This window comes from Onychostruthus taczanowskii, unplaced genomic scaffold, assembly GCF_017590055.1.
Source record: "Onychostruthus taczanowskii isolate IOZ18803 unplaced genomic scaffold, ASM1759005v1 scaffold13, whole genome shotgun sequence".
In the NCBI taxonomy this organism is placed as follows: Eukaryota; Metazoa; Chordata; class Aves; order Passeriformes; family Passeridae; genus Onychostruthus; species Onychostruthus taczanowskii.
Genome location: NW_024498462.1, coordinates 7,018,875 through 7,088,895, shown reverse-complemented (window position 1 = coordinate 7,088,895; position 70,021 = coordinate 7,018,875). Strand labels below are relative to the sequence as shown.

At 44.0% G+C, this 70,021-nt stretch overlaps 5 protein-coding genes across 13 annotated transcripts in view; 3 read left to right on the top strand and 2 right to left on the bottom strand.

Moving 5' to 3' along the window:
• The window catches only part of KIAA1210 (KIAA1210 ortholog), a 37,329-nt gene extending 32,163 nt beyond the window's left edge, over positions 1-5,166 (bottom strand). The window contains exon 1 of the mRNA XM_041396728.1: positions 5,040-5,166. Coding sequence (XP_041252662.1) covers positions 5,040-5,101 — 62 coding nt within the window. The 5' untranslated portion in view covers positions 5,102-5,166. The remainder of the gene's footprint in view (positions 1-5,039) is intronic.
• A 19,239-nt stretch (positions 5,167-24,405) lies between these two features.
• On the top strand, positions 24,406-29,955 carry PGRMC1 (progesterone receptor membrane component 1). Its single transcript, XM_041396626.1, has 3 exons — positions 24,406-24,817; positions 26,594-26,749; positions 27,961-29,955. Exons 1-3 carry the CDS (start codon positions 24,496-24,498, stop codon positions 28,059-28,061), a joined length of 579 nt encoding a protein of 192 aa, XP_041252560.1. The 5' UTR covers positions 24,406-24,495; the 3' UTR covers positions 28,062-29,955.
• A 1,992-nt stretch (positions 29,956-31,947) lies between these two features.
• Positions 31,948-42,648, bottom strand: LOC121331845 (A-kinase anchor protein 17B-like). Of its 9 annotated transcripts, none has more exons than XR_005952068.1 (6): positions 42,330-42,648; positions 39,980-40,041; positions 36,773-37,009; positions 34,928-35,937; positions 34,428-34,592; positions 31,948-33,900 (listed from the first exon to the last, which is right to left on the bottom strand). XR_005952068.1 is itself a non-coding variant. In XM_041396631.1 (6 exons), exons 3-6 carry the CDS (start codon positions 36,860-36,862, stop codon positions 33,764-33,766), a joined length of 1,644 nt encoding a protein of 547 aa, XP_041252565.1. In that variant the 5' UTR covers positions 36,863-37,009; positions 39,980-40,041; positions 42,330-42,648; the 3' UTR covers positions 31,948-33,763. The 9 variants fall into 9 exon arrangements, 5 of the variants coding, with proteins under 5 accessions (XP_041252565.1, XP_041252564.1, XP_041252566.1 ...); XR_005952069.1 differs by having other exon boundaries at positions 35,497-35,937; positions 42,330-42,647; XR_005952071.1 differs by having other exon boundaries at positions 35,811-35,937; positions 42,330-42,644.
• A 3,874-nt stretch (positions 42,649-46,522) lies between these two features.
• Positions 46,523-63,826, top strand: SLC25A43 (solute carrier family 25 member 43). Its single transcript, XM_041396435.1, has 5 exons — positions 46,523-46,861; positions 49,271-49,512; positions 50,509-50,681; positions 60,515-60,649; positions 61,698-63,826. Exons 1-5 carry the CDS (start codon positions 46,590-46,592, stop codon positions 61,899-61,901), a joined length of 1,026 nt encoding a protein of 341 aa, XP_041252369.1. The 5' UTR covers positions 46,523-46,589; the 3' UTR covers positions 61,902-63,826.
• Positions 63,827-64,736: 910 nt separating this feature from the next.
• On the top strand, positions 64,737-67,188 carry SLC25A5 (solute carrier family 25 member 5). The gene is made up of 4 exons (XM_041396425.1): positions 64,737-65,337; positions 65,454-65,940; positions 66,056-66,196; positions 66,793-67,188. Exons 1-4 carry the CDS (start codon positions 64,972-64,974, stop codon positions 66,948-66,950), a joined length of 1,152 nt encoding a protein of 383 aa, XP_041252359.1. The 5' UTR covers positions 64,737-64,971; the 3' UTR covers positions 66,951-67,188.
• The last annotated feature ends 2,833 nt before the right edge of the window (positions 67,189-70,021 follow it).

Genomic DNA, 70,021 nt, shown 5'->3' with positions numbered 1-70,021 from the left:
GGATGCAGAAGAGTGACAATCACATTTAGCAGATTGTCCCAGCCCAAGCTTCTGCAAGTGATGTAGGACAAGCAGCAGGGAAGGTCAATTTGACAGCATATCTGCCAAATAGTCAGAACCTTGGTGATAGCAAAAGGGCTGTTCTACTGAAACCAAATAAACAGGCCTGCTTGGAATTCCTCTGCCTACAGCCAGCAAACACACTGTACCACTGTGGCTGCAAAAACAAACAGCATCCCGAGAGAAGCACGAACAGAATGAGGAGATGGGAGTGACTCAGTGGTGTATTGAACTCCTTGCACCAAGATGAGTCAAACAGAATGAATCACAAAGAGAAGTAGTTGATTTTTTTGTTAATAATATAGCACCATTGTACTAACAGTGCCCAACTGCCTGCAGTGCCATGGCTCTGACACCTCCTAACTGCTTTTGTTCACCCTCTCTGCTATTTTTGAATAACAAAAGAGGACTTAATTCTCTATACATTTAATACCAGGCAGAGCACTGAATGACTCCTGTGGGCTGAAGACAAAATGCTCACAAGTATCCAAACACTGTATAATTGCCTAATACAGGAACACACTCATAGGTTGTGTACTGAAAGATTCCCCCAGGAGACTCACAACCCCTGAGGAGTCTTTCTACCTCAGCTCACACTCTCTGATTTACCTTAGTGGGGAGAGCCCTCACCTTCCATAACACCTGTTTCTTGAAACTCGTCCAAGGTTTGTCTCTGCACAGGAGGACTTGCTTTGCTGGGCAGATACCACCTGTCATACTCAGATATTTTCATCTCAAAATCCCCCAACACTGAAAAGCTGTTAATGAGTGATTCTTTCTCTTGTGAAATAATATGCTAAAGTGATGTACAATAAAAAGACATGTAAACAGACATATTTCAGAATACCAAAGTGTTTATGGGAAGCATTTCACCTCTCCTGAATTCATCAGCCACACAGAGAGATCCCAGATCATCACAGGGGCAGTGACTCTGCCACAGATCCCAGGAAGCCTGCACTGATTCCAAAGCTGCCCAGCCAGCTGCCAGCTGAGCCCGTGGACCACAGCTGAGCCAAGGTGATGCTAGGGGATGCCACAGGCAGGGAACTCAGCGTCTCACTTTAAACTGCCCTGGAGTCTTGGAGAGATGCTTCATGTCTAAAACAGTTCCAAAGAGCAAAGCATCACTGCCTGCAGTCAGCCCCAGAGCATCACTCCCTGCAGCCAGCCCCAGAGCATCACTGCCTGCAGTCAGCCCCAGAGCATCACTCCCTGCAGCCAGCCCCAGAGCATCACTGCCTGCAGTCAGTCAGCAGCAAAGCATCACTCCCTGCAGTCAGCCCCAGAGCATCACTGCCTGCAGCCAGCCTCAGAGCATCACTGCCTGCAGTCAGCCCCAGAGCATCACTCCCTGCAGTCAGCCCCAGAGCATCACTGCCTGCAGTCAGTCAGCCCCAGAGCATCTCTCCCTGCAGTCAGCCCCAGAGCATCACTGCCTGCAGTCAGCCCCAGAGCATCACTCCCTGCAGTCTGCCAGCCCCAGAGCATCACTCCCTGCAGTCAGCCAGCCCCAGAGCATCACTCCCTGCAGTCTGCCAGCCCCAGAGCATCTCTCCCTGCAGTCAGTCAGCAGCGCTGCTCCTCAGCCCCTGCAGCAATCACAGCCTCGGAAAGGGAGAGAGGCCAGGGAGGCCAACGAGCTGCTGACAGAGCAGAGCCAACGGGCTCACCCTGCCCGGCCCCCGTGCCAAGTTGCTGCTCCAGTAGCACTTGCTGGAGCTTTAAACCACTTCCAACCCACTTGTCACTGTCCCAGCTAAAGCAGCAGCTGCTGGCTGTGGATGCGGAATCAAAGGCTCAAGGGATCCCACAAACATGGAAAAGGTGTAAAAAGTGTAACTGGCTGCAAGGACAAAGGGATTTTTGGGATTTCCACCGTCCCCTCTGAACCTCTTCAACAAGAAGGCTGGGGTGAAGGTGCAGGGGAAGTGAACAGAATGACAATCCATACAGGACAGCTCTGTACCATCCTCAGAATAAGCTCAGCAATCACAACAATCTCCTCCTGACACTCATCTGAACAGGCAACACAAAATACAGCAACAGCAGCTAACCCAGCACCTAATTCACCAAGGCAGAGCCTTTGCTTCCTCTTGTAAGATGTGGGGCAGTGGGGTAAATGTGACAGCAGCACAGGAGAGCACTCCCCAACCCAGAAAACATATTTTACTCAATTTCATGGTCATAACATCATTTTAGACTGGCAATTGCTTTCATTGCAAACAGTCTAGAAATATATTGAAAATTCTACTGATGCATTCCTCGATCAACTTGCTTTACCCAAATGCTGAACTTCTTTGCAGGATAAAAGTGCACATCAGCATTTTTTGACAATTATGGAATATGAGAAAAGAACACAATACCCCACTGAAAGTGCAAAGCTTGGCAAAGCAGAAGACACTCAAGCTGAAATGTCCATAATTCTGGGATTGTTTGTGAAATCCTGAGTGACCACATTAAATGCAGTTAAATACATTTTCTTATAGTCTGCTATAGAAACCAGAGTGAGCTGGCACATAAAGCCTTCAGCCAAATATTTTATATAGCCTCTAACACACTATATTTGTCTTTGGAAATTGGCAGTTTGCATTGACCATCAGTGAACCTTACTATTCAAGCAACCACATTTTCAGCTCATAACAACATGCTTGGCTAGTCCCAAAAACTGAGGAGCAGTTGAAAAGAGTCCTCCACAGGCTTTAGGAAGTTTTATCATATTTGTTCAGGTATAGTATTTTTTTTCTGGCACCATGCTTGGAGCAAGAAAAAACAGAACTCTGCAACAAGGGTGATGATAAACTTAGCAGAACAATTCCAGATCACTCAGGTTGCAAATGCTGGTTAAAGAGAAATATGAAAGCAGGCTAGAAGTGAAATATTTCATTTCAGTGAAATAGCAGCCAAGATTGGGACTGTGATGAAGAATAACTTGGATTAGGCTTTGGGTTCTTTTTTTTTCATTTCTTAAGAGGACATTAACAAAGCACAGGGACAAGACTTTGTGTACAAAATCAGATTCAGCCACACATTATTACAGTGCACCAAGGCAGAGCCTTTGCTTCCTCTTGTAAGATGTGGGGCAGTGGGGTAAATGTGACAGCAGCACAGGAGAGCACTCCCTAAAGCAGCTTTTAAAACATTCCAGGTGCTTTAGCTGGACTCAGCAGCTCAAAGCCCTGGAGGGAACCTTCCCCCAAAGTCCATGGCAGGTTTCTTGGCAGGTACTGAGCTCTAAGTCACTTTGGCCAAATTCCTACTGGTATCCAAACCAATTGCTTAAAGCATAAAATTAATTTCATTCCAAAAGAGCTTTTATTTAGAAAGCAAATTTATTCCTACAGGTCAAATGACCACGTGAGAACTTGGGGAAGTTGTTCCAATGACACATTTGTCCAGAAAGACAAATACTTCATGTTAAACTCCAAACAAATGTAATTGAAAATTAATCTCAGGCTAAAAACTTCACTATTTCTGCAGCTGGTGTCTTGAACTCATTTTAACTGCCAATAACCACAGCCAAATCAGCATATAAAATTTGTGAAGACTGCAAAAGGTTAGTAGTTGCATTAATTCACCTGGGAACACATCACAGGGCTGAAATAACAGGCTGAGGAATATAACCTGTGCATTATATATCAAGTGTAGAGACCTAACTGAAGAATATCAAGAAAGAAGGTTCTGTTGAATAAAAAAAAACCCTGTTCCTCAAAAGTCAGGTGGAGATTAACCAAGAAAGAAGAGATGGTTTACCACATGTAAAAAAGCTTCATCTGTCCAGCCTTTATAGCCACTTTCTGAATAACAATGCAAATGTATTACTCTTTGTCAATTCAAGTGCCAGTCCACCTACCTTGACCAGGACTCACTCAGCCCTTTTGCTAGTTCTGATGGCACACTCTCCCTTTATCTAAAGCAAACTTCTCTGCCAAATACTAATTCCCTGTTACAAATTTCAAAGGAGGAAAGGAGTCAATGTGGGATGGAAAAGCTAACAGGAATCCAGTAGGAGTTGTGTGCCTTTGAAAATGCACATTTCCACCAGAGTAATGTGAGACAAACTTCTGGTGTGAGGGATCCAACCTTTGGGAGAGGAAAAGGAGTCAGCTGCCAGCTCCGCTTTTGAACTATTTTCCTCCCTCTGCTATCCAGGACTTACCCACACATTTAACTATCAGTATTCACATCTTAAGCCTCAAGACACAATTTCACTTGCCCTCCACTGTGCCTGGTCCCTGTCTGTAATCTCTCACCAGCTGCAAGAATAGAGCCCTCTGCAGTCTGCTGGTGCAAAACATGATCAAACCACTCCTCAGGTTTGGCAGCAGGAAATTCTGTTCCATTCCTCAGCAGGGAGAATGTCAGAGGAAAAACAGAATGCATCTTCATGGTGGTTTACAGCACAAATACGAACATGCATTCTCTCATTCTCTTTTCCCTTGACAGTCTACCCCAACAGAACATGCCAGCGAAGCACTAAAAAAATAATTTTTTTTAAATACAACCAAATCTCTCAACAGGGAGCAATTACAGAAACAAACCTCAGATTGCTTATAGAAAAACAGAGCTCATCAAGTTCTTAAAGAGCATTTACTGCCAGACTTGTAGCTGAACATTTTTTAAAAGCCAATGTGAATTTCTGTATTTCTCCTTTTTGTGTGTTAATATAGAAACAATACAGCTAATCACTAGGGGAGAGGGAATTTTCCCTCTTGCTATAATTAAACAGGAAAAGGTTCTTCCCAATATTTCATGTTTATACCACTGAAGGAGGAAAAAAAAATGACCAATTTTCACCAAATGAATATTTTAGCCAGGACTTATTTTTTGCACTTTTGTGCTCAGGCTGGCACTTCAGACCCAAGGCAAACCCACTTTGTTCAACGCCGCAGCGGCAACACAACAAAGACAGAATTTCAAAGCACCCACTAGGCTCAGCTCCCTTTGGGAAGGTGGAGGGGAGGGCTCAGCATGGCACTTACTCTTTACTTTTCAGGCACCCGTAGAACCCAGCCATGGTGCTTCCAGGGAGGCGTGTGTGCATTGAGTCACCCCAGGGTGGGGATGCCAGCGGGGATTCCGCGCAGCGCTCCCCACTCGCGCCCCGGCGCGCCGCGGCAACCCCTGGCCAGATAAAGTTCCTGATGTGAGGCACTCAGACTGCTGAACTGGGTCCAAGGAGGGCTGTGCCTGCTCCATAAATGGATATGAATTGTTAACTCCCCCTTTTCCTGCCTCCTTCCAGCCACTGGTACGCACAGCATCCGAAGTGTAAAATACCATATGGCATTTGAGTCCGTCTCCCCGTGGGACTAATGAGAGGCTCGGTTATAATTAGGATGGGAAGAAGCCCTGAGGAGATTAATTGTTATTGTTATTTTTTAGACAGAGGAAAGCTACAGAAAATACTTGCAACATCTTTGAAATAACGACTAAAAGCTGAAGTTGTTCTCCAGCACAAAAGGGGTGCACAGGATCTCTCAAACAGGCATTATCCCAATTCACTGTAAATCACAATCTATTCTAACAAGCTATTCTGCACATTGACAGGAAAATAACTCAAACAACTGCATCCCTGCAATATTGCAAGGTCAGGCAAAAAGCTCTAGAGTTTAAATTAGCCAGCACACCCATATGGCAGAATTACTGCCTGGTGATGACCTCTGACAATTTACTAACAATTGTTACTCACTCTCACAGCTAAGGAGGCACTCACTGGGTGTGGAAACAGGTAAATGCTGGGGAACACAAACCTCAAGGAGCCTCTTTCACAGGGGTGACCCAAGTCCTGGGAACAATATAGCTGTCCACATTTCTGCCATTACATTACATTACATTAAATTCATATGGAAATGAATTTGCAGCTAGGCTATCAATGGCCTCTGTTGAGGTAAAAGCAGAGAAAAGCCAAGACGTTGCTGGTGCTGCCTGCACACAGGGAGGGAGCAGCAGCAGCCAGTGCCACAGCCTGAGCCTGCTCCTGCAGTCTAAGCCTGCTAAGAATATCAGCTCCTAATTAAAAATTGCATGGATACTTCAATGTAGGAGGTTCATAACTTTCATAATAGTAAAGCAAAGATTTACAGTCATTCCTAGAAGATCAGAAGAAAACCACATTTATTTGTATTTCTCAGCTGGTACATAGTGTTTGAATACTTGGGTCTGGCAAGCCAGTAGGAGGCAGTTTTATTAAGTATTTTTATATGAGTTTCTTAAAGACATTTAGTAGAAATACCAGATTTACAGTGGAGAAGTCCTTTTTGAACACTTGGAAAAAATACTTTAATACCTTTCTCATGAGAGACACATGTAGTTTGAGAAATGCACCTCTGGTGAGGAGTCCCACAAGCAGTTTTCTAACAGAGCAGAAGTTTGACATCTGGGAACAGTCCTTTTTGAACACTTGGAAAAAATACTTTAATACCTTTCTCATGAGAGACACATGTAGTTTGAGAAATGCACCTCTGGTGAGGAGCCCCACAAGTGGCTCAGCTACAGCAGTTTTCTAACAGAGCAGAAGTTTTACATCTGGGAATGGACAACTCCCTTTCTCAATTTTCTATAAAGGCCCCTACACAAAGGAAAGCTGCCACACAAATATCAGATGACAACAAGTGCAAGGGCCATCACAAACAGGAAACAAATCACACTCTAGTCTGGTTTCCCACTTAGCTGGAAAGCAAAAGCCTCTACAAGCAGCCAACTTCAATGCCATCCACAGAGTGCATTTGCATTTGCAGATCAAAGCTGACCTCAAGCAGATATAACACATTTTCTGTCTCTTGGGAAAAGACAAAGCAGTAAAAATACAGTAGCAGTAGTGGAAGTTTGACTGGAACAAGTTTCACAGTTGGGAATTACTGCACTTGTCACAATGACTTCACGCTGAACTCTTAATCCCAGCAGAAAAAGGATCACTAGAGAGCATTAATTTCCATCCATCTGACAAAGCCCATAGGAAAAAAAATGCAAAATCAAGACTTCAGTTATTGGGCAACCACCACCAGGAAGGAATTCCTGGAGATTACTGGAGAAACATTCTGACTGGCTTAATGCACAAAACTTTGGATGTAGGACTGCATCTGAAATCTGCCTGGCATTTTGTCCAGAAAAATGCTGCCAACAGAAACATTTATCCTACAGTAAGAAATGAAGGAGACCTCATGAGCAATTCACATCTATTTTTAAAATCAAGAAAGATCGAATGGCCTTCCAGTGGGAAGGCGCAGTCCCTAAAGCTAGTGGCTTTGGAAGAGTTTCATCACTTTAACAGAGTTTCATCACTTTAACTGGCATAGAACACAGTCTGGAAGCTTAAAAAAATCAGCATTTTTGCTAACATAAAGCAGATTTCCTGAATCCAAACCTTCTCAGATGGCTTGCCTTCAGAATATGCTTCCTTTCAATGTTGTTCTTTTCTTTCATGCATTTTTGTCTTGAAGTTACTTACCTGAACATGCAAAACTTCATCTGTTGGCTTCCATTTAGGTCAAACATAGTCCTGTTCTCAGCAACCAGCAGCTAGTAACACACATTGCACCATCTCAAAACCCCTTACTTTCCAAGAAGCACAGAGTAGTAAACAGTCATTAAAAATAATTATCCCACCTCAGGATTTAATACTTTTTGATTCTCTATCTTCATATCACCCTCCAAGGCACACCATGCTAGATTTATTATTCACTCCTCTGCCTCTATCAGCAGAACAGCTTCAAATAGCTGCACACTGAGTATTTTGGGTACAGCCCTGAAATCTTAGATATTGATAAACATCACAGCTCTATGTCCACGGGCAAATCAGTGCAAGGCAGCAGGTATGAGCTGTACCTGCTCTGACAGCCAGACATCACTGCTCTGACATTTGCTCCTCACTTTTCAAGGGCTGAAGTGAAGGGGCTGCTCTCCTGCCAGTTAATTAATTGAAGCTGTTTTCAGCTGGGAGGCAGACAAACACCAAATAACCACAGACTTTGGCAGAGTAAAGATGGTTCTTCAAAGATAGGGAAGACAGCAAGTTTAAACACCTGAAATTTCAATCAGATCTGGATTTCCTCTAAAGTTTGTGGCTTGGCTTTATTGAAATAGCCCAGTCTAGGTCTACTTTCATTTGAAAATCTGGCTTTCTTCAAACTCACTGTCATGGCTTTCCCTCAACAGCCCAACATTGCACCAGCCCCCTGCACATCCAGATCTCTGCACATCCAGATCACTGCACATCCAAATCACTCCACATCCAGAGCACTGCACATCCAGATCACTGCACAACCAAATCACTGCACAACCAAATCACTGCACATCCAGATCACTGCACATCCAAATCACTCCACATCCAGATCTCTGCCCACCCAGATCTCTGCACATCCACATCTCTGCACATCCAAATCACTGCACATCCAGATCTCTGCACATCCAGACCTCTGCACAACCAAATCACTGCACAACCAAATCACTGCACATCCAGGTCACTGCACATCCAAATCACTGCTCATCCAAATCTCTCTACATCCAAATCACTGCACATCCAAATCACTGCCCATCCAGATCACTGCACATCCAAATCACTGCACATCCAGATCTCTGCACATCCAAATCTGCCTCACTTCTCCGGCAGGGAGAGCAAGCAGTCCCAGGGCAACCTGCCCTCCCGCAGTTCTCAGCACCTGGTAAACTTCCCAACCTGTTTCTTAATTTATCCAAAGGGAACAAGGGAGGCAAGACTGAGCAAGGTCCAGCCAGTCAACCATTGAGAAATCCTTGCACCAAAACACAGCTCCTAAAATCATCAAGCTATTTGTTTCACATGCACTGACACTTGAGTCATTGCATAAAGGCCTCTTCAACTTAAGCAACCAACAGCAACTACTAATGCAATGGAGGAAACTCAAATACACAAATATTACAAATATTACAAACACCCAGGGTACATGCCAACAGCCTGAGAGCTGAGGTACAAGGAGCTACAGACACAACCAGCAATCCTGAACACGTTCCATGTCCAACAGAGCTACTGTGTTCCTTGCAGCCCCTTGCCACTGGATCTCTAAGGGCAAACCCTTCCCAGCTCCCTGTCTGCAAACATTTCACATTTTGCTCATCCAAACTTGCATGGCAGCAGGACACACAGCAGCAGGAAGGGACCAGATGTCACAAAGTTAGGAAATCACACGCTTCACAAACTGTGTTTAAGCAGGAGTGTTTGGTTTACACTTTTTAAAATTTATTTTCAGAAAGGGACAAAAGTTTCATTTGAGCATTTCACTAAACAAATTTAGAGGTAGGAGTAAAACTCCTACACCAAAGTGATAGACCATAGCATTTCAGATTTCCAGTATATTTTGATGTCTCTGAACTGACTTCTTAGCAAGGTGAATGTCACACTGTGACAGGGTGAGCCATCATTTACTGATCCTTGAGCCACTTGAGTTTTATGGCATGAAGATTCCGTGTGTTCCTTACAAGCATGTTCCATTTGTACCCCTAGCAACACTTTGCAACCATGTGCCAACACAAATGTGGCTCTCAAGAAACACTTTGCTGAAGAAGAAAGGGATTCAGCGTTCCTACAAGTGAAATTTACAGGCTGGTAAATTGGCCAGGCTTGGAAATTTTCTGTGAAAACTCTCCAGTTCTAGAGAAACGACTAAACACACATCACTGCTAAAAGCTGCACTATCAGAGCTTTAAACAAACAGGGTTACAAACACAGTAGTCTGTAGACAACAAAGAAGTGGAGATAAGAGGATTTCTGCCTTGCAGTGTTTGTACATCCATCTGTGATTAATATTATGAGGAAAATGAGGGTCAAAGCCTGTCTCTGAAACTGAAAGTAGAGAGTGTAGTCAGAGGCATCCAAATATGCACTATTTCATCTTTTCATTCATGCATTTATTTATATATGTATGAATAAATTCTTCGTGCCAGAAGAATTTGCCATGATACTTGCTCTGGAGTCTAATTACTCTATTCTACTCTAATTATGTGTGTTTTCACATTTTGTATATGACGTGGGATTTGGGGGATTTTTGTTGTTGTCATTCCCTGCTAGAGGGACTTCCTGCAACCTCCTTCAATAATAAGAATATTTCAAAGACCACAGCAACAATATAATTTCTTTGATTCCAGTGTTTGGTAATTTTGAGTCTTCACTATTTCTTGCAGTTTATCACAAACATACAGTTTTCTCCTCTGAGGAAGAAGTGAAGAAAAGCTTTGGTATGGGGTATCCAGTGCATTACTGAATTCTAAAATATGGCCAGAAAAATACTGGCACTCTAAATCTATTCTTTATGTCTCCCCAGCCAAATGTGAACTCTTCCTGGATTAACTGGAGATGAAGGTCAAGCCATGTGTCATTCAAAAGGTGATTTCCCCTAGATTTGCAACAGGATCACAGATGTAACCTCAGACTTCAGTGACAGAAAATACCAATTGTCTAACAAATAATACAGATCCAGAGATAGAACTGTTTATTTGATGTTTTACAATCTACAAGGATTTATTTGCACATAAATATACAATTTATTTTTAGATAAGTAACAGTGTCCCTGTATACACAGACCAGGCCTCTCACATCTCTGTTTTTTTTATCCAGGCTATAAATCTAAAATCTAAGATTTTAAATAATCTGAATGAAAACCAGATTATTTTTGACACAGTGGAAAAGTTGGTATTTCCTGTGAAAATACTAGCATGGTCAATATTTTATATACTGGGAAACTGTGGTTCTTTTGTTCTGGTGGGGTTGGTGCAGAAGTTGAACAAAGGAGCTCTATTTCTGCACATTCTGACTTAAGAAAATACCATGTTAGAGAATATTAAGTTCCAACAACACAACTTTTTCTTCTCAGTGTCCAGGCAGGCACCAACACACGAGACCATCTGGAAAGAAATGTGAGAACACAGTGTGCAGCTACAGGCACATGGAGCAGTGCCTGCTCTGAGTGTGAACACCAGAGGTAACAGTTACTGAGGCTAAACAAATATCCTGAGGAGATGTGAATAATGAATTGAGTTTTCTACACACCATTCTTCCCAAATGCCCCTCTAGGGATAGATCCAGTTAATGTCCTTCAGACACTCTGGCCAAGCTCCCTTGGAGACAGATCAGACCAAGTGCCACTAATGCCTGTGCTGTGAGAGCAATCAGGCTTAATGACTTCCCATGTATATTAGTTTAACACTAATGTAGGCCCACCTCCTCAACAGACTCACTTCTGATTTGTTTGTACAGGTACAAGCAAGAGGAGAACCAGGGACTCACACATCTGGAATAATATTCCTAAAACCACCAACATCCTGGATTCCAGCTGCAACTGAAATGAAACTCCAGAAGGGAAGGTCATCTCTGATACCATCTCAGCAATAGCACAGGAAAGCAGGAAGCACAGCTCTGGGGAAAAGGCTCTCTGACTGCAGTGCCTGCAAACACAAGGCTAAAGATAAGGTGACCATTAACCTTCAGAGAAAGGCAGGGAAGGCCCAGAATGTCCTGCCTGCAGGCTTTATTTCACCAAGGGGAAATAAACAGAAAAATAAAACTCAGAACTGCCTACTCTTGACATTTAACTCAAATGAGTATGCAATGGTAACATAGTGTTTTTCTCTGTTACCTTTCGCTGCATAAAAGCCATGAATACAGTACCTGGTTCATTCCTCAATCAGCAAAATAAGTGAAAATATTGAGTAGCAATAAATTTATTCCTACTGCTTGATATCTGTGAGATATCAGACCTGTGCTCTCTGTACAGAATGTATTGTTCCATGTTGCAGATACAGTGGGGAGAACTGAGGACAAGTAATTCAGTGACTGCTCCAGAATCCATAAACTGCAACTGAACTCAAAAGTTCCTGGTGACTGGAACTGTATTTGAGAGCTTTTCCCCATGCATTCTTGCTCAATAAGGACAGCCAGGATGACCCTACAAGAATAGGCACACTATAAATATCCAAGATAACTTTAAGTAAGTTCACTAGCCTTCAGCCATGGGAACTCATACAGGAATACTGGCATCAAAGTGCTGAGTTAAATTAGAAATCAGTGACTGCACAACATGATTTGGCCCCGCATGTCAAGAGTTTTAAAATCATCACATAATAAAAAATACCTCATACTGAGCCAATTTCACCAGAGTAGATACATAGCACATCAGAGCTCTTACACAGCAGCCTAACACATTACTCAGGCAAGTTCTGGCAATCTTTAAATATCCCAGTGGAATCTCAATTGTCTCTTAAATATGCTGGCACTGTCCCCACAGTAGTGGGAAGGGAAAATATTTAATATATACCCAGAGGCAGGAAATAAGCTAATTGCAGAAGAATTTTACCTAAAACTCTTGAATAAACTACAGTTCTGTGTAACTAAGTCACATCATCACATATTTAAACTGAATCTCTGCTTGATCCTTCCACCCACAGAGCCTGGCACACACTTTAGCTATTTGCTGAGCTGATGAGTGTGTCTATCATCCCAGGATCAGTGGTAGCCAAAAAAGCTGCTTAAGAGACATGTCAAACTTAAGTTCATTGTTGTAGTATCCTTCTGCTTTACCATGGAGTTCAGGGAATATCTACAGCTTTCCTAGGATAAATGCCACCCTCAGCCTCACCACTCCAGCCCCTACAGCTAATCTTTAAACAGAACACACTTGAGATCCACTGCTATTGGCATCAGGTGTTAAATCATCCTTGCTGCTAAGTGGATCCTTCCACCCAGGTACTCAGGCAGCCAACACTGCAGGTCCAAACAGAAAGTGGAGCACTTGTCACCATGCACCACGGAGCTGAAGTCACCTACCCCTTCTGCAGATTTTATCAACACCCACCCAAGAGCACAAACTCAGCCTCTCTCATGAAACAGCTGCTTTGGACATAACACAGAGGCCAATATAAGTGATTCTTCCTGGCATGGTGCTGGTTGAGTCCTCAAGGGACTTTATATATTGCCTGGAGATAAGCTACTGTGAAGCCTAAAGATTAACTCTGCTTGTTCTGCACTCTGAGAGCTCCCTTTTGGTCATGGGAATACTGAGCAAGCCCTGCTTCTATTGAGGACTGATTAAATTTAATGTGCATAAGACTAGATGGGATTGAAAAGCCACTGAAGACTGATGAGCTAACTTATCAAGGTGGATTTGCAGTGCTTTCCCAAGTACAAAACTGATATTGTAATATCTTCTCACCACAGATGAGAGATATTTCATTCTTCAGAAAGGCAAATACAACCATGTACAAATGCTAAACAATAATAAGACTTCCAGATATTTTTCTTGGCTTGTGGAAAGTTTTCTCACCATGTAGTTGCTAAATACAAAGGGATGTTAGTCAAAACCATGTAAAGAACATGCCCCTGACTGTTGCAGAATTACTTCTGGTCACCAGTTAAAATGGTATCAGTGATGACATGATTAAGCTTTTGTTTTGATCAGAATCCACTACAAAACCAGCAAATACCTTTTCTCTGAGGAGTCCCATACACCACACAAATGTAACACCCATTCCATCAAAATGAAAACCTGTTCAAAATCTGCAAGACGTTTCTTTTGCAGGAATGAGGACTCGTGATTGTGCTGATGCTGAGTAATGTAGGGTACAATAAATTCTAAGTCACACCCTACACAATTTTTAACCCTCTTAAAACTACAGAATGAAGATGCAATGGCCATAGTCTGAGGACCAAGAGAGCAGAAGAAATGTGATCCTCAGAATCAGAGCAAGTAAATTGCTTGTATTTCTTTTTTTCCTCTATCCAAGCCACAAAAGTTGTGATAATATTGATATAACAAAGATTCTTCAGACTCATCACAATAATTATGGCTGGTTTGCTCATTTCTTTCCGCTTTCCTCTACTTAACATGATTTTACATTGATATGAATTAAAAAGATAATATAAAACCTTTTGCATAGCCTAGAAACTTGACTAGGCAAGAACTGAATCAACTAAGGCAAGAACTGAAATAAATTATAGTCTTTCTTTGGCTCAGATTTCTTACTTTAAGCTGATTTATTGCAAGCACCTTAACATTTTAATGTATTTCCTTATACAATAAGATATCACTTTTAATTATTGCAGAACCCACAACTTTTGGAGTTCAACTAATTAAATTCCCTCCTCAGTCAGCACATAGTCTTCAGTAGCAACATAGTGTTAATGTACAGATGATAGACTAAAAAAAAAAGCACTAAAAATGCTCAAAGAAGTACATTCTGGTAGTTAACACAGGTGTATAAACATTCCCATGTTCTTCTGTTCATTGTACAGCTCTTGAACCCTTAAGAGCCCAAAAACAAGTTGCATTGTGGTTTTGAAATTTACTTTGATGTGCTGCATGCTATGACTTTTTCAAAGTACAAAAGTTTTTTTTTAAATTAAAACTTTATACATCTGTAAATAAGGTGTTTCTTAATCAATCTACAAACAAAGAACAAAAGGCTTTGCAAAACCTTTCATTACTGTTGTACATAAGGCAATTCTGAAATGGCCTCCCCAGCAAAGTTTAGTCTGCTAATGCACAGGAGATTTTGTATGCCTCATTCTCTATAACATTGTGTTGACATCTCTGCCTTTTTAAATTCAGATTTAAAGAGTCAATTAAATAAATCCAGAAGTTCCCTATGACATGTTAAATCATTTGAAGGCAGACTCAAACATAACACATAGATTGAAAAAGTAAGAAAATCCAGCAAGCAGCATTCATAAACAGTCCCTGCTCCTAACAGGTTTCTGGGAAGTTATACTATGGATCAACAGTTTAAATTTATAGAGAAACTCTTGGATCATTTCTCAAATGTCAAGCAAACCACACAGCCTGTTTTCTTCACTTGTCCTTTCACTTCCTCCTCCTGAGATAATGAAATCATTATCATATTAAAAAAAAACAGGGTAAATTCAGGAGAGCTCAGAAATCCTGACACTCTTGGAGAGACAACAGGATCAGAGAATGCATCTCCTCCAAAACTCCCCCTCCTGTCATTACCAGTGCTTAGGAAAATACAAATAGCTTCTTGAACAAAGGGATAAAACCCATTCTGACATTGTGAGGAAGAGCCTCAGATCTCTGTTACCTGGCTGCAGCCATGTGCAGTGAGTGACAGAACTGGGAGAAAAGCTCAGTTTGGGAGACACAAATGTCCCCATATTGCCTGGTAAGGGCTGCAGCTCTACTAAGCTACACATCTTTTAAAAAGAAAAGAAAAGTCACCAAAAAATGTCTTGGCATTTAAAAGAGCAAAGGCTGGCAAAGTACCAGCCAAATCCAGCAGCATTAACCCTCTGTGTGCTGTCACATACCCTTCCCACTTAACCTAGTGGTATACAAAAATGGTCTCATGAAGCATTAACTGGGAGAAAAGAAAGGACACATTTGACCACAAGGCACTATAATGTGATTTGCTGCAAATTGTACCAATAATATTTAGCAGACTCCTATGAATGATGGCAGCCTTTTTTATGGGCAAATATCAGTTAATTCAAAGAAATGCATGTTCAGCAGAAAGAAAAACGAGTGGAATAGCAGATGAAAAGAATGGCAGTGAAATGACAGGATGGGCTGTGTGATTCTTTGACATGCCATTTTTCTGAGGTTAGCCCTAAAGAGGGTGTCAAAGTTGGAAGCAAAATGAGTGTGCACACTAAGCTCCATTTCCCCCCACAGGCTTTTAAGCAGCAGTTTCAAGAAGTAATATCCTCATTACTTCCTGCAGTTTTAAGAGCTTGGAATAGTGCAGCCATCCCAAATTCAGCATTCCTGAGGCAGCTAAACTATGAGACCGCTCAAACAAGTGGGTATATTGGAAATAATAATTGGTGCTCTTCATTTTGAGTTTCTGAATCATTAAAGATCCTGCTTTCAAGCCTTGTGACTGAGTGTGTATTTTGGCAGTTTTGCTGCAGTTTTGGTTACTCAGAATAAGTTCAGAGCCTTGCATGATCACTTGGCCGTGTGAGCTATGACCTGATGAGATCTTACAAGAGTTTGGGGGAGAACTGCAACAGTCAGCAGGAGTCAGGGATGAGCAGCATTTGAAACAACCCTTGTTAACAACATCAGTGAGTGTCTGCTGCTTGACAAAAGAGGTGGCTACAAGTTCTAACCTGTAGCACTCCTTCCCATTACACACGGAAGCTGTTAGCTGAAGGTAGAGATAAACTACTCCAAATGGAGAGAAATATAGTTATGTTTAAACTACACAAGAGATTGAACTTAGACAGAAGAACTGGCACAGAAACTCATCTGAGGGAACGATGAGAACTGCCCTTTCCACTAAACCCGGTGTCAAGTACCAAAATCTCATGGAATGTGTTTGAATTCGTTTGGAAGAAAATGATGAAATACAAATGGCATCTCTGCTTGTGGCATTGGCACACCTTTTAAACTTTAAAAGAATGTCTGTGTACCTGTGCACACATGACTCAACATGATGCTGGTGCCACTCCAATAAAAGCAAGCCACTGATTCCTGAGTTTGGGCCATTTCCAGAGTGATTAAAATCAATGACAGCCTTTCCACTAAATTCAGCTCTTCAGATCACAGCAGCCAGCTTGCAGACTGATGTGCCACAGAGGCTGCAGTCACGCTGCTTTGTCCCCTGTTTGACTTACAGCCCAGCTTGATGTTTATGTTACATAACTAAAGATATTGGGACCAACCACACCACGCACACTGTCCACAGCACAAACACAAGGATTACTGAAAATCCTCAGCAGAAAAAAAAAAAAAAAAAAATCAGCTCCCCAGTTTAATATATACCATGTGTACTTCCTTTTCATTTATATATATAAATATATAAATATTACATATATATATTTATATATAAATGTATAAACTTCATATAAATCCATAAATACCTATGAATGAATGCCTAACACACTTCAGCAGTATCAGATACAGGAAACATTCTGGTCAAAGTTTTTGAGGATTTTAGCAGATATTAAGCAGGAACAACTAAAGATGTGTTTGTTTGCCTTAAATATATCAGACTCACACACACACAAATTATTGCTCCCTGAGTACCTATTTTCACAGCTGTTCAAAACTGAGTAACATCTTAGTCCTTTTCTTAATGCTTATGCAAGATCCAATATTTGCGCTTGCAGCTACTGCTTTCTTGTGAAATATTCTAAGTACCTACTGATCTCTAAATAAATGTATTTAGAATTTAAATAAATGGGCCTGTATTGAGCAAGTCTTTGGACCAAGTACAACTTCTTGTTTCTTCTCTGACTGCCATATATCATCTTCTGGAGAAAGAAAACATACCTGTGCATTTGTCTGAAGTAAATTCCCTGACCAGCAAACTAAGAACCATTACAAGTGGAAAAAATATTAACTTTGAAACAGAAACCAGTGCCAGGAAAACTTCTTAAGTGATAAAATTTAACTTTTAATAGTTGTCTGCACTTAATTGCTCCCAGAAAAACTAAAAAGAAGCCTAAGAGGGGATCTACTTCCAAAAGTCTGAATACAGTCAAACACCCTGTACTGTGGATTCCAAAGGACAAAGAGTTTTGAATCATCAAATCTGCATTAAGCATGTCTCCATCTCTGTGGTCACAGGAATCTGTGACATTTCATTTTCTGAAAACTTCCATCAAATCTTTGACAGAATCATAAGCAAACAGATTATGTGGAGAAGCCTTCCAACTCACAGTGATCTGAAAAAATGGAGGGATTTCTTTTTCGTTCATATAACATCCAAGTAATTTGGGTTTGCATATTAGAAAAAGCATTTATATACATAAATAAATCCCCTAAATATCTAAATATATTCTAAACTTGAGTCAAGTCAGGTCAACTCCAAGGTAAGACGTGCTTTGCACTTTCTTATACTATAGTGAGTTTTAATTTTGCATACATGGACCAAAGTTCTACATTGGACTGGACAGTTGTGGAATCTTGCAAACCTCACACTGCCTGTGTGATAGGGCTGCATTTCCTTGTGACTAGATAGGAGCTCAGTCTGGAGAAGTGTAGCTGCTTTTATGTAGTGTGTTCATCTTGGTAAGTCATCTATTTATGGTAAGTCAGCTACTGACATACTTTGGAAAAAGATGAGCAATTTCACTAAGTCAACATAAATTTTCTGGTACAATATTCTTCAGAATTGTCCTGAAGCATTAGCAATGTACTGGTCCATGTATTATAGAGCTAGAGGTCCAAACTATAAATAACCAATTGAGCAAGCAGTGCAAAAATTTATGCCATGCTAGATTAAGCTTTCATTGTATCTGTTGTACAGCAGCAAGATAAATATATATTTGCATTTCCTATCTTACAATGGACCTGCAAAGTCCTAATTATCATCTATTATATTGTGTGAGAGAAAAAGAAATAGAAAACTCACATTAATGAAGCTGTTAATAAAAGATAAGGCCACCAAGCTTGCTTTTCTGTTTTCAAGGTTTCAAACAGTACATTTCAAGTTACTGCTTGTAACCGCTCTCAGTTTCTGTCAGATACCAGACAGCCAGCATAAAAGATCCACAGTGCCTGTAATCCCAAGTGGATCTGAATGTGTGTGTACTAAGCTAACTCTTAATTTCTCCAGTCTGCTGCACTAGGTCTGAAATGAGTAAGACCCCGTCCAAACGTGCATCAGACGAGCTCTGCTCAGTACACAGCTCTAGGCAGAGAAGCACACTCAGACAGCTCTCCACAGGATGTGGTGTAAGGACAGCACGAGGGAAAAGGGGAAAGGATCACTTTGAATGGCATTTTCAAAAGAGGAGCTGAACTAGAAAATGGAGAAGACTGCAGGTGGTTTGCTGGCATTCTCAGATACTTTGTGCTCGTAGCCTATCTGCAGCTCATCACCTGGGTGAAAGCACTTGCCCTAACATAAGGCACTCTGACTTGTACAAGTGTAGTTATAGAAAATTCATCAAAGTTGCTATGCGACTAAGGCTTTATTCCCGCATACAGCTGTTTGCTAAGATCAAGCAATTAAGTGTATCAGCAAAATAATCCTGGAAGAAATGACACAATGTCTTTTCATTCTACAACGCTTTATGGATCTGACCCTTTACAAAACCCTGCTACTTCTCTCACGTCACTCCTGCACAGAAGCTCTGAAATCACAGGGATTCTCCCAGAGCCCCCCCACACCAGTGCTAAGACCTCACACCTGGGAGACACCCACCAATTCCAGCAATTCTACCTACGACCTAAGAGACAAAATAAAGTCCAGCTCATATTAACAACCAGCTACCTAACATAGGTTAAAAACCTGATTTGGAGCATAAAACGTAGAGGTCCGACACTGGAAGACTGCAGGTCTGTAAGTCCGGGATGAGGATGCCCATGTAGCCCGCCAGCCTTGCGTTCGCAGCCGTAGGGAGCCGAGAACACAGCACTGGAACCACGAGCGTCCCACGGAAAGCTCCGCCGGGAGCAGCCGCCGGCGTTATCCCAGCGCCGCCGCCGGCCGGGGGCTCCGCCCGGGCAGCACGGCACCGGGCACGGCACCGGACACCGGGCACGGCCCCGCCCAGCGGGCACCGGGCACGGCACCGGGCACCGGGCACCGGGCACCGGGCACGGCACCGGGCACGGCACCGGCCCCACCTCCGCGCTCCGCGGGAGCGCACGCACACCCCGGGCCGGCCGAGCCCCGCCGGAGAGCGGCTCAGCCCGCTGGGCACCACGCTGCCTCCACCCGGAGCCTGTGGCCTGGGAGAGCGCCCTACACAAAGCACTTGGACACTGAAGGAATTTTGGCTCTTTCTCAAGCCTTTGTGGCCCGGGAAGTCCCTGCTGCCTCCAAGGCTTCCACTGGTTTGCTGTCCGTGGAATCGTACAGACTCCTGCCTGAGATATCTGTAACAACTCAGCTGTGAAGGCACAACCATGGCGTAACCATAGAGTCACAGAATGTGCTGAGTTGGAAGGGACCCATCAGGATCATCGGGTCCAACTCCTGGCCCTGCACAAGACACCCCAGGAATCACATCCTGTGCCTGAGAGCATTGTCCAAACACTCCCTGAGGCTTGGTCCTGTAACCACTTCCTTGGAGAGCCTGTTCTAGTGCCCAGACACTCTCTGGGTGAAAAACCTTGTCCTGGTATCTAACCTAAACCTTCCCTGACTCGGCTCCACGTGATGGTAGTGACAGTTTTTGGGGCTCAGCTCCTGAGACACAACATCTCAGGAAAACATTCAGCTTGACCTAAGCCAGCACTCAGCACATCACCTTCGGCTCCACGTGATGGTAGTGACAGTTTTTGGGGCTCAGCTCCTGAGACACAACGTCTCAGGAAAACATTCAGCTTGACTCAACTAAGCCAGCACTCAGCACATCACCCGGAGGGCTCAGGGCACAGCAAGAGGCATCCTCTCAGCAACATGATTCAGGTACCATTGTTCAGGCTGTGGGATGACTGAGGGTCTGAAAGGTTTTCCCACTGTATAACTAGAAATGCATCAGGCTGGGAAATCAATGAAGTGCTTCCTTCACCTGTTCAAATCTGGACTCTACTGGATCACTATGTAGTGTCTTCATTTGTGTCAAATCAGGTTCAGTGACTGAACCAATCTCAGCTAAATAAACTGAGGTGAGAAGCCATACATCTTGTTGCATTTCTGCAGCTAAAATGCTGCGAGGCTACACCTGAGAAAGTGCAGAGTTGATAACTCCCACCTTCTAACCTTTGAATCTATTAATGTTGGTTACCAATTCCCATTGAAGCAGACTGACCTGCTCTGTTGCAGAACTGGCACAGGAGTAACACACCCTCCTTCAGGGATGCAGTGACACGAGTGAAGACAGCTCATGTGTTCCAAAATGAAAGTGAATGTCTCCGGTGTAAATAAAAATAGGTCCTTGTGAACAACACGTGTACATGCCATGAGTAGCATTTCCATAACCAACACTAATGGAGCTGAGGTAACATTTCCTAATCCCTCTAACAGTGCTACTGCTTTGACTTGATCTGGGCATTTTCCTTCACATCATTCATTACTTCTGATATATAAAATCCTTCTGGCTCATTCGACCTGGAAGGAAATCCAAGTTGTTGTTTTCGGGAAGTCAGGGATTTCATTTACTCTTTCAGTGTTAATAAGTGTGCTTCCTAGGGATACTAAGACTCTCACATTGCAAGAATCACATGTGGATTTGTGTTTTCTTTTTTCTTTGCCTCTTGCAGAAGTATCTGCAGCTTGTGCAGATTGGTTTTGACATCTGCTACCTTTCAAACAAAAGAAGCCAATACTGAGAATTCACACTTGGATTTTCATCTGTAGTTAAAATTCACCTCCAAAACTTCCTAGTGTGGTTGCTGTACATACTGATCAAGTAAGCTTTCTTGTCACAGTGACTGTCAGTCCTGTTTGACATGATTGAACTGAAACCTATAGTCTTGGAAGGGAGGAAGACAAAGCCAATGAGGGAAAGATTTTAGCTGCAAGTTTACAACAGGATATTTCTGAGGAAAGCAATTCCCCAGCATAAACAGTCTGTCTTTCCAATACGCCTCTCTGACACATTTTCGGAAATTTGGTAAAAAGTCCCATCTGGAGCTGTTTTATGCTGCAGATGTTTACACATTTATCTCCAGGAATGACAGGATCTTGATAGCCTTCAGCATATAGCCTTGATAGTCTTCTTCACATTCCACAGTCCTTTCTCCTTGCACATTACTGGATGGAGAGCATAGCTAGAAACTCAGAAGATACAACTGAAAAAAGAAACAGAAATGCGATGGAGATGGAAATAAAAACTAATAAAAAAGCAAGTCCAGCAAAAAGATCTATGCTGCTTATTAAAAAATACAAATAGGAGTAATTTAAAACCGTTTGAACTATCCTGACTTGCAAGGATACGAAAGCTGTCTGAGTTCCAGTGTTTTCTTCAATTAACAAGAAGAGAGCATTATACTAGAACACTGTGCTGGAGGCTATCAACCCATCTCAGAGGTGCAAGAAGAATAGTTGCAAGGGGAAAGCTGTTGTTGCCTACAGAATGGAGAGGGAAACCTGTGTGGGAGCATAGCTAATGCCAGTGGTGTTTGACTAGAGTTGGGGCCAACTCCTCTCTGACTAAAACCTCAGTTCTGTTTAAAGGAATTGCCAAGCAGGCTTGCTAGAGGGAAATATATGACAAATGGTTCATGAATTTAGGTATTTCCAACCCATGTATTATAATTTTATTCATAACCTTTTATTTCCAAACATCTGTTCTTATTTTTTGCTTAAGATGCATTCTAAGGCATATGATTTTTTTTTTTAAAGAGCTTTAATAAGAGAAATGTTGGGCCACTGTAACTTCCAGTACCAGCACTCGCATGGCAAGTAACTTGAGATTCTATCAATCTTGGCAATGTTTCTTGGCCCTTCTTAATCTAAGAATGAACTGTTCCTGAATCATTTCTCTTGGAAATTAGGCATAAACAGAGCCTCTTTTCCCTGACTTAGTTTCTGATTCAAGGTCAGGTTCAGGGTTGGGGTTGTTTTGGAGTCTTGGGGTTTTTCCTCGCTGTTGAAAAAAAAAAAAAAAGTAAAATATCCCTCCAAATTTCTGCTTTTTTTCTACATCTCTTTCTCTACAACGTAATATCAACACAATGAAGTGTAACAGTGTCATGTCTACACTGAGCAGAATTAACTAGGTAATACAGCTCCCAGTTTGAATAATTCTGAAGTTTCAGGATTTCTCTAGTATCTGAAATAGGGTCAAAATGCAGAGCTACTTTATTAACAAGTATAAATCTCAGCTGTCAGATCAGTGAAACAAGGAGTTTTATCAAATTACACAGCAGGTGGAAGCAAAAGTCAGTGCATACCACGAGAGGAGAGATCTAAGTTCAAGTGCTGGTCCATAAAATAAGGAGCTTCCCAAAGGAGACAGCAGGTGGAACCAAACACCAAGAGCCAACGTGTCTAAACATCTTAGCACTCAAAGTCTGCGTGTATCCCAAAAGGCAAAGCTTTATCCATATCTGCATTGACCCACAGAGTTTAAAATGTTCCTAACACTGAGAATTAGAAAGTAAATGAAGTGCACTTCTTTCAGTTTTCTGTAACTACATGTCCCAGGGCTAGGTTCAGTAAAAGCTGCCTGCTTCCCCTGAAGCAGTGATGTGAACCATCTGCCAAGCTATAATGTGGGATCGGGTTAACACTTGGACTTGGTGATCCCAGCGATCTTTTCCTACCTTAATGATTCTGTCATCAAGGCTGGTACACTGCATTTCTTCTCTACGTGTACCCTGAGGTACTGGCTTGTGCAGAATGACCATACTCTGGCCGGGCATTGGTTTGTGTTCTTTTTGAAGGACACAATTTGCAGAGGTGACTACTCAGACCCAAAGCATGACTTTGTGCTTTCTCACACCTGATATGGAGGAGCAGATGCCACCAGTCGTATTGTTCCTGTATTTGGGGCTCCATTTTCTCCACCATATGAACACCATACCAAGTAGATACATCCAAGTTAGTACTTCCTTCAGCTTAAGTTTTTATTCACCAAAGCTTCCACTGAGAAGAAACATGAATACAGAATTCAGTGAAAGGACAACTTTATTTTTCATGCTATATTAGTATATCATGGTTTCTGCTTCTGTAGTTTTGTGGGGCCTGGAGGTAATACCTGAATGAGAAAAACCCAGAAGTTCGGTAATTTCTTCCCTTTTCTTCTATGTTAAGTTTGACATTTCTAGAGTACTCAGAAAAGTCACTGCCTTGCCAAGAAAGCAAAGGTGTGCACAAGCACAGGTGGAGCGAGTGTAGGGAATGACAAATGGGTCGGGTTGGAAGGGCCCACTGTGGGTCACCGGGTCCAACCTCCTGCTCAGGCAGGGTCAGCCCGGAGGCACAGGATTGCATCCACACGGCTCTCGAATCTCTCCAGCCAGAGACACCCCAGGAACTCTCAGGACAATCAGTTCCCTTGTGCAGACACTGCACAGCACAGTTCTTCCTGGTGCTCAGGTGGGACTTGCCGTGCACCAGTTTCTGCCCGCCGCCTCTCGTCTCAGTGTCTGGCACCACGGAGCTGAGCCGGGCTCCATCCTCCACCCAGCAGGTCCGCACAGCGCATCGCGGCAGCGCCGACACGGCTCTAACGCCACCCCGAGGTTATTTTCTCTCAATTTCTGTGGAACCGTGCGCCGCCGCAGCGGCCCGGCCTGACCCGACCTGGGGACCGGCGGCCGGGGAGGCGCGGCCACGGCCGATCCCGCACCACGGCCGATCCACGGCCGATCCCGCACCACGGCTGATCCCGCATCACAGCTGATCCACGGCCGATCCCGCACACCCACCTAGCGCCGGCCGCAGGCGCAGAGCGGCCGAGCCCGCCCGGCCTGGGGGCGGCCCCGCGCCTCAGCCCCGCCGCACCAGCGCCCGCCCCTCCCTTCCTGCCGCCGCCCCTCGGTCCGCCCCGGGCCGGCTGCGCTCCGTGCCGCCCTCGGAGCCCGCCGAGCCGCCGCACAGTGCAGCGCCATGGCCCACGAAGAGGCGGCGGTGGCCGGCGAGGAGGCGGCGGCGGGCGAGGGCGGCGGGCTGCTGATGGAGATCGTGGGCTCCCCGCTCAACCTGAGCCTGCTGGGCCTCTGCCTCTTCCTGCTCTACCAGATCCTGCGGGGCGAGCGGCCCGCCGCACCCGCGGGCGAGGCGGACCCGCCGCCGCTGCCCAAGATGAAGCGCCGCGACTTCACGCTGGAGCAGCTGCGGCCCTTCGACGGCGTGAGCGACCCGCGCATCCTCATGGCCGTCAACGGCAAAGTCTTCGACGTGACCCGCGCCAGGAAGTTCTACGGGCCCGGTGAGGCGGCGGCTGCGAGGCGGGCCCGGCCCGCTGTGCCCGGGGAAGCGCGGGGTTGGGTCAGGGCCGGTGCTGGCCGGGAGTCAGTGGCTGATTCCCTCGGCGGGGATCAGCGCTCCTGCCTGAGCCCATCCCGGCCCCGGTGCGGAGGTTTGGGAGGGCTCGGCGTGCTTGCCGCTGCTGCGGCGCTGGCAGAGCAGCGTGACTGCTGCCGCCAGGGCTCCAGCCGGGCCCCGGAGTTGTAGAAACTCCGGCTTTGCCAGTTCGTGTTGTTTCGTTATTCTCGGTGCTTTCCCATGGCAGGCTACACGTACTGTAAGAGGTTGGGCGGCTTTGTCGGCCTGGGTTGCCTTCGCCTGGTGGCAGGCGGCAGAAGCAAAGTATTCTCTCAGTGCTGACATTCCATTCCCAACTTTTAGTGGGTATCACTCTATTGCGTAATATTTATACTAAATACTTGGCAATTTAGATTAAACCAGCTTTCTATCAGGAGCATAGTTCAAACGTGCAAAGATTGAATAACCTATGCTCTTAGAGCGGCCAGTGATGAGGTGGGTGGGACTGTGTGCACCCTGGGTGAAAGAGTTTTATCACCTCCAGAGGCCGTGGGGTTTTATTTTTATCAGACAGCTCACTGGGGCTTGCTGATTTGTACCAGGATCTGCCTGGCATTACCACTCTTGAGCTGTCCAGACAGCCTGGTAGCTGCAGTAGTGAGCTGCCGGTGCTACTTAAGAGACAAGGAGAAAAATGCAGGAGACACCATCTTTTTGGAGGTGTTATCAGTTACTACTTTTGGGGCAAACATAGATGAGACTGTCACTGAATGATGCCAGGCTGTAACTTTGCATTCTGCAGCAGTCAGGATGATAGGTACAGTGAAATAGATGTGCAGTTTTGTATTTGTTCAATTTAAAATCCAGTTGACATAAGGACCAAGCTTTAGATGCTGCCTTCCTTGATGACAGTAAAAGCTGCCTGTTGCATCTGATTTGGTAATTGCTGAATGGTTCATCACAATGTCTGGCTGGTTTGATTTTCATTTTAATGGAAAAGTAAGATTATTTTGATTCATTTAGGAAAAAGCATGCTCTGAAAGTTGTCATGTGCTCTACAATAACCAGAGTTCACATCTAACTTCTTTAAGCTCCTTTTAGAAGAACTTTGAATGTCTAGTTGAACATGCAGTGTCTCAATTTTTGGCTTGTCATGCAAGCAAGTTTATCATTAATGAAGTTTAGCAAGAGTTTATCTTGATGTCTCTTATCTGCTGTGAGTTTAATGTTTTGGTCATTTGAGTTCGTCTTGCATTTTGTTTTAATAGATGTTTCCTCCAACTTGATAATTTCTAGTAGCTCCACTATATTTTCTGTCCAGCCATGCTTTCATCTCAAATCAGGAGTATCCATTAAAAAACTTTCATTTCACCCCAGACATAGAAATCCTTCCTCTGTTCCTGATTCTAAGGATGTGTGTCCCAGTCTGTATGTTTATCCTCACCCTGTTTTTATGTGCCATGCACCATTGTGTGGTTCATTGTCCTGATGTTTCAGCAAACCTCAGCATCTTTCTCCATTATTTTTTTTGTCCTCTTCCTCTGTTTTCTCTTATTACCAATTAGAATAAAACTTTGAAGCATTTCAGAAGCTTGAGCCACCTGATACATGGCTCAGGGTAGAAACTCATCATCTCTTTCAGTTTGGGGACTCTGATCCATGAAGGTAACATAGCTTCCATTACCTCTGCAATAATGTTGCTTACTTTTTTATTTTAAAGAGGGTCCCTATGGGATTTTTGCTGGAAGAGATGCATCCCGAGGTCTTGCCACTTTCTGCCTGGATAAGGAGGCACTGAGGGATACCTATGATGACCTCTCTGATCTCAACGCTACACAGCAAGAGACCTTGAGGGACTGGGAGTCACAGTTCACTTGTAAGCAATTTTAAACCTATTTACAAAGAAGTAGTTAACTGGTAATAGGGGAAGCAATAGCTAAAAGACTGTAACCAGCTGGTAGCATCATACATATATATATATATATATATATATGTGTGTGTGTGTGTGTATGTATATATATATGTATATATATATGATGCAAATTACATACACCAGTAGTTAGTATAGTGGAAATAAAATGTGTTTTCTTTTTAAATCTAGTGTTGAAAGATTTACTATAACCAGCTACAATGGAGTTTTCTCCACATGATGTCATTAGAAATCTCTGTCCTGACCTGAGGTGCCCCTACTATTTTGGCCTTCTTCCTGTTTTAATTAAGACTGTTAATCACGCCACACTGAATGGCTGTTTTATTATGCTAACAAGCTGGTTGCAGAAACCAGAACTATGCTATCAAATATATGACTTGAGCTAGTGTTAAAATCTACCTTTCCAAGTGTTGAGCATCAGGACTGACAGTGAAGTCCACTCTTTTTATTACTGTGTTCCTATTAAATATGGCAGATAGTTGCTTTAAATTGTTATAACAACATTGCTAGCCTGAAACACCTGAAATCAGGGTTCTTTTGCTTTGTTGAAGTTGGCAGATAGGCAACATAGCATAGCTTTCAGTCCTTACGTGTCTTGGCATTTTTACATGCTCAAAAGGAGATATAAAATAAATCAGAGGCTTAATCACATAATCGGATAACAGACCCATCTCTGTCTTTGGGAGAAATTATCTCCCTTCTGTCCTATTGAATATTTGTAATACACATTACAAAAAATAAAACCCCTTCCAAGTTGTGTGTATGTGTGCACATATATGTGCATGTTTAATAGATGTGAATAGTCTAACAATGCCTTTGGTTGAAGAACCAGCTTTGACATTGGCAAGAGAAAATCTAATCCAGGATTCTGTTTCCTTGGCTGGGTAAATCCCTCAGTTTGTATTTATTCCTCTTTTGGTTTAGGCAATAAAATGAGAGTTACATTCACTTCACATGATTCTTACGACATCAGTAATAGTAGTTCAGGTAGAAGTTGATTTCAGCTTTTCTCCTTTCCCCCAGTGTTTGGAACAAGTTGCTCAGAGCTGTTTTATTGAAATGTAGTTGTCCTGCTCATTCAGAAAACAGTTGGAGGAGTTTAAAAAGGTGTCTCTTCAGGGCAGAAAAATTACTTGGATTTCTTTTTTGTTCCCCAGTTAAGTATCATCATGTTGGTAAGCTGCTGAAGGAGGGGGAGGAACCCACTGTGTACTCTGATGAAGATGAAAAAGATGCCCAGGATGCAAAGAAAGAGTAGATACTGCAGTGAGGAACAATCTATTTTTGAACCATAATGGATCATTTGTAACATTCCACTTCTGTTTCACAAGGTGCAGCAGCATCCAGGCTTACAAAAGGTCCAGAGGTACAGTGAACGGTTTCTTTTCAAAGATTTCCTTTTCAAATTCAGTGGGAAGCTTCTGAAGGTCTATGATGTCTTCCTTTAAACCCACATAATAAGAAGTATGCATGACAAATGTCTGTGCAAAAGTAAACTGCAATTTTGGCAATAAAGGACTATTTTTCTGCTATCACCATTTAGTGCAAAGTAGGTCGAAATCAAGTTTTTCATTACCAGCCTGTCACTGTGGAGACAAGCACATGACTCACTTCACATATGCAACATAAACACCACTAATTCTTCTTTTGTGTTAGCTTCTGCAGGATCTGGCAGATCTTACCTGGGTTGTAATTCCTTTAGAAAAGGGACTGTATTTTGTTTGTCCACAAAGCATCATACTCATTTGTTGTGCAGTGTAATTCATTATTATGTAAAATAATTTGGCTTTCAAGGCATTTCGTTAGTGACTTACAGATGAAACACTAACTGCTTTTAAAAAAGATTTAAGAATTTTTGTGAGGTTAAATCAGTTTTAAGTAATTAATGAAGACTGATGAATGCTTGATGTATTCAACATGCATAATTCTGCACAGACTAATATTCTCTGTTCACTTTTAAAGCACATCTAGTGTTGAAACACTTTAAAACACACATAGTGTTACAGAAGTTTAGACAATGAGTGGAACTAGGCATCCTTAAAGGTACACCATGGAGTGTGACTTGACTATTGTTCATTTGATTTTCTTCTTAGCAAAAAGCGCTCCTGTGAATGTTAATGGAATTATATTAAACATGGAAGATCAGCTGCTCTTGATTCCTAGGCCTAAAAAACCAAGAAGTTGCTGGTATGGTATGATTAGCAAGTGCTCTTGTACATGCACCTTTACCTGGCAGAAAAACATTGCTGGTCAACATAACGTATATAAGTTTCCTCTACAAAGTAAAACAGTGTAAGCTGTTTCTGCATTGAGGCCTTTGTTGGTTTGGAATGTTGCCATTAAAAGAAATGACACAATCTCATGTATAACCAGCAGTGCTATACCTGTGGACCTGACCTTTGAGTTGCTTTTTACTTATTTGCTCTCTTGGCTTATTTACTCTATGCTTAATTACTAGTTTTTTTCTAAGTGACCTGCCTCCTACCAGAGAGGTCTGGGTAAATGGATATGACCAAGGAAAACCGTAAATGTTCATCATCCAAAATACTTCTGTAAAACTTTCTTTAAAATTCCAAGATAACTAATGATTTGCTCATCACTTGTGAACTTGTTTGCTGTCCAGGTGATTCTGCTAGTGCAGAATATCCAGGGTGCCTGTCTGGTGTAGTTCCCTCTGTTTCATTTCTCTGACTCGACTGTCTGGTTGTTTCAATTTGGCAATGTGACCAAAATGATGAACTGAGTCCTGAGTAGGAAGGTGTAAACTAGGCAAAAGTGTTCAGAAGTAGAGTGTGTTGCACAACAGCAGCTTTCATAAACAAGTTGACACAACCTATTAAAGTGCCTGAGACCATCTGTGGTGAGAACAACTGAGTCTCCCTCAGTCCCAACACTGTCCTGGGATTTTCTTTTGGTTGCACTGGGCCTTCCAACGAAGAGCGAGGTTGTTTGAGCCAGAGCTGTGTAAAGTGGTACTGTATGAACTACCTGACAAAGGTCTAGAGACACACATAGACCTTGTCATGACCTTTGTGTTGCTATTGTATTTTTAGAGACATTTATACTCTTTGCAAACTACTACTAATGGTTTACCTCAAATTGGAAATGTGCTTTTATTTGTTTAAGGCAAAAAATAAAATACTCTTGCATAATGGTGGAGTTTGTTTTTATTTACTGCAACCAAATGTTATATTTTATTATTATATTTAATACTCCCCTACTGGTTCAAGTTTTATAAAGTCTCTGATCTGTCACATTATCCAATGCATAGAGTTAGTAAAATATGTTCTAATGGAATGCTTGTAAATGCAGTTTGCTAGTAAAATTTTAACAGAATATTAAAATAGAGAACATGCTCTATTGCAGAAAAAAAACCCCAAGTAATCGTTAATACTGAGCAAAAGCTGGAGCTTTGGAAGGCTGTAACCTAGCCTTAAGTGGATCCAATCACCTGACTAAAGTTACTCTGTAACATCTTCCAAGGAACTGAAAACTATTTTAAGGATTAATCTGTACATCAGAACGCTATGCATCACAAAGAAAAGTAGCAACAAAAATGATGCAGAAAACATCAGGGTTTTTTTCATTCAGTAACACAGGACAAAGCTCATTGTTAATACTTCTTGGGGAGGAGGTATGATGCTTTGGTAAGACTGTTACTTTTTCAGGGAAAACAGAATTTATTGTGAAAGGAGAAGCAGCATGTCACAAAAGCCGCTCATAAAGTAGCAGGTATGGGTTTTACTTCCTTCCAAAGTGCTGAAGAAAATGCATGGGTTTTAGCTTCCTTTGTAGTCTGTTCATTACAGCTTGAACCCTTCCTTCAGCAGTGACTGGCAGCAATGACTATGCAAAAAGAGCCATGCCAGGCACCTTACCAGGCTGTACATTAACCAGGCAGGACATGATGACCAATTCAAGGCAGAGAATATCACTAATCTCCCTCATCTGACATGTCCAACACCTGTCACAAAGATCTACTCCAGGACAAATCAAAACAATTGAGTCATGTCTTATTTTCAACCACACTTTTTAACTGCTTTGTAAAATTCAAGTATTCTTTTACCTGGACTTTACCTGCCTGTAATCACCTTTATTAGCTCTTACTTCCTACTGTTTCAGTTAAAAAAAAGTTCAGTATTGAATGCTTCTGTTGAAAGTTATGTAAGGGATTTTATGAAAGGTGAGATATTTCTATGCATTGCCTGGAATCCCTGGATTAAGAACAAAGGGCTTTATATCATAATTGCTGTATTGTATTTCAAGCAGATGGACTGATTCAAGAATGGGCCTTGTGTACTTCTGCTTGAAAACCAGCCTGTAGGATTTTGACTTCAGCATTCAGCACAAGGTACATAAACCCACAGGTCACATATTTTCAGCAACCAAGCATTGTTCAGCCCACTTCTCTTCATACCAACTCTATGAGGAAGCATTTTCACTAGTTCTGTACAGAAAATTAGACTTGATAGCAAGATCTGCAGTCTCAGGGCCCAACTTCATGCATGTCAGAGTAAACAGTGTTTCCATAAAAAGCACCCAGCCTCTTGAACAGCAGCTGGGCACAACAGCAGGTTCAAACTGAAAGGTGTGAAATTATACCAGAAATGTTCCACATTTCCACTGCTGAACTATATAAATGCTACTTTTAATGCATCTTTTCATCTAATAAAATAAATGTTTTAATTGCCAAAACATTCTCTACCTTCCATACGTGGGATGTGACATTTATATCTATAACAACTAAAATCCCATCTACAAAGCCATGCATTTTAAAAGTTTTAAAGCAAGCTGTTACATGTATCTTTAAAGATTAGCCTTCAGGATAATAAAATCATATTAAGCAGGCCAGTGTATGAAATGGGGCTCATATTAAATGTGCTGACAGGAAAAATGAATTCTTCCCTGTGAGTGTGGTGAGGCTGGGGCAGAGGTTGCCAGAAGAAACTGGATGCCCCATCCCTGGAAGTGTTCAAGACCAGGTTGGACACTGCTTGGAACAATGTTCAAACTTGGAGCAATCCAAACCATTCTATGATTCCTTGAAAAGTAAAATTATTATTTAAACACCTGAAATCAGGTTCTAAATAATGTCAAATAGGAAACACAAAAGTTCTCTTCTGGTATGAAGATGATGTCTCACATTTTAAAGTGCATGCATATTTTATTAACTAACAATGCTTTACAGGGAATGAGGAATTGGGAGACAAAGCAAATCCTCTATCAATTTCAGTCAATACAGGTGAACACCTGAAGCAATTACAGAAATGGAGTATTTATTTGTTATTAGTTATTGTGACAGCATGTTGATAAAACACTGGAAGTTTACACTGAAGGAAATCTTTAGTTCCTTCTCTCCCAGATTAACAAAAAGAAATACTTCCTCACCTGTCACCAAAAGGCCTGTCTCATGGAAAATGGGTACTCATGGACATAAAACTGTGTATAGATTGACAGGGGGGAAGTTCTGAAGTTCTGTTATCTTTAATCTGCAAATATTGCATAGAGAAAAAACACCCTTGGTATGTCATATCAGTGCAACTGAAAACATTTTACACAGTCAACAAATACAATAGTCCCTCTTCATTATAACTGTATAAAATACTAAAGGGGAGACTTAAGAGGGCATAAAATAGTCAGAAAATATTTCTGTCAAGAAAATAACATTTTTTAGATAAAAGTAACAGATTCACAGTACTTTGAGTAGCAACCATTTGTCATTCATGACCCTGAAAAGGCACTCAACATCTGAACATATGAACAGAAAGACTGATAAAACCTGGCTTAGAAGCCTGTAGGAATCACCAGTATTGAAGACCCGGGGGGGAGGGGGTGTGGGAACCTATCTACCACAAACAATTACAATTATTCTTTTTTATTACTATTTATTAGAGCAGAAGTTACAAACATGGGCAAGATCTTATGTAATAAAGGCAACATTTTCACATTAACTTCGTCTACTGACATGTAATAAATAAAGCATAATAAAATGAAAGCTGTAATAATCAGTGTATTGAACTTCAAACTCTGTACCTTGCTAAGGGACTTTGTCCAAAAGCAATTGTGGCTGTCTTCTAGATATAGCCAGACAAATAAATATGGATATAAATCAAGCTCCTAGACTGCATTTTCCCATTTTTACCTACATGCAGCACAACTCTGACAACATTTCACAATTCCTCTGGAAAGCATTTGTAGGCAAACTCATACTAAACAGCTACCTCACTATATGTGCCTTCAAATTCTTGTGAATTGTAAACCTGCATTTACATGGGGACTGTCAGCAGGCTGACATGCGCTGCCCTTTCACCATCTAACACCCAGAGCTTTGCTTAGACAACCATTCAGATTCCTGGAAGCACTACACTGAGCAGAAGTTCAATGAAATCCTCCCAAAAGTCAGCAAGTTTTCAGAAACACCTGTAGAATAGTGAATAGAAAACAAGGATTCTTCTAGTGTAGGTTTTACAGAAGATGGGACTTCCTTCACATTTGGAAATCTATTACTTCTCAAAATTGAGTATAAATGTCCCCCACACCTTCCAGTCCCACCAATATAACAATCTGATAGAGGAGGTAATTCATATGCTTGTTCTAGGATTGACAATTAGGTTTTTTCCCAATGACTCAGTAAATACTGTAATTTACATGATTCTCTGCATTCAATCAAAGTGTAATGCTCCAAGATCTCAGTCTGTGTCCCTTCAAGTTCTTTAGCCACTAGTCCATGAAAGTTTGTCCTGGCTCTGGGGAAAGTTTTGGTCCAAAAGTTATCCAAAAGGCAAACACAAATTCTGCCTCTGTGTCTCACTTCACCAGTTTGATATCCTAACCAAAGGAATTACGTAAGAAAAATAAAAATCGAAAACCAACCCAGTAGTTCATATACCTTTTAATGATCAAAGGGCTTTCTTCTCCCCCTTGTTTATAAAAACTTCAGAGCTATAATACAGTAGCTGTTCAGCATCCTCTTCTGGGCTCTCCTCCACAGAAATTATCTGAGAAGGGGTTTGTCTGAATTATCTCAAGAGGAAATAGAGGGCATCCTCTGACATCTGCATCCATCTCTCTTCTCAACATTAATTTCCTTTCATCTCCTGTAGATAAGAAAAAGTTACTTGAAATGAGTTTGTCAGGCAGGCAGGGTGGGAAAGGGAGGTGGCTGTAAGGGTATCCACTGGAAGCACAGTAAATTGTAAAAAAGACTCTAAGAAACAGCCAATAGCAATCCTGTATGAAAATCTGATTTATTTTAGCTATGTAAAAATTTATTCACCTGAGACAGTACTTCCTACACAGCTGTGCCACACATTGAACTGTCTATCAATGTTTTAGTTGTCTAAAGCATGTTGTCACCAGAATAACCACTATCTGCTAATGCCCAGGACAGATACTGTGCTACTCAGTTAATTAGACAAATATTACTCTTGAGCTGCAGCTGTGTGTTTCAGAGCTAAACTGAACAAACCCTTCATTGCAGAAAAGTTGCACTGGGTTTTTTTTAATGCCATGCTTATACCTTTTAAAACCAAAAACCATTCGTCACTGTAAGAACTCTGGCAACCTCACCTGCCACAGACCTGTCAAATTCAGTCCCCTTAGGTGTGGTGTCCCCCTCTCTCACCTCTCCTCTGGGGGGTCTCCTGAAGGGGCGAGCCACCATGAGAGGTAACATCTGGTGCTGCCACAGAGGTGTGATGTGTCTTGAATTTCACTTTTTTGTGCAACATTTTCTTACATTTTCTCTGTATCTTTCTGAGCGACTCCAGCTGCATGCAACTGTCCGTCTCTGAAAAGCCACATTCATCAGATAAAAGATTAGAAGAAAGCTTTTTTCGCTTTTTCTTCATTTTATGAGCATTTTTCTCCTTTTCCCTGGATTGTCTCTCACTTTTCTTTCCTTCATATCTTAATTTACTACTAGATCTCTTGCATGACTTTTTAAGTTTATGTTCACACTGCCTTGCCAAGCCCTCATGGACAGAATTAGAACAGGAGTTATATTGGCTGATTTCCTTCTCTTGGCCTTCCAGAACTACATTTTTAGGGTAAACCAGTAATTCTCTTTCCCCAACTCTTGCAGACAAGCACCCTTTATTACAACTGCTGTAAATTTCTTCATACCTTCTTTCTGCTCTCTTCACTGAGCCGCCACATGCCTCTCTAAAGTACTCAGAATCACTGATCTCTTCCAACAAATCCTTTAATCTGCAAGCAGATCTACATGTTCCATATGGTACAGTGCCTTCATCTCTACCATCTTCTTGTTTGAATTCCTCATTATGAGTAACAGTAGTGCACTCCAAAGAATGATTCAGTCCAGCATGTGGTACATTATCAACAGTGAGTGAGTCACTCCTCTGCACCTGAAGCTTTTTTACAAGCTTGCCCCCGTGGACCTTGCTTTCTAACACTGTGTCTGTTGACTCAAGTTCCCCAAGAGTGATCACCAGCCTATAATTACTATCACTACTGCAATTTCTCTTGTGGAGGTTTTGTACAGGACTCAGTTCTCTGAAGTGCTGATCATGTTTGTTACTCAAGCTGGTGTCAAACCCACTACCATCATCAGACACCACTCGCTTCCACCGGGACTTGTTCACAGTGGTTTTTGGCTCTAAGCAAACACGTGCATAGTGTGGTGTCTGATAGTAGTTCAGTAAATAATGGATGAATTCATCAGTCTCATAAACCTTTAGCTTTCTGCAATCATCTCCCTCAGACACTGTCTGCGTGTGAACTACATCCAGTGCTGGCTGGTGCCTTCCACGGAGAGGCTCGATGACCCTGCCGTCCGGCGTGACCGTGATCAGCAAAGGCGCGCGGCCTTTGCGGGAGGAGTTGCACACATCTCTGCCAGGCAGTCCGTCAGAGCTCAGGGCTGCAGAGGGATCATTTAAAATTGTCCTGACTATGTGAAAAGCAGGGGCATGGAAGTTACTCACATCTCCTTCCTCACAGCATAAAGCACTACCTGTTTGGGTTAACGGGCACTTCAACTCCTTACGTTTCGGCTCTTTGTGCGTACGATAAAGGGAGTTAATCAGCTCCTGCTGTATGTCTTTAAATGCTGTTTCAGAAAATGAATTGTCCTTCTTTTCACCCAGTGAGGGATCCACTTTTTGACTTGCCAACTGCGAAACCAAGAAAACAGAAATTTATTTAACATATCACATTCGTAATTAAGAAGGCAATGTCAGATGTAATGGGGCCCTAAAATTCACGCAGAACGCCAAGGGTAGCCTCTGACTTCAACTCATAGTAAATTACAGTCCTTTACAAATCTTTTGCATTAAGGATTGATAAAAATACACACTTATTAAAAACTGCAAGCAAATTTTTCTTTGCAAATAGTGGAGACAAAGCCACAGTAGAAATTAAACCCCCTGTTTTCATTTGAAACCTTTTTTGCCCAAAGCACTAAATTGAACTTGCAAACATTAATCTGTGTGCAAAACACTCAAATTTTTATCACTTCTTTGCTGACTTTCTCAAGACATTATCTGAATTAAATAAGACTGGTAATGAGTGCTGGCCAAGAAAAAATAAGAGGCTATTAGAAATCCAACAGATATAATCTGTGCCAATTCAGTTCAGTCACTTGTAGACCTGAGACCAAAACAAGCAGAGAGAGCATCACTTATGTCCCCACTCTAAAATTCCCTGCTTGCAAGACTGGATCAAGTCTAATAGAGCTAAAACAGCCTTTCCAGCCCTATTTTTTACTCAGTTAAGACAAGGTCTTGAAAAAGCACCAAGGCAAAGTTTCTGGGTGAAAATGCACTATGTTTGCTCTCAGGGCAAGACTGAGAGCAGATTGTCACAAGACATGGACCTCAGGCCTTCTCAGTGTTCAGTCAGCCCCAAAGCAGTCTTCTGAATAGCATCAAGATATCAAATGTCTAGTGAATTATTCAAGCTCTAATAGATATCCTTAAAAGTTTAAAATACGTTTTAAAATAGTCTTACTTTCACACGATTTAACAGCACTGTAAGCAGTCTGACAGACTCCACTCTTCTCTGAGCTAGCAGGGATTTCCTTTCTTCCCATTCAGGCATATTCTCTGGCCAGTGCTGTTCTTCAGCCGGTGCCTTCTGCTGCTTTGGGGGATGTTCCTCATCTCCATCTATCTGCCTCTCTTCTCTCCTCTCGCGCTTAGCTTTCCTTTTTCTCTCTTGAACTTCTTTTCATCACCACGTCTTTTTCTAGGTAATTATCAATATGGGACAATTTAGATGACACTTGTTTTATATTTTGCATCCTGGGGAATTGGATGTAAGTCTTTGAAGCGCTAATAATAAGCAAACAGTCATCAAGAATCACATGTGGCTAAGAGGGAATGTCCTTTGCTTAAATAACATGTTTTAAAAAAACATAATTTACACACACCCAACTGATCCCCACAATTAGAAAGTTGTCTCTTCAAACAGTCTGTACTCTTGGGTTTTCTTTATAAGCACTGCCAAGACAACAGCATCACATGATTGTTTGTCCCCAAGGACACAACTAGAGACTAATCATTTGGATCTAATTCTTAAATTAACAAATCTCCCCTACAGATTAGCATGAGGGTCCTGTTTAAGAGGTATTAGAAGAGTAATTCAGGGGTTATCACTGAGCAAGGCTTACCCAGAGCCAAGGCCTTTTCTGCTCCTCACCCACCCCACCAGTGAGGAGGCTGGCAAGGAACAAGGAACTGGGAGGGGACACAGCCAGGACAGCTGATCCCAGCTGACCCAGAGAATATCCCAGACCATATGGCCTCATGCTCAGCAATAAAGCTAGAGGAGGAGGAGGAAGGGGGGCACTTGGAGTGATGGTGTTTGTCTTCCCAAGTCACTTATATGGGATGGAGCCCTGCTGTTGTGGGGATGCTGAGCACCTGCCTGCCCTGGGGAAGGGAGGAATGAATTCCTTGGTGTGCTTTCCTTGTGTACGTTGCCTCTGCTTTACCCATGAAACTGTCTTGATCTCAACCCTCAGTTTTCTCACTTTTACCTTTGCAATTCTCCTCCCATCCCACTGGGGAGAGGGGGAGGGATTGAGCAGCTGTTGTAGGACTTAATTACCAGCTGGGGTTAAACCTCAACAGGCTATCACCATTTTTTGGAAACTTTGCCCTGTAGGAAGTAGCTCTACCAAATAATCAACATGACGCATTGCCAAGACCTCCAGAAAGTTCAAGGAACTGTGTTCACACAAATGAGTGTTTAAAAACAATTTTTTAAGAAGTATTTGAATAAGGAAGGATTAGCAATGCAAACATAGAGACCTAGCATTAGATTCACTGCGCTCTGCATTCTAAGTGTCTGGTTTTTCAAGAAGATGCATAACATGATTGATTACTAATGACAGTTTAGGATGCCATCCAAACACATTATCTAAAGAATTAAAACTTCAATATACTACTATTACTCATATGCAAAATTTAGAACACTGAACTAAAGATATCAACATTAAAAATGGGTAAAGACAGAAAAGTATTAATTTCATGGCTTTGGACTTTCTAGTCAACTGGGAGGTGCTGAGAAATGTACATCACATTAATTTTATTTCAGGGCACAAGGACATTGATTTAAGATGCTGCAGCATAGAGCAATACAAAAAGCCCACACGCAGAACCTTAACAAATCAATCCTCAGAACAATTTGAGAGCAACAGCTCTCTGATTTCACTGAATCAGAATCAGGCCCACAGAATCATAGAATAATCCAATCTGAAAGGAACCTTGGCAGATCTCCAGTCCAACCTTTCTCATAATCCAGACCCCTGCATCTGATGCCTTACATGCAGAATTATCATTATGGTTTTCTTTCCAATATATAAATTAACAACTACATAGTATTGTTTCAATTTCTCCAACTCCTGCATCCTCAAAGCCTGGATTTTTACACAGCCACTCTTCCTGTATTTTACTTGGTATGAGGAAGTGTAACAACTCTCAAGAAAATGGGACATTCTCTAAAAATATACTCTGACCTTTCAATTCCCTCTCTTTTTTCCCCCTTTTTCAAATATGTTTCTGTTCTTGCAGCTTTAATCTTTCCAGGCTTCTCTGTCTTATGGCTCCTTCACTAAAAATGTCTGGTTTGTTTTAAAAGCCACCTGCCACAGAAGAAGCAGAATCAGACTTAGCAGCCCAGTTTGCTGTGTATTTATACAAACACAGACAGCCTGCTGAGCAAATGAGAGACCCCAGGTGACACCAAAATACCACTACACTCCCGAGAATGCCTCTCTCAACCCTGACACAGCAGAACTTCTGAAGTTCATTCTGGGTTGTCAATCAAGCTCAAACACCCCATGTCTCCTCCTGCTGTGACATCAGGGCTCACAATGTGCCATCATATCTTTGAGCAAACCCGTTCCTGGTAGGCTCTTCTGGGGACTCAAAGTTCTGCATGTTCAGCACAGCATTCCTAGTTGCAGGAGTCATGCAGTTCTGCCAAAACTAGAGTTCACTGACTCTCAGAGCAACACATTTTGGATCAAATGCTTGTTTGCTTGCTTAAAAATTGATGGATTCTGTTGATGTGCGCTGCATTTCATCAGCTTCAAATGCCCAGATGGAAGCACATTAAAAGAAAACACTCAAGTTGCATCAAGGTATATCTCAAAAAAAAAAAAAAAAAGTAATAGGAAGCATTATTTCCAGCATAGAGGGATATTTCAGGGTCACAGTTTAGAAATTACCAGCTGGGAGAAAAAAATGAAACAGGGTACTCCCTACTAAGTGCTTATGGAGGTAAATCAATAGGCTGCTGAAATTAAGCTTACAGGTTGCACAATTTCTTTTATAATGCCACACTAGGCATAACACTTCAGAGGATTCATCTCTCAACATACTTAAACAAAAAGGTACAGAGAAGAGAATAGGTACCCTTTTCTAGTCAATAATCACCAAGCAGCTGCTACAGCTACTTTACATTTAATAATAAGAAACTAAGTATCTTTCAGAGTGTCCTCAGTTCCTGAGATCATCTCCGGTTTTCAGTGCCAACTACATGAATACATTGACAACCTTTAGCTTACCAGAGAAAATTTTCAGGAAATCAAAACAGTATAAGGCTGCGTTTTGATTAAAGGAGTTAAGTTCAGATACCTGAACTCCATATATCAGTATGCCTACATCTAGTACAAACAGAATAGTCACACTGGGGTTTTTTGCCACTCACATGGTTAATTGTACAAAAAGTTTACCGAGAGGCTTCCACTGGTTATCAAGGACTTTTCAGGCCTAAATTCAAGGAAAAAGAAACAGAAGTTGGCAATCCATCATCTGTGCCAGTTTCTTCTAAAAAGGCTCAGCACTTAGTTACAAGTAAAGCTTAGTGTATTTTAATGCTGTCCATATGCTGTATTTTTCTTTATTTTATAGACTCCATTTTAACATAAATACAGACAAAATCAAATGGAGGAAAAAAGATACATAAACAAAGAGAACTGCAAGAGTGCCACATAAAAACTTCCACTGAAGAAACACAACAAAAAAGTTTGTAAGATGGTTTTCACAGGTTATAAACTATATTGTTATTACTTGAAAAATGCCTGTTTGCTTTTAACATGGGAATGTACAGGGAAGACAAGCACAGAAACTGTTTGATAAAAGAGAGTGACTACACATTTTGAGAATGATGAAGAAAAAAACCACACGTATGTACTGACAAAAAGCTAGTGCAATTAACATTAACATAAAATAACCAGGAATCGCTGGAAGCAGCAGCTACAGCACAGACTGCAGCACTGAATCACTCCTCTTAGGGAACTGCAGCCAAATGCACTCAGAATTAACTGTAAGTTTGTCAGGCAAGGCTGAATCTCTCAGGATTAATCTCTGCACACAGCTGTGTACGTACACAGACACCTCCAGTGTCTCATATAAGCAAAGCAGATGCACAAAGCACTTTCTACAAAACTGAAGCACTGAGTAATCTCTAGAGTCCTTTCTGCCCACTGTGCATTAAGACAAAGAGCTTCCAAAAGATTTCCACCAAGTTAGTGCCAACCAAACTTCTGCCACCCCACTAAGATTTGTGGTGCAGCAGGCTGAAACATCCAGGACTCTGTTGTTACAACCTGCAGAGATATGACTGTCGAGCCTGCAGACCACCTGGTGTACACAAAATCTTGTTCTGTTTTGCAAGTACATCATCTGTTAAACCAACTGATATGTTATCCTGTCCTTGAAAATCTTCTTTCACTTATATCCTTGCACCATCACAGCTGCAACCGTCTTCCTACTACTGCAATAAATCACCTAAAAGCCCCAAACTCTCTTCATAGAGCTGAGTAAGCTACAGTGGTTTGCTAGTGCACACCATTACCCCTGCTCTTCCCCACTTGTGCTCATAGCCAGGAGCTCTTCGAGCATCAGAAATTTATTTCTCTCTACATAACTGTGAACAAGGCATAGAATTATTTACTGGCTGATTCACTGAATTGCTGCTCAGCAGCATGGCCTTTTGGAATTAACCCTGACATATCAATAAGCCACTACCTTAACTGCTGCAACTGACAAATCACAAGGAATTTGACTTTCAACCCCTTTATCAAATTATTATTTCCTTTTGGCCACTCTGCCATGGTAAAAACATTTGGAACACATCTGCCCTTGCACTAGGATTTACTACAATAACTGAAGGCTGAACTGTCCTTATCTTACAACACACTAAATTGTGTCACCTAAGTTCATACTTTAAAACAAACCTACACTTCTGGGAAAAATTAACAACCTGGCAATATCTAACCTGAAACACTCACATAGTCCACCTGAGCAACGTGCAAGTACTGGGAATAATTGTTCCAAAGGCACCCCTGACAATTGCTCACTGTGCTGCTAGCTCAAACACCTCTTACCATCCCGTTCCCCAGCTGGTCACTCATGCCAGGCCCTGGGCCATCACAATTTCAGAAACCATATCATCAGTCAGGTCAGGATAAAGGATTATCTTAAAGAGGAAAAAATATCTTTTCCTAGCTTACTTTTCATGCTCCCATGGACAGTGTAGCCGCTGAGCAGTCCCACTAGCAGAGGTGAAAGCAAGCTGAAGGCAGAGGAAATATTTTAATTCTGCAGAGGTGAGTATGTAGGAGCACTATAAGCTAATGCAATGTGGCAACTGTATGTATTGATCCCAGTAGGAGAGTTTACCATGAAGGGGAAAAAAGCTGGAGTTGTTCAGCCTGGAGAAAAAGAGGCTGGGGGGACCTTATGGCTCTCTACAACCACATGAAAGGAGGCTGGATCCAGGTGGGGGTCAGTCACCTCTCTCAAGTAATGTGAGGGGAAATGGCCTCCCATTACATCAGAGGAGGTTTAGATTGGATATCAGGAAAAACTTCTCCACTGAAATGGTGATCAGGCATTGGAAGAGGCTGGAAACACCATCCCTGGAAGCTTCAAATGGTTTGTGGCTATGGCACTTGGGGACATCGTTTAGCAGTAAACACGGTAAACGTTACTGGTTAGACTCTGCGATCTTAGAGGGCTTTTCCAACCCCAGTGATTCTATGACAAGCACTTACCAGAAAATCACTTGAAGTTTAAAGAAGAGCTTCAAAATGATTTTTAACAAATTACTTTATCCAGCCTGCTCTATGCAAAATTAACTGAAAAGGAGCGATGATCAGAAGTGCCGCTTCTCTCACGAATATTGCAATAAAGGAGCGTTTTAAAGCCAACACCCCCACCACCAACATCCTGAGCTCCACGCTGAGGATAAAGCAAACCCCCAGCCCAATGGATGGAGCCACTGCAGGCCGCGGTCCGCCGAGCTCCGGCAGCGCCGGCCGAGGGCAGCCCGGCGGGCAGGGCCCAGCTCGCTTCAGCGGGAGCCCCGGGGGCCCCGCTGCCCCGCCCCGGCTGCGAGCCCCGGGCAGGTGCGGANGCCCCCGGGCGCGGCTCCTCCGCTCCGCCCGCCTCCGCAGCGCGGCCGCCTGCCCGCCGCTGTGCGCTCTGTGCGGCCTCGGGGTGCTCTTGGGGAGCGACTCGCCCAGCGAGTGCCAGCAGCTGCCGTGGCTGCTCTTGCTGCCCGGCCCTTCGCCCCCGACCTGCGCGGCCTCGGCTGCAGCCGCCTGCTGCCGGCATCTTCGGCCTGTGGGCATCGTGTGTGTGCCTTGTATTAAAAATAAGCCTCGGAGAAAAGGTTACTCCTCGAAGCTGGCTGGCTTGGTTGTGGTGCGATACCGTGTTTTCCTTTGTCCTGTAGCAAAGGTATTTCATCCACCACTGCTCACGAGTGGTAAGTGTGTGAGGGTTTATGTCAGCCTTTCCCTGGTTTAGCACTGCCTTGTTGGTGTTTTCCCACTGGGAAAGAGCTGTCCTGTCTCTGCAGGTAGGGCTGTCAGCTCCCAGTGGTGCAGTGCTCACCCATGTGCTGCTCATGGTACCATCCCCGCTTCCTTGGTTGTTCTGAATTTAGCATCCCCGAGGAGATTCAAGGATTCAAGGTAGGGTAGTCATTTTTTCAAATACTCCCTCAGATTTCAGTTTGGGTTTTTTGTCTCTTGCGGTATTCTAAATGCAATTGTACAGCCATATATATATATATATATATATGCACTTTTTATAGCCTTCATCCACCTTGTTAAAAACAGACACTTTCCCTCTTCTCCTGGATGAATACAGTGGTGACCAGGGTGGGTGGTGACTGTGGGACACACACAGGGCTGGGGGCTGCAGGCAGAGGGGGTGCACCAACCATTTCCACTCTGCAATGTCCAATTGCTATGTATGCAATCACAGCCCGAGACCATTGGATACACATATATTTACTGTGGGAGTGTGTTTCTGTTTTGTGTGCGTGTGTCTAAAAGCAGGTCTGTGTTTTCTCACTGTAGGAATGGATAAGACAAAGATACTATGTTTGCCTACTAATTGTTGTTCTGGTCTGTGTGCCTTCTCCACAGTTGTTGCTTCTTGTGCTTCAGCTTCCATGCTGACATTTGTTTGAGGGTTTTTTATCTTAAAAGATAAAATTGTGCTTTGGTGATACAAATTTCCAATATACTCTAAGTTATGTGATGTTTGTTTTCCTTCTGCATAATTTTTCCAAACCCAAACAGGCAAACTGGCATTTGAGATCACTTTGCAGCAGCAGGGTCATTGTATTCCCCTGCTGCTTTTCCAAACCTGCAAGTTGAGAAACTTTAATGTTTCAGCTCTTGAATAAAAGGTTTAATGTAGCCATACAAAGCTATTTCTTTCAAGATCTGAGAGTGTGCCCCCTAGATTCAGGAAACCAGTTCCTTGCCTGTAATTAAGCAAATTATGTGTCAATAAAATCTATTTTATATTTGTATTTCATGGAGCAAGCCACTGTAAACTGTGGTCTTTTGCCATTGTGGAATATCCTGCCTGCTGGGATTGAGCACAGAGCTGGGGCAGTGTGGAGGGTTCCTTTGGGAAAGGAGTCAGGGAATGCCAGAGCAACATCACAACCAAAAGAGTTTGCTTTAAAGCCTGGCAACCAGGGCACATAGACAAACTTCTCTGGAAGCTTCAGGATTAGGCTGGGGAGGAAGATGGTTGGAAGAAACTCTGAACACAAAGCTTGTGTTAATACATAAAAGCTTGTTTAAATACATAAAAGGAATACTCTTGGCTGTGTTTCTGCTTGTGGCTTGGTAATGTCATTCCAGGAATTACATCTGGATGTTACATACTGCTTAAGCAATTTTAAAGCTAAGATAACTTTCCTCATTGAGAATATAGGTGTAGGTCCACTGCCTCTAGGTTGCACAGTCTGTAGAAAACCCAAACCTCAGACTTGTATTTAATTTAATTTAAAAACCTAAACCTCAGAGTTGTATTTAATTTTGAAATAGAAAATTGAAACCGGTTCCAAGGGATGGTAAGAAAACTCACATAGTTTTGTTTCATAAATAACAATGATACAACATTGCTTGTATGTATTGTAGTGGGTGATTTTGCTTAGAGGGAAGGAGAGGAAGGAAGGAAACTACCTTAAAGATCATCCAGTTCCAACCCTCCTGCCATGGGCACAGACACTTTGCACTAGATCAGGTTGCTCAAAGCTCTATCCATCCTGACCTTGAACAAATCCATTTTTTTAATATATGAGTGGTTTTATTTTGGCAGGCCCCTTTACAAAGGAGAAAAAATAACAATAGACTCACACCAACCACCTCCTTCTCCAAGGATTGCTGCAGGAGGCGGAGGTCAACTGGTGATTCATTTTATCAGCCAGAACAAGTATGGAAAAACTTGCCCCAAAATGAGTAATGGAAATAGGAAGACTGTACGGAAAATTCCTGTGCTCAGTAAGAATCTTAAATTGAGGTTTGTCTTGTGCAGATGAGCAACAAAAGAAAAAATCTGGAAGAAATATCACCCTTTTCTTTGAAGTCTTGAAGTAACATTTGAAATCTTCTGTTTCTAAACACTAATCGTGTATAGCAAGTTATACCCATTTATTGTTGTTTTTCTCCTCCTTGATGGTTAAATGCTTTCTTCTCACCAAGAAAATACCACACCATAAATAGCTGAGTTCCTGGAGAGAGATGCAATTCCAGAGAGATGTCTTTTAGCTCTTCTATTGATCTAGAAATAGTCCATTGGATCAGCAGCAGAGCATGCTTGCCAGAGGCAGACTGAGTCATCTGACACATTTTGTTGGATGCACTGCAAGAAGATACTGAACATAGCTTTCAGTTTGACTGGAATTAATTTTTCGGTTGGTTCGTTTGTGGGTTTTTGGGGTTTTTTTTTGGGGGGGGGGGTTGTTTTGGTTTGGTTTGGTTGTTTGGGGTTTTTTGTTACAAGAAACAGAACGTCCTGTTTTGGAGCAAATCTCTGCTACTACCTTCGTACTGGCTGTTATCTCCTCATTCCACAGACTGGTCTCAGCTTCTGTCTCCTTTCCACTTTCGTCTCTCCCCTCCCTGTGCCTTTTTTTTTCCTCTGGCAGCACGTCAAGAGAACCTGAACTAACTGACCTCATAAATCTTATTAATGATGATCACTCAGTTCCTCAGAGTGCTCCAGGAGCAGAACGCAGTGTTTTTGTGTAGCCGTGCCATTGCTCCTGTGGAAATACATTTAATTGTAAAGAGAAAGGTGTGCACTCGCTCCTCTGGAAATACATTTAATTGTAAAGAGAAAGGTGTGCATTCGCTCCTGTGGAAATACATTTAATTGTAAAGAGAAAGGCGTGCCTTCGCTCCTGTGGAAATGCATTTAATTGTAAAGAGAAAGGCGTGCCTTCGCTCCTGTGGAAATGCATTTAATTGTAAAGAGAAAGGCGTGCCTTCGCTCCTGTGGAAATGCATTTAATTGTAAAGAGAAAGGCGTGCCTTCGCTCCTGTGGAAATGCATTTAATTGTAAAGAGAAAGGCGTGCCTTCGCTCCTGTGGAAATGCATTTAATTGTAAAGAGAAAGGCGTGCCTTCGCTCCTGTGGAAATGCATTTAATTGTAAAGAGAAAGGCGTGCATTCGCTCCCTGTGGAAGCGCGTTCAATTGTAAGGAGAACGGGGTGTATCCTGAGTGCAGCTGGGTCACTTTTGCGAGGGCGCTGTTTCCCAGCTACAGAAATGGCATTAATGTAAAAATCCATGAGTTCAGGTGCGAGCAGGGGTAGGGGCACAGCGGGGCTCACCCGCGGGCAGCGCCGCTCCGCTCCGGCCCCTGCCCTCGCTCCGCTCCGGGTTTTCCTTCCGCCTCCACAGCGCGCTCCCGGGGCGCGCGGAGCCCCACGCCACAGCGGGCCGGGCCGCTCCGTGCGCTCGGCTCCGCTCCGCTCCGCTGCGGCGGGACGGCGGGGCCATGGCCACCCTGCGCCGGGACGGCCGGGTCACCGCCCTGCAGCGCCTGGGCTGCGCCGGGCTGGCGGGCGCGCTGAGCCTCAGCCTGACGGCGCCGCTGGAGCTGCTGACGGTGCTGGCGCAGGTGGGCACCTGGCACTGCCGGCGGGGGCTGCGCGACGCCGGGCGCAGCCTGTGCCGCACCGAGGGCGTGCGGGCCCTCTGGAAGGGGAACCTGACGGCCTGCCTGCGCCTGTGCCCCTACAGCGCCCTGCAGCTCGCCGCCTCCCGCCGGTAAGCGACCGGCCCGCGCGGGGCTCCGGGGGCTGCGCTCCGCGCCCGCCTTCGAAACAGCGGGGGGAGCGGATGGAGAGTGCCGAGTTTCGTTTAATGTCTGTCTCTGCTGGGTGTGCGCCCCTTCTCCCCAAAAACGCGGACCCTTGCTTGTAATTTTATTTACCTCATTTGTTCAACGCCTAGCGATTGTTAGGGCCTGGTGACATGCCAGCAATTTTATATAAAATCATAGGTATTCTTCACATGATGAAGGGTTGATAGTCTGTTAAAATTCTTCATTTAGAAATGAAGTTACAGTGCAACCTGCAGGTGTGGCTGTCACATCTGTTTTTTGCAACCAGTTTGTTTAATCAATTTATACACTCTCAAGTATTTATGTTGTCTGTATCAAGGAAAATAACAAAATCACAAGTCAGATATTTTTACCCTATCATGCAGGAGTTGTTAAGCAAATTTGATCGGTTTTGACGTTGATATGTGACATTGTTTGTTTTAAGACCTTGTTTTTGATAATACACAGATATTAAACTAAGGTAAGTGCTGGAAGGACTGCAGCAGGATGAACAGGGAGCAGTGCTGATGGAGCTCTGCCAAGCATGCTGTTTCCTGGGATTCCCTTCTGCTGCCAGTATCTCTGAGCCTTTGCAGGGAGTGCCTCACTGTTTGCACACACCAGAATGTTTTGCCGCTCTGGGGGCTGGGCTTCATTCTTTTTTTTCTTTTTTTTTTTTATTGCAGTCAGCTGTTCATGGTAACACATGACATTTCCACCCAGCTGGGTGCTGAGTTGCTCTGTTCTGGGCAGCAGCACAGCCCTGCTGGTGCTGCCAACCTGCTGGGTTTGTCACTCATCTGTCCCAGCAAGTCATCTGCCCATGACTGCCTGCACCCTTCAGGAGACCACAGATGAAGTGACCCTAACACTGGGCAGCTTTTTTGTGCCATAATAGACACAGTGGTTAAACAAAGAGTAAGATAATGTGAGTGGGAAGGTACAAATAGTAATTTAAATGTAATTTAAAGTTCACAGAAAAGGCAGTGTGTTGCAGCAACATACAGCAGTTGATTTTGAGCAAAATAACTTCATTGTTTGTTCAGCTTGAAACAGTGTATTCCTTTTGCAAGGCTAAAGTTTGTGTCTAATTTGTACAGGGTGTTCTGAATTAGGGGTGGAAGTAGACTACCATGAAATTAAATACAAGGTGCCTATGCTTAGTCCTTGATACACTATTTGGGGGTTTTGAAAAGTCTTTTCTACTGGGAGAATGGTGTATGTAAAAGCAAGAAACACAAAAAGAGAAATGTTACAGGGCAGCTTAGGTAAACAGTCCCAGGAGGAGCAGGACTGAGCACAGTCAGCACCCCGGGGCCAGTGGCTTCACACTCCCTCAGCAGTTTCCCTGCACAGACTTTTGTCTTTCCATGGCAGTTTTAAATGTTATCAGGTAGTGCCTAGAGACACCCCATGCATTTGTCCTGATGCAGGAAAACTAGGCTGTCTGGGTTTAGGAACTGCATAAGACACTCAGGAAAAAAAGGTTTATGTCCTTTTGCTTCTGCTTGGCTGGGCTTTCTGCCCTGGGCACTCCCAGGGCTTGAGACAAGTAGATGCAGGAATTTGTCATGCAGTAGAAAATGCACATTCAAATGAAAAAACATTTTGACTGAGCAAGCAGTGACTTGTAAATATTTGCACATGATTTTGTTCTACACCGTGCAGGTTAAATGTAGATGTGCTCTTTAGATGTTTTAATTAATGCTATCAAAATAGAATAATACATTTCTTTACCTCCAGCTAAAACTCTGGTGTTTTTACTTGCTTCTTGCTGCCTCCAGGTCATTACTCCCTGTCATAGAAAAGTCCTTCAGTGCACCACAAATGTATGACTTGTGTGTAGCTATTAAAACTGTGCTTCAGTTTCAAATTTTCAAATTGACACTTAAACTCCTGAGCATAATAGTGCCTGGATGTAAGTGTTCTCTTGAGGCGTGTCCCTGGGAACCTTCCTGTCCCAACACAAGTAACAGAACAAAGTTCAGTTGCTCTCAGAAGGCTTGTGATGTCATTGTCTACATATTTCCTCTTACGTGATAACCTTAACTGACAGGTTGGACCAATGTCTTTAACTGATGATCAGCTAATTTCTTGCAGAGGTGTTTTGAGTCATGGTAAGTTTCATCCTGTATGTGGAAATACAAAAGAAAGATTTTCATCCTGTAGATGGATGCTTGTGTGGTGTTACGTGTAATAAGATCGTGGATGAAGCACGTGCTAAAATTTCAATTCCTGCTGCTGAAGTGGCTTGTGGACAGAAGAACATTTGCATCAAGAATAATCTGCCCTAATTATTGATGTGTTTTCTTCATAGTGTCATTCATAGTACTTCTTTTGTGTGTTTGCTTTAGTCTTGTTACCCTTTTCACGGATGAGCTGGGCCATATTTCCCACTGGAGAGCCATCATGGCAGGAAGCCTGGCTGGCATGGTTGCCACCACTGTGACCTACCCCAGTGATGTGATTAAAACACGGCTCATCGTGCAGAACCGCCTGGAACCATCTTACCAAGGAATTCTTCACGCTTTGTACAAGATCTATCATCAGGAGGGGCTCCGTGCGCTCTACCGTGGTGTGTCACCAGCAATATTAGGTAAAACAGCACTGGGTGAAAGCTCCTCACTGCCTGGTTTTTGTTGCAGCTGTGAAATGTGTTCATTTGCTCACTTGATTTCGAAAGCAAATAGGAATGTTTTCTTGTAGAAAATGTGGAGATTTGCAAGGCACTGCAATACTGATAACCTTTGCTGCAGCTTTATTACTTCAAGTTAGGACCAGGTGTGTAGTGTTTTATGTATGGTTAAATGTTCAGCAAAATACTCTCTTCCTTCTTTTATAGATGATCTAATTGTGCTTGGATGCAAAATTTTCACCATTAAACTCTTAAAAAAACATTTATACACACACACACAGTGTGCTTGTAATTCCTGTCAAGAGTGAGAGTGTCTCCTGGGCTGTTCAGTGAAACCAGTGTGAAGTGTAGTGTATAGTAGGTGTGAAAAATTAAGATTAATTATATTCTCTCTTTACTTGAAATTAATTTTTAATTATCTATTTACTCTGCATAGCCTTTAGAAATGCCATTTAACTGAGTTCACTTTTTTGCACTATGACTGTATATAAAATGCATAACAATAATAATAAATGTATAATCCCACTATAAAACTGATGAGAGCATGAAACAAGCAAAAGAGGCCAAAAGTATCCCTCATCAGCCTGACTGAAGACATAGCTCTGTTTACCTGTGCAAATGCTAGGGTTGGGTTGGACTGGGAAAGAGCTTGTCACAAGAGAGAACCTGGAGAAACACCTGACCTCTCATGAGACTGTAGCAGTTAATAATTCTGACAATGTGCACGTTTTAATAGGTGAATGTATGCCCCTGTCAGCATATCTAGATGGTACAACATGGGTCTTTGGTGGTAAACCAGGGACTAAAGAGTAAAGTTCTTCAAAATCTGGGTTGGGTTTGTGGAATGTGAGGTGTAAATTGGCAGCAGCTCCTCCCATCTTTCTAGTTATGTGACAGGCAGCTCTCCTCTCTTAGTGTACAGTGTGTTGATTTAATCCTGTCTGGCTTGCTTTCTAGGTGCTGTTCCATTTTCTGCAGGCTCATTCTTTGTTTACATCAGTCTGGACACAATCTGGCAAGAACCCATAATTCGTTTCACTCCTCTTCAGAACTTTGTAAATGGCTGTGTAGCAGCTGCTGTGGCGCAGACACTTTCTTTCCCCTTTGAGACTGTCAAGAGGAAGATGCAGGTACAGAACATCCATGTTGCCAGTTCTTTGTCATAGGTGCTTGGTGCCAGAGCTTGGGACAAGACTAGCTAGGTGATCATGGGTGCCACTTTATTTCCCTTACCAGTAGGCTACAGAGACTTTGGTTTTGGTTTTGTTGGGTTTTTTGCTCGTTAGTGGGTTTTGTTTGTTTGTTGTTTTGCTTTTAAACTCTGGAAATCATTGCTACAAATGGGCTGTTATACCTTTAATGTGAGTTCAAGTACTATCATGGCATATGTGTATGCTCTCAGACTCCATCTCTGTAGCTTTATTTCTTTCCTTTTTCATAGCAGTTCCATCAAATTCTCAGAATTCAGAGTTGGCAAACCTTCAGTGAATACAGGCTGAAAGTTTGCCAGCTGAAGAAATTCAGTTCCCTTGGTGGTAGTCAGGATGAATGAGATCCATGTGGTTTTCAGAGCCTGTGTGTCTGCCATTTATGCCTCGCCACAATACAAACTTGTTCCGTATTAAGTCTGAAGGATCATTATCCTTGTTCTTATTTCTGACTTCTCTGGTTAACAGTTGGCTTACCAGCTGCAGGTGCTGCTGTTTTCCTGGAGCATCAGCAAAAGGAGAGTTACTATAGCTTTCTGATCCTTTTTCCAGGAATTTAACAATACTGATCTAAAAAAGACCCAAACCCCACAAAACAACCACTATCCCACAGCTTCCATCTCACTGATAATTCACGTGCTCATGTTGACTTTTCATTAGAACTTCATCAGTAGAGAGACAGTGAATAGCTTTCATCATATGGTCATTCTCTGGCAGGGGCATATGAGTTTGGGTTTTCAGCCTAGTTCCTGGGAATGCAGATTTATGGGAAGCTTTTGTGATCTTATTAGAAAAACAAGCACTAATTGTGGCAGCCTTATATAGGTCCTTGCCCCCTTCATCAAGTGGTAGCCTGGTTGGCAAGTCACAAGTTAGCAAAGGGCAGTGAAACTGTGCATTTCCCCCTCCTGCTCCCCAGTTCCCTTTTCAGGGTGCAGGTGCTGTGTCACGGCAGCCTCCACTGCCCTCTCTCCATCTTGTAGCAGAGAACCTCAGCAGGAGGAGTAAGGGGCATTTATCAGACCAGCTCACGTAGCTGATGTGTCCAGAAGTCAAAGTTTAAACTGAGCATTTTCATCAGCTATCTTATAAAATATTTCAGAAAAATTCTGAGCATGAAAACTTGATAGTTTTTTCCAGCTGTAGCAGTGGATCTAAGAAAAGCAAATACCCCTTACAGGCCTTCTTTTACTTTATGTCCTTAGGCTCACAGCAGTACTGTTGCCCTGAAGAATAAAAGAAAATAAAGGCATTTACTGTGCTGTTTCCCTTTTAATATTTTCTGTCGATGCAACAGTTACTTGAACACCGAGCTTTTGTGATCAGTTCAGGAGTGGTTTTGGCTGTAAGTGGTGTGATGTGTTGTGTCGGGCAGTGTCGTGACCGGCATGTGAAGAAGTGGGACAGGCCCGTGTTTTATTTGCCTGCCACTAGGCCGTGCTCTTCCACCGAGGGGAGGCTTAATCATCTGGTCAGCACTTCAGGCAGCACAGGAACTGGATTTATTGCCTAAATATGTAGGACTTAGAGAGGCTAAAAATACTTCGCATGAAAACAAAAGGCTCATCAACAGAGAGGGTTCCTTCCTCATAAGTGCATTGCAACACTGAATAGTGAATCCTTAGAGAAACACCTCCTGCTCAGTGATTTATTCTGAAGGCACGGGAGAAGGCAAAGATATTTCAAAAGAGCAAGCTCCCTAGGTGTGAAATCCTGTAATTTGTTGGGTGCTGAAAATTACTTAATTCATGTGGAGTTGTCCAGAAAAGAGACCTGTTGAAAACTGCAACCCACGTTGATACCAAGAAAGCACTGGAACTCCTGCAAGGTTATCCAAGAAGTTTGGATTTTCTAATTAGCACCAGGGTATGGTCCAGCTTTGCAGAGATCAGCTCTGCTTTGTGCTTGCTGGTCTGTGCAGTTTGTAGGGTGCTGGACAGAAGAGAGAAATACCTAGTACAGCACCAGGAAAAGTATCATGAAAAAGGATGGACCTGGAAAGGAGAGAATAAAGAAAAGGAAAAGAACTTCAAGACATTTCAGAGTTCTGTAGCAAATGAGGGAACAAATACTTCTGATTAGTATTTCTCACACATTCTGAGCAGCACAGCGTCTATTTAGTGATTCAGCTTTCTGGCTGATAGGAAGAGGGGGCTAGCAAAGCCTTCAACTACCTCTGAGCCTTGTGTGTGCTCTGCAGTGCACATGGAGAAGTGCTGGGCTTTTTGTGAAGCAGTGAATGCTGGATTAATGGTGTATGAAGAGGAACCCAGCACACTGTGGAAGTCAGTATCAGATTCCTTTTCCCTCTCTTTTGTCCCACCAGCCTGAGAGATAGAGGGAGTATGTTGCTTAAAGAAGATTTCTCCAGTGAAGCTGCTGGTGATGGGGAGCCAGGGAGTTGTAAGACATTCTCAGGAACTTCAAAAACTGAGAAACTAGGACAGAAGGTTTTCTCAATTGATTCTGGGGTAGAGTACAAGCATGAGACCAGGACATCCCATTAAGATCTTTACCTGATGTGCTAGGCAGTCTTAGAAGAATTAGCTCCATTCATCTCATCTGGACAATGCTTGAATTGTTTGCATAGACTAGGAAATGAATTCTGCTATGGGAGAATTCATAAGGATAAGGTGCTATTTTTGATCTCCATTGTAATAATTTTGCTTCCTCCTTTCTTACTTTACATATCTGAATCCTACACTTCTGACGTTGGCTGCTTCTGTCACTGACAGCTGTGGGAGTAGGAGCTGACTGTCAGCTCCTACTTCCTCAGCTCTTCTGAGGAAGAATTGTGTTTTGGTGATGCTTTATGATGTCAGATTTGTTCTGTAACCATGGCTTCTTCCACTTTTGCTGTTAGAATTAGCTTTATCAAGTTTGGGGTTTTTTTTAAAGATGCTGTGTTTGCTATATATACTTGAATGTTTTTCTTAAAATAAATGTTAATTAATATGAGTGAATCTTACTGAATATTTGAGTCCTCTATATTGTGCTTATCCTAATCTTATTCCTTTGTCTTCCCTTTTTCACTTTGCTCCTGATTGGCATGTTAGAGAATTCAGAGGTACTGTATGCATGTTTCAGCATGGAAATATGGCTTTTGTTGTGCATCTGTAGAAGGGGATTAATGAAAGAGAGGGTCATGTTCTATAGTAAGTGTTTTTCTGACTTACTTTTATGATGTTTTACTTTCTGAACAAAATCTTACTGATCTTTATATCATTCTGACTATTATTCTTGGCTTTCATTCCTTACCTCACAATATAGTGTTCTTTGTTAAGTCCAGTTTCTAAGCCATGTTCAAGTACTGCCATTTTTACCTTGCATACAAGACTTGCATACAAAAACACTTTTTCAGGTTTTTTTCTGCCTTTAGCAGGGAAATATTACTTTGAATGAGTCCGGGTCTAAGGAAAATCCCTTCTTTCCTTTTTTACTATATCTGAATACTTTGAGCTACCTGCAATTTTTATTGTTTCATTGATATTATTAGAAAGATATTTTATACCACTTTCTGAAGTTGTTGCAGAATGCTGCTCTGCTGCTTAGGGAAGTATTTGGTCTGGCAAATGGTTGACACAGTGCCTGAAAAAAGCTATGGAGCATAATGTAGGCTTTGCCTTCTGTAACAGCCTAGATCAGCTTTTATGAATCTGAACAAATCTCAGAAGCATTTCTCTTAGATCCCCAGACTTCCATGGGAGAAAAGCACGAGGACTGGCTGTCTGTTAAGTTGGAACACTGAACAGTGTTAGTAGGAAAACTGGATAAGAGGAAGAAATTATATATCAAGAATTGGAAGCAGGACTGGGCTGCTTTAGCTGTGAGGTGTGCCTTGACTCTCAACCTGTCCATCCAAGAAGCTGTGGTGTAATAATTATGTAATACCTTGAGGTAGATAAGCTTTGCACTGCAACACAGTGGCCTGCTGAAGAAAAGCAGAACACATTGCACCTGTTTGAAATGCAGGAAGTCTGAGAGATAGCAGAATGCAATTCTCTCCAAATGATCTCCCCAGCCACTAAAGTGGCCACCATGCCCCCAGACTGAGGTATGGTAGTGCCAGCTGACCATGTGTGCCAGCCTCTTACAGTGCCTCAGCTTTGTCATCAGTGTGGTGTGAGTGAGAGCACTTTAATCTGCTTTGGGACAGATCAGACAGGTTAACTCAGCCCACCTTTTTAAACTCCATAAGCTCACCCAGCAGACAGGAGCTGACACAGGCTGGGTTTGCTGCTGCTCACACACAGCTGTTACAGACATAACCTTAATGCAGCAATGGCTCTGGAGGTACAGCTATTACTGCTACCTCCATCGTGGGTACTTTTGCATCAGTTATACAGGACAGCCTTGTATCCATTTGTCTGTGCTTAGAGGGATGTACCTGTGACATGTGAGGTGACTAATTATGGAAAACACTCCATTAACAGGAGCTAAAACTTGATCAACTCTCTCTTGATGGCCACAGCAACCCCCTGCAGTGCTACAGGTGCTCAGGGGACAGAGTGGCTGCACAGTGCCCAGGCACAAAGGGACCTGGGGGGACTGGTCAACTGAGCATGAGCCAGCACTGTGCCCAGGTGGCCAAGAAGGCTGATGGCATCCTGGCCCATATCAGGAATGGTGTGGCCAGCGGGAGCAGGAGGTCATCCTGCCCCTGCACTCGGCACTGGTGAGGCCACACCTCGGTGCTGTGTCCAGTTCTGGGCACTCAGTTTGGGGAGGACACTGAGATCCCCAAACACATGCAGAGGTGGGCAACAGGGCTGGTGAGGGGCTTGGAACACAAACCCTGTGAGGAACAACTGAGGGAGCAGGGGTTGTTTAGCCTGGGAAAAAGGAGACTCTGAGGTGACCTGATCACTCTCTACAGCTCCCTGTGGCTGTAGTCAAATGGGGGTCGGTCTCTTCTTGCAGGCAACAAGTGACAGAACGAGAGGACACAGTCTTAAGACTGAGTTAAACTTTCCCCATGCCACAGGAAATTTAGGTTGGATGTCAGAAAAAAATTCTTCATTGAAGGAGTGATTGGGCAATGGAATCATCTGCCCAGGGAGGTGGTGGAGTCGCCGTCCCTGGACACGTTTAAAGAAAGACTGGACGTGGCACTTGGTGCCATGGTTTAGTTGATGAGGAGGTGTTAGATCATAGGTTGGGCTTGATGATCTCAAAAGGTCTTTTCCAACCTAGTTCATTCTGTGATTCTGTGATTCTTTTATAGGTGATTTATTTTGATTTTATGTAAATCCTTAACTTATCCACATAAGGCAAATGAAAGTATGACCTGTGAAAAGCCCCAGTCCTGTTAAAAATTAGTTTTCTCCTCAGTTCCTAGATAGGCAGCGGGAGATGCAGGAGCTAGCATTGCCATCCACTGTGTGAAGTGTGGGACCAAGCCAGTCTGCCTAGGGGTTTGCACCATTAAATAAATCACTGTTAATGTGCATGTAAATGTTGCACCCATTTGAAGGGCTTGAGCTGAACCATCATGAGGCATTTGGAAGCCACCCAGAGCTGCCCGTGCAATGGATTTGCACTGCCTTGAGGAAAGAGAGTTCTATATTCTGTATAAAGACTTTTTCACACAGCAGGTGTTAAACCAGAGGAAGCTTAGGCTCAGCAGCAAAGGAGGAATTCTGCAACAAACTGTGAAGCCTCAGGGTACACGGGCCTGGTGATATATATCTAAAGCAAAGAGTCAAGCTTTTGACCAAGCATGAAGCTATTTTGCTCACTTGGTGCCATTCTTCCCAGAAAGGCATGATTTATTCCCAGTTCAGGTTACAGGGAAGGGACAAGGTGTTCCTGGAGTGCAGGACGCTGGAGGTCAGCTGTGCTGTGCTGCTCTGAACTGATATCCTGATAGCTTGCCATGGTTTACCTTCCTCTGTGCCTGAATACCTTTGGGTGGGACTTTAACCAGGGGTCAGTCAGCATTACCAAACCACTGACAGGGAATGACTGCTGAGTAAGGCTGACCTTTAGGAGGAAGAATTGATTAAGCCCAAGAGGATGCCTTTTTCCCCAAAATATTAACGTGTATTTACACTTTTTTTTTCATTGTAGTGGAATGTAACACTCTTTCAAGCATCTAGTCTTCACTTGAGTGAAATTCCTGTTGACTGGAGTGGTATTAACTTGAGTGAAAATTGCAATCCTTGACCTTCAGTTTCCTTTGAACTGCAGCTGCACTTGCCTGTTGCCTGTGCCCTTATTAACCCAGACTGCAAAGATTTCTTTTTTAAGCTTCCAGATTAAGAGTGCGAACTCTTGAGCTGTGTGTAAATTGTCTTCCTGTACTTTTTTTTTTTTTAAGCAATCAGAAATGTAGGACACCTGAATCTGTTGAAAATAGGTAAATAGCAAGCAGTTTTACTCTATCCACCATCAGGGTAGCATACCACTGATGACAGCTATTCACTGTTAGTTATCTTCCATACTCTGTGCCAAGAGTAATGCCTACTCAAAAAATAAATAGTAAATATTTGTGCCAACAAACTTCATGAGCAGGGAAAAGGGGGGTTGTACATGGATTAAATACATGAATTCATAGTCTCTGATACATGTGGGTACAAATAATTGCAAACCAAAATGTCCCAAAAAACAAGTGAAAAGTTTTTATCTGCACAGGAGAGGGGCTGAGGGAGGTCATTGAAAAGGTCTGTGAGATCAGTTCCCAAAATGGGATTATGTTTTTGTGGCTGTCACCTCTCAATGCAGACAATGGAAGAGACTGTGCCTGAAGAGTCTTCAGGTAACAATTACCTATAACAATTAACCTGCAGTCATGACACTGCACCCTTATTTAAATATTTTGTTTCTTTTAAAATAATATTGCTTGCAGGTAGTTGGGCATGTTTTTGTACATGTCTCTCTTGGGTTTAGAGTGTTGCAGTAGAACAGTGGATGTGTTGCAGTGTCATAATCAACTTGGTGGGCTCTGAATGTAAAAATATTGTGTTTGTGAGAGAGCAGGTGGAGGCAATTCTGCACTTGATGTGCTTTAATCATTTAGAGAGCCCACTGCCCATCAGAGGTAAAAAGAGAAGCAACTTAGCCCTGCTACTACGAGTAACACCTTGGCTCTCTGTTACCAGCACAGGGAGCTGGACCCCAGCCTCCTGCAGTTTGAGACAGCTGCAGCTGGGAGGAAGGAAATCTTCAAAAGAAACAGGTTTCCATGCAGCAGCCCGTAGTGTCAAGGGGTGTCAAAAGCAAGGAATTCCAGCTGCTTTGAGGTGCATGAAATTCTTTATCATACATCTGACCTTTTGGGGATGAGATTAGCTGTTTGATTTGTATGTCATGGTAGGTTTCTGCAAAGAGGTAGAAAAACCAATTTGGTCTGTTTTGCTCCTTCCATTTTCTGGCTCTGGTGCCATAGGGTGGTTGTGAGGGTTGCACTGTGGTGGACATGCTTAGATGAAGAACCACCAAAACCCACAGTTACTCTTTTTCATGAACAACAGTTACCAAATGAAACACATTTGCAGGATTATTCTTTTATTAATGCATTTTAACTTCATTTAGCACTGAAATTTTAACTGCAACACTGATACGGTTTTTAGTTTTCCTCTTGCAGTAGGTGATTCTGAGATTCTATGGACAATTGTTATTGAATTACTGTGTGTAGGGTCCTAGAAACATACAGCTCCTGTACAGCAGAAAGGCTGGCAACACATACTTTACTTCACAGACTGAAATCTTAGAAACAGCTCTATCTATGGGGAATGGTACTATAAATAATTTCAGTAAATCTCTTAAAAGGTCAGTGTCTATGGGCAGATTGGAAACCTAGGGGCTTGACTTACCTGTTCCTTTTAAACTGCCTTCTGGAGGTGTTTACTGTGTTACTGAAACCTGCACTGTGCTTGTCACCTCTTTTGGTGTTGCAGGCAAGAGTACTGTAATCAAACCTTTGATCTGTGCCTTTGCAGTGTGCACAGTAATGAAGGGGATTAAGTCAAACTCATGCAGTTAAATTCTGTCAGGCAATGCCCTGCCTATCACAAAGGGACTGAAAAAGGAAGGGAATCACATGTTAATAGCATTCTTGTGTTCTTGAAACATTTCAGAAACCTGTCTTTCTTTACTGTTTGGCTGCTTATAACTTCATTTGCAAAAAAAGAAAAACCCTTGTGTGACCTGACTGACAGTTGAGAAAGCAGAACAGGGTTTTGAATCCAGTTCTCCTCTGACTGCTGTTGCATTTTTAGGGATACTTTAATCATTTTAGTTTTCTTCTAAGCATTGCTGGTGCTAATACCACCATTCTTATGGAACTAGTTTCTGAAGTCTCAGTTTGAGCACTCAGCATCTTCTGCAGTACAGACATGAAAGTCTGTGCAGATGTTTTTTACCTGTTACCTGCCATAAGAGGTATTTCACATGCATTTCAATCAGGCAGAAAAAAATGAGAAAAAAATTATGATCTGTGGTTTTTTTTAGAAAGACGACATGCCCTTAGTGTGGGGGATTATCAGGGGTTTTTTTCAGCCTTTAAATTTTAACAGTAGACTTGCCCATAACAATTTGATTAGCACTTTCTCTTATATACTTAGAGCGTGAGTTTTGATCTGTTTGCCTTTGCAGCATCTCAGTTGCCAAGTACTTGAAGTGCTACAGCTAAGGCACCTAGAAAATGTCATCACCACTTGTCAGTTGATGAGGCTTGTCATAGGCTTAGCAGCTCTGAGAAGCTACAGGCTAGTCTAGAGAAGGAGTGAAAAATCACTGCACAGTGTGGTGTTTCAGATCAATGTGTGGATCATGATATCCATATCCATCAATTAGCTGTACAAGGCCCATTTTTATCAAACTTCTACCTTAGGATGATCAGTTTGCAAGGCATCAATCTGTGTCCTGGGCCCCTAACACCGAAGTGTCACTTGCCATGTGTTTGAGTGAAAACCTGATTTGTCAATGCAAAATAAATCCATGGCTGCATGTGCACAGATGGATGAGGATGGGATTATTCAAGGTCAGGTTATCCTGTCTGTGCTACCACAGTAGGAGATTAATGAAGAAAGGATTTAGCTGTTAAAAATGACCAACTACACTTCTTCCATGTGAAGAGACGCTGTACTGCAGTTGGAAGTTCAGCTGCCAGCCAACAGGATTCTCCACAGGTAACTTTAGCTAGTCCTTATCAACTGAACATTGATGAGGAAGCATGGGCACCAACTGCTCACCTGCAGCCCTTGGTGGAACCAAACAGCCTGGGCTGAAATCTCCATCCTTCCATTCCTGCTGGGCTGCTGCTCCTCAGCCTGTAGTACAGGTCATGCTTGTCACAGCAGTGCAGCCACAGCCTCAGCAGCCAGAGACAAGTCAGCTGGTTTGAGCAGAGCTACAAGAAGGCAGTGTGGCTCCAACCTTCCCTCTCATAGTGTTCCACTGCCAGGAGTGTGAAATATCTCTACCTGGACCTGAGCAGCTGGCGTGGGGCTGATAGGATATGTGGCTCTGGTTCAGATGGTTTGTCCTTAAAAGGGTGGGATTTATTTATAATAGTGACATGGTACAAAAGGAGGCACTGTGTGAAATTGCTGTTCACTTTCATACCTATCAAAGAGTGAGTTCTTTCCCTTTTTAATTTATATTTTAATGCAAATTAGATCATTCTGGGAGGAATCCAGATCTGTCTGTTGAAACCTGATGTTGACTGTTGCTTACATACAAGGATGGAGAAAATAACTAATTATTTTGGTTTTCTCTGCTTGTTCTAAATCCCTCTGGGTGTCTCTTGACAGGCCCAGAGTCCTTGGCTTCCCCACTATGGAGGAGTTGATGTCCATTTTACTGGCATGGCTGACTGCTTCCGGCAAACTGTGAAGAACAAAGGTGTGCTTGGACTTTGGAGAGGACTCACACCCAGTCTGCTCAAGGTGAGGTTTTGCTTTCACCCCAGTCAAATACTATCCTGAAGGAATCAAGCCAGTTTTGGGCAGTTGGGGATAGAAAGCTTATGACATACCTTTGTACTTAGTAGCTTATAGATGACAGAATCACTGACAAGACAGGTTATAAACCAGCCTTGGAACTTGGTTTGGTTGTATTTCCCCAAATCCAAGCTTGGCTTCTAGGTGTCTTGAAAGTTCATTTCAACATCTCTGAAGAAGTAGGTGCTCCTAACACACAAGGTGTGGAGTGGATGGGGGATTGCAAGCAATCCACTTAGGACAGCTAAACAAGTTCTCCTTCTGACCTGAGCTTCAGTCATTTGACATGTAGTGAGCTGTAAAAAAAGTCTGCTTGTATAAACCACTTGCTCAGAAGTCCAAAGCAGTGCTTTCAGCCAGCTATTTAATGCATGTGTATCACTTACTGCAGCCTTTGCTGAGTTGAAAGCATGAAATAAAGCATGGTAGCTTAAACAGAAGGTAATTTAATTTACATAAATACGTTTTATAGCGCTGTGATGAGGATTACCTACATAGAGTACTACAGGTCAGCTAATGAGTGCTAATTGAGTGACAGTAGGATTGATTGTGATGGCCTGCCTGTGACTGCCTTACCTTGGCTGATACAAAGCCAGTGGCCCTGGAGCTGCTGGTTCTGCATGAGGCAAAAGAAGAAAATCGTGGAGTCACTCCAGTGTATGTAGAATAAATTCCACATTTCCTGCCAGGATTTGCTGAGATTGCTTAGGATGTGCTTGGGTATTTGACAAGTTCTGGTAATCTATTGGGTAGCACAGATCTTCTTCCTCACAATATTGCTATAATTAGTTATGTAACAACAATAAACTCCTACTTTTAGCACACTGCAGCTGCCAGCATAGCTTGAGATGAGACTCTGATTTTACATAAATGAGGACAAGGTCTATTATTAGATCAGATCTGAAGTCCTAGAAGTTCCCTCTTGTTAAAACATCTAAGCTATGGATGCTGCTAGTGAGTTTAATTTTTTTTTCTTATATTGCTTTTTTATCAGATTGTGCCATACTTCGGAGTTATGTTTAGCACCTTTGAATTCTGCAAGCGGGTTTGTCTCTACAGAAATGGTTATATTGAATCTCCTTTAAATTACAAGCTCACACCTGGGGTTGACCAGAGCTTACACCCACAAGAACTGAGAGAATTAAAGCTCCTCCGAAGGGAAAGCCTTAAGCCGAGGAAATCAGCACTTGAAAACTGACATCAGAGTGTCCACTGCAGATATACAAATACCTTTACAAGAAAGACATGCTGAGCTACAGGTACTGACATTTCAGTGGACTGCATGGTTCTTGTAGTGAGACACCTGTGACAGGAAAGAATAAATCTGTATTGTATTTTCTGACTGGGTATTAAGTATATGTCTGGCAAGCACATACTGAGGAGGAAAGATGCTACTAGTCTGAAAACTCTGTACTACTGAACTTGAAATGGCATTATTTTAGGTGCTTTTTAAAGCTGAATAGCCATATGAGATTAAACCAGGTGCAGAAAGGCAAGAGAATAGAGATGAGAGTATAGATTGTCTCCAAAAGCATAAAGAAAATGGATTTTCTTAAAGCAATCTGAGATACCAAGTCAGCCAAAAATAATAAAACAGAATAAAATACATGCAACATGCAAGAATTTCTACTGAAATCTCCAGGTTTTTTAGTAATACTGTGTGGATGTAGCATTCTACAGAGTCAGAATTAGTCTTAGTTCAGTCACACTCCCAAACCCACTTAGTTTTTGAGATGTACTTGAGAATAATATTTTTGTCTGAATCTCCAGCATAAAGATGAATGTATGCTGCTGCAACTCTGCTTTTAATAAGACAGAACTGTAATGTGCAAAATGGACTGTAATACACTGGAATGACAACCTTGCAAACTTAAGTGCACACTCAAAAATATTCCTCCCTTTCTCGTGCATTGTTACTGCATGTACGTGAATTACTTCACACTTTGAAAAACAATTTTCCTGAAGTACTCTAACTGAAATATTTCCTGGAAAATGCAGTTCTTAAATGTGTTAGATATTTCAGAGCCACAAACTCTGTCATGTTCTTTAGGTACTTTTAAAGCTCTATTTTTTTATTAGACCACTTTTTAGTTCCAGTGCACAGACCTAAGGCTACCGTGCTGCTCTGAACTTGCACAGAGATTAGCACCATGCACACCACCTGTGACTGATCCACTTTATCTGAGTGCTCCAGGGGCTGCAGACAGGTCCTGTAGGAAGGAACCTCTGCAAGAGCACCAGGTTACTGCCACAGATGGGCCTCTTGGCAGCTGTTGGACAACAAAAATCATCTTGTGTTATACCTGAGGAACTGTGGTGTTGCTCCAGTTCCTCTGTAGAAGTTCAGCTATGAAACAGCCCCATCCCAGTGCCTTCTGATAGAAAACCCAAAGCCCATGTCCATGTGGGAAGCTGGCAGTGCCCCTGGCAGCGTGGGAGTCACAGCAGCTCACAAAGGTGTGTGCACACTGGCTCCAGCCTGAGCTGCAGCAGCCTGGGCTTGGCACAGCATTTGCTGCTCTACACAGCTCCTCAGCTGTGTTTTTGCACTGTTTATAACCCCTGATGGGTGAAAATAAGGAAATCTCAGAAACTGCTTGGTTAGAACATGTCACAGTAGGATGAGGCATTGGCAAATCCATGCAGGAACAGTCTGTAACTGTGGAGAGAAACTTGCAGAAAGATGTGGGATAACTGCCTTGCACCTAGAACTAATTGTTGATGTATCTTACAGCTGAAGTCTTGCAGTATCTCTCTTAATGGACTTGCTGTGCTGCAGTGGTGCTTCATACTGACTTTTTTCTCAGCGAAGAAATGCAGGCATAGAAAGCAAAAAATTAAGATGGTAGAGAGCAGATCTGGTGGCTCAGGCATCACACTGAGGCTGTGAGTGCTTTTGACTCTAATCAACCTGCCTAGTGATCATGTTTCTTCTCTGTGCCTCAGTTTTCCCATGGGCCACAGTACAGGTAATAATACTGAGACTTACTGGACATGTATGGATGTGGAGATGTGAATTGTAAGCATGTTGGGGAGGAAAGGATTTCTTGCCTTGTCCAAGCATACCTGTATGTTTTTTACTAATACTGTATTTCTAAATAGATTTTAAATATTGAATGGGTACATATGAATGTCTGATCAACTCTTCAAACCTTGTAAGAGTCAAGTGAGTCAAAAAGTTATCTCTAACTTGTTCTGATGTGCTAGTAACACCTTTGCATCATAGTGCACTCCTACGACCTATCAAGCACTATCCTTTTATCAACCAAGCCTGTCCTTTGTAATCACAAATACACATGATAAATCCCCAAGAGGCAGTACTAAAATATTTAAGACGTCACTGAAAGAAAGCCCTTCATCAGTGGATCACTAACATGTGCAATGGTGTATGACCATGAAGAATAAGTCAATAGCAAGGCTAAACTCCTGGACAGGTGAAGTTCTTCTCGAGGGACGTTTGGATGCCGCGATGGGGGGCGGGTACCTGCTGGGCTGTGCTGAGCATCTGAGCACCGCAGCTGAGCTCAGCGCTGTGGCTGCACGGGGACCCCGTGCGCGGCCACTGCCGGGCGCTGTGTGTGCAGGGTGACAGCGTCCCCTGGCTCTGCGAGCGGGGGCTCGGCTGCGGCTGAGAGATGGGCCCTGAAGGGTGGATGGGGCAGCCTCAGAGCCCGCCCGCTGCAGCGTGCGCCGCGGCTCTGCCGTGCCGGCTGCGCGCCGTGGCGCTGCGATGGCGCGGAGGGGCCGCGGGCTCGTGCTCACGGATGTGCTGAGCCCGCCGTAGGGACAGGCGGTGTGACCGGGCCGGGCCGCATACGTGTGCTGCCCGCGGTGCTGGTGGAACCCTCCATTCCGCCGTGCCCCGTCCCAGCGTGCTCCATCCCGGGATCTCCCATTCCGGTGTGCTCCATCCCAGGCTGCCCTGTCCCGGTGTGCTCCATCCCGGGCTGCCCTGTCCCAGGGAGCTCCATCCCAGGCTGCCCTGTCCCGGGGAGCTCCATCCCAGGCTGTCCTGTCCCCGTGTGCTCCATTCCGCCGTGCCCCGTCCCAGCGTGCTCCATCCCGGGATCTCCCATTCCGGTGTGCTCCATGCCGGGCTGTCCTGTCCCGGGGAGCTCCATCCCGGGCTGCCCGTGCCGGTGTGCTCCATCCCGGGCTGCCCTGTCCCCGTGTGCTCCATCCCGGGCTGTCCTGTCCCGGGGAGCTCCATCCCGGGCTGCCCTGTCCCGGTGAGCTCCATCCCGAGCTGCCCTGTCCCGGTGTGCTCCATGCCAGGCTGCCCGTGCCGCGCACCCCATCCCTCACCGCGGCCATGTGCCCCCCATCAGTTCCAACGGCGGCCCCGTCCCCCTGCGGAGGCCACGCCCCCTACCGCAGCCAATGGGCGAGCAGGACGTGAGCCCCGCCCACGCTCGCGCCCCAGCCCCTATATTAACGGCCATTGCGGCGTCCCCCTCAGCGCCGCCTCCCGCCTCCTTCGCCCGGCATCGTCTCCCGCTCGCGCCGTTCCCGCCGTTCCCGCCATGACCGATGCGGCCGTGTCGTTCGCCAAGGATTTCCTTGCCGGCGGGGTGGCGGCCGCCATCTCCAAGACCGCCGTCGCGCCCATCGAGAGGGTCAAGCTGCTGCTGCAGGTGAGCGCCGGCGGCCGGGGCCGCCCCAAGGTCGCCGCAAGGAGAGGGGGGGCGGCGGCGGCGGGCCGGGGGCTCGCGGGGGAGCGGCGCTGACGGCGGCGTCTCGGCCCCTGCAGGTGCAGCACGCCAGCAAGCAGATCTCCGCCGACAAGCAGTACAAGGGCATCATCGACTGCGTGGTGCGCATCCCGCGGGAGCAGGGCATCCTCTCGTTTTGGCGCGGCAACCTGGCCAATGTGATCCGGTACTTCCCCACCCAGGCCCTCAACTTCGCTTTCAAGGATAAGTACAAGCAGATCTTCCTGGGCGGCGTGGACAAGCGAACCCAGTTCTGGCGGTACTTCGCCGGTAACCTGGCATCCGGGGGTGCCGCCGGCGCGACCTCCCTCTGCTTCGTCTACCCCCTCGACTTTGCCCGAACCCGCCTGGCAGCGGATGTGGGTAAAGCCGGGGCCGACCGGGAGTTCAGTGGGCTCGGTGACTGCCTGGTCAAAATCTTCCGCTCAGATGGCCTTCGGGGCCTGTACCAGGGCTTCAGTGTCTCTGTCCAGGGCATCATCATCTACAGAGCCGCCTACTTCGGCATCTACGACACCGCGAAGGGTAGGTTGACCCAAACGGCACAAAAACGGAGATGCTGGGCTGCGGCAGGCCTGAAGTGCATTTCGATAGTGCTGGTGGCTTACCTGCCATTCTCATCAAAGCCTCTCTCCTGCAGGCATGCTTCCAGACCCAAAGAACACCCACATTGTTGTCAGCTGGATGATTGCTCAGACCGTCACTGCTGTGGCTGGTTTGGTCTCCTACCCTTTCGATACGGTTCGTCGTCGCATGATGATGCAGTCTGGCCGGAAAGGAGGTGAGTTTCCTCCTCTGTATGAGAGTTATTGGGCATCCCTGAATCAGTAGCTGGTGGTGGAGCTGAAGTGAAGGCAGAGTGGCTTGGCTTTCATCAGCCTGTGTAGATATCCTCATCTCTTTTAAGCAGGGGTGTAGGAGGGGCTGCAGAAGCAGGTGACAGGAAGGGGCACGAATGGGTTGGCCTGTGCAGCACACCTGTAAGGTGGCATGCACAAGTCAGGTATATGTCAGTATGTAGGAGCAGCAGAACTCGCCCTTGGATGTTGCAAGCCAGTGTCTCTGGGACAAGAAAAGGCAGCCTCCGTAGCAGGCACAGCCTGGCCAGCTGTGCAATAGCTTTTGGGTTTGCAAGAGTTGCTGTCAAAGCAAGGAGTTGCTGCCTTCTGCTTGAACTGGTCCTTCCTGTGTCTCCCAGAGACAATGCAGCAGCAGCAGCATCTCTCCTGGGCAGTCTCTGATGTGCTAGTATTGGAGAAAGTCAGCCAAGAAATGGGATGCACTTGAGGGTGTAAAGCTAGTAGATACATGAGGCTGTTTGACTTGGATGTTGGGGGTTGTGGGCATCCAGTTCCTAAAGCTGTCTGTCTCCTGCAGCTGACATAATGTACTCTGGCACTCTTGACTGCTGGCGGAAGATTGCCCGGGATGAGGGCTCCAAGGCCTTTTTCAAAGGTGCATGGTCAAACGTACTCCGAGGAATGGGTGGTGCTTTTGTCTTAGTCCTGTATGATGAAATCAAGAAGTATACATAAGTTGTTTCCTGTTGTGAACTGGCATGTTGTTCTATGTAGTCTATGACTGTTCATGGACTTGTTTGAAAATCATCTAGTTACTAAACAGTGGCAGCTGATGTTTGTACAGGTTGGCATGGGGCAGGGGTGGCTGCTTGCCCTGTCTTTATCAAACTATTCCCCCTGATGGGACTCATGATGGTTTCTATTTCAGTCACTCCTGCTTAAAAAGTACAGAGAAATAAAAATCTGAAACCAATTTTCTTCATCTCATGTTTGTTCTTGCAGCAGTTGAAGTATGAGGGGGTTGGGAGTCTCAATAGTTGTAGAGGAGGAGGAAGATGATCCCCCTCCATCCTGCAAGCCTTGGTACCTGCTAAGGACTGGCAGGTAAACACAGTGCACGTTGCCAAGGAGGCTAGGTAGTGTTTCCACCCCAGGGGAAGCCAGTGGTGTAGGCTGGAATGGGGACTGGCAGCTCTGAAGGACTCATCCACTGACCTCCCTGAGACTGCACTAACCAGAGATGATGGACTGTGTGCCACAGTCCTGCCTCTGGCCTGTCTGCTCCTTGGAGCTTGTGAAGCCTGATTTTAATGATGCCAAGTGCCTAAACTGTCTGTAAAGCACAGCACCCCCTATGGCACTGAATGCCTGGGGGGCTGGAAGAATGTCTAAGGGAGTGTTTCCTGCTCCCTGGAGGAGCAGAGCTTGGCACCATGTTCTCTGCCTTAGAAACTGAGCTACCTAACTGGGCATGTAGGCAGCCAGAGGACACAAGTGCAGTTAATTGCTGCTGTTCTGTAGCTTCCCAGGTCGGCCTTGCTCTCACAGAGGGTGCTGTGCTGTGGGGATTCAGCAGCTGAGCAGAGAAGCTTCTGTACCAGCTGTGCTTGCTAGGCAGAGAGGTGCATTCCCAGGCTCATTCCTTACCCCTGGAGCTTAAGGTTCAAAATTCCAGGGGAAGGGGGAAATTCCTTTATGCTGCTGGGACAGTTTGGGGAAAACTGCAAGATGGGGCAAGGTGTGTGGTGTGGCCTTTACCCAGATATGTCTGTAGGTCTGTGAGTCACCCCAGAGGAGCTGCCTGGTTTCTGCCTGGGGATCTGGAGTGGTGAGGGGATGCTCTCCTGGTCTTCTGCCCTTCAGAACAGTGAGTTCTTCACTTCCCCCATGCCTTTGGTCTTTCTGGCTGCTCAGGCCTGCTCAAAGCAGTTGATTTCAATCACTGAAACCAATCTCAGGCACTGCCCAAGGCAGCTAAACAAGACCTTGTGTTGCAAAGGGCAAGAGTTGTTTTTATTGCTGGAATCTAAGCAGAGCAGCCGGGCATGAGAGCACAGCACCTTCCTGCTGCAGGTGGTGGTGGCTTGCCAGGGTCCCTGTGAGTGGGCACGGGCCTTCCTCATGGGAGACAGTCTTGTGCCTCACAGCTGAGCCAATTGTCCTTGCTGATGATTTTCAAGTGCCCCTGGGCTGCTGCAGTGTGAGATCCCCCACTGCCTGCTGTGGAGGTGAAACAAGCTGTAAAGGTGAGATGTGAAGCAATGCCACAAGCAGTGGGCAGTGCTGGGGCACAGGCAGCAGCTTGGCAGGGGACTGTGCCATGGCTCCCTTTACCAAGGAGCCCTCTCCTGTTGTACAAGTGCCAGCTAGTTAATACTAAGGGCTCTCAGCCTCCTGCTGCTAAACTCTCCTGGATTTCAAGAGCTGTTCTGAAATGCTGCTGGTTGCTGAGCATGGGGCATCCTTCCCTGTCCTTTCCTCCACAGGGGTTGCATGGCCAGGCCATTGGCACAATAAGGTAGGTGCATCATTTCTTCCTGCACACAGTGATGGGTGACTGAGGCACTGAGCTGGGCTGTGTGCCAGGCTGCAAAGGAACTGAGCTGGGGAGTCCCTAAGACCTACAGATTGTGCACTGGACTTGGGGTGCAGGGCTGGCACTGAGTGAAATAGGTTCCAGCTACCTGCCCTATTGACTGCTTTGGGGATTCAGGAAACAAGAATGTGTTTCACAGCTCTTTTTAGCTCTGGCAGGTGTGAGATGCAGGGCAGAGCCCCCAAGGGGTTCTCCTGCACTCCACTGTTGAGTACTACAGGCTGGTAGGCCTTCTGGGGTTTAAACTGCCCCCCTCCTGGCAGCTCCCTGGGAGCAGCTTTATCTGGGGGGGTTCAGCTGCTGCTGTTGCCTCCCATGGAAGCACACTGTACAGGGATTAATGGCTTTGTTCTTCTGGGGAAACTGAGGCAAGAGAAAAGGACTTAGGCCAGCCAGTGGCAAGGCAGCAAGCTGAGTGCAGTCCCTCCAACACAGCATTTTGTCCACTGGGCTGTGCTGCCACAAGAATGGCATGGATGGGGGTGGATTTTCCTTTTAAGTGTGATTCTCCTGTGGGAAGGGCTGAACGTCACACATGTCGTGATTTCCTCCACAGGAGCTGTGTCCAGCCTGGTGCATCAGCTCCTTTGCTGGTGAACAGGGATGGGTGAGTGCCTGTAATGCTGCTTTTGTCTCAGCCCCTGGCCCAGCAGCCATAAATCCAGGCTTAGGAGGTGTTGACGCAGCACAGCTGCGCAGGGGATCGTGTGACACGCTTGTCAGTGGCTGGGGCAGGTGATGATTGCTGTGGGATGGTTGGAATGGCTCGGTGTGCACCAGCCTGCCCCAGCTGGGCTGTGCCTGGCTCTGTGCTGAGTCTTGCAGTGAAGAGCATCCCACCCCAAGGACTTGACTTGTAAAAGACCAGAGTGCCAGCTCATCCACTCCACTGTCCCCTTCAGCAATCGTTGGGTCACTCCAGGCTGTATCTCTGGGCTTTGGATGGAGACAGGAGTGCCCCTGCCTCCATGTCCTTGTCACCCTTGGCAGGCATTGCCCCAGCATCTTTCATGTGCTGCCTGCATGACTGGCAGGGTCTGGTGCCGAGGGGCAGGGGAAGAGGCAATGCTTTGTCATGCAGGGTAAAATCAATCGTTCCCAGTGGGGATTGTTCCTGGCACTGCCCAGCCACACCAGGTGGCCCCATCAGCTGCCCAAAGCACGTGCATGGTGGGCCTGGCTGTGGGGACAGAGCTCACATGCCTGCAAG

Bases quoted from the DNA above. Each gene is read 5' to 3' on its own strand.
- LOC121331845 (XM_041396630.1), bottom strand. From the start codon at position 36,862: ATGCCTGAATGGGAAGAAAGGAAATCCCTGCTAGCTCAGAGAAGAGTG. The intron at 35,938-36,772 runs GTAAGACTATTT...TTGGTTTCGCAG, and splicing joins TGCTGTTAAATCGTGTGAAA to TTGGCAAGTCAAAAAGTGGA. The intron at 33,901-34,427 runs GTGAGAGAGGGG...TCTTATCTACAG, and splicing joins GGAGACCCCCCAGAGGAGAG to GAGATGAAAGGAAATTAATG.
- SLC25A5 (XM_041396425.1), top strand. From the start codon at position 64,972: ATGCCAGGCTGCCCGTGCCGCGCACCCCATCCCTCACCGCGGCCATGT. The intron at 65,338-65,453 runs GTGAGCGCCGGC...CGGCCCCTGCAG, and splicing joins GGGTCAAGCTGCTGCTGCAG to GTGCAGCACGCCAGCAAGCA. The intron at 65,941-66,055 runs GTAGGTTGACCC...TCTCTCCTGCAG, and splicing joins CATCTACGACACCGCGAAGG to GCATGCTTCCAGACCCAAAG.
- PGRMC1 (XM_041396626.1), top strand. From the start codon at position 24,496: ATGGCCCACGAAGAGGCGGCGGTGGCCGGCGAGGAGGCGGCGGCGGGC. The intron at 24,818-26,593 runs GTGAGGCGGCGG...TTTATTTTAAAG, and splicing joins CAGGAAGTTCTACGGGCCCG to AGGGTCCCTATGGGATTTTT. The intron at 26,750-27,960 runs GTAAGCAATTTT...TTTGTTCCCCAG, and splicing joins CTGGGAGTCACAGTTCACTT to TTAAGTATCATCATGTTGGT.
- SLC25A43 (XM_041396435.1), top strand. From the start codon at position 46,590: ATGGCCACCCTGCGCCGGGACGGCCGGGTCACCGCCCTGCAGCGCCTG. The intron at 46,862-49,270 runs GTAAGCGACCGG...TGTTTGCTTTAG, and splicing joins CAGCTCGCCGCCTCCCGCCG to TCTTGTTACCCTTTTCACGG. The intron at 49,513-50,508 runs GTAAAACAGCAC...CTTGCTTTCTAG, and splicing joins TGTGTCACCAGCAATATTAG to GTGCTGTTCCATTTTCTGCA.